The sequence below is a fragment of the Lathamus discolor genome, chromosome W, assembly GCF_037157495.1.
Source record: "Lathamus discolor isolate bLatDis1 chromosome W, bLatDis1.hap1, whole genome shotgun sequence".
Lineage (NCBI taxonomy): Eukaryota > Metazoa > Chordata > Aves > Psittaciformes > Psittacidae > Lathamus > Lathamus discolor.
The window spans coordinates 1,524,987-1,592,545 of NC_088908.1; the positions used below are offsets into that span (position 1 = coordinate 1,524,987).

At 42.6% G+C, this 67,559-nt stretch overlaps 1 protein-coding gene across 2 annotated transcripts; it reads left to right on the forward strand.

Annotated features, from left to right (window-relative positions):
- The first annotated feature begins 12,371 nt into the window (after positions 1–12,371).
- LOC136004244 (transcription factor RFX3-like) lies at positions 12,372–50,049 on the forward strand. Of its 2 annotated transcripts, XM_065660568.1 has the most exons (12): positions 12,372–12,410; positions 16,157–16,242; positions 17,901–18,022; positions 19,507–19,619; positions 20,438–20,553; positions 21,037–21,191; positions 36,607–36,704; positions 37,039–37,188; positions 38,831–39,039; positions 40,033–40,186; positions 43,221–43,263; positions 44,089–50,049. In XM_065660568.1, exons 3-12 carry the CDS (start codon positions 17,911–17,913, stop codon positions 44,328–44,330), a joined length of 1,392 nt encoding a protein of 463 aa, XP_065516640.1. In that variant the 5' UTR covers positions 12,372–12,410; positions 16,157–16,242; positions 17,901–17,910; the 3' UTR covers positions 44,331–50,049. The 2 variants fall into 2 exon arrangements, with proteins under 2 accessions (XP_065516640.1, XP_065516641.1); XM_065660569.1 differs by lacking the exons at positions 12,372–12,410; positions 16,157–16,242 and adding an exon at positions 17,466–17,548.
- The last annotated feature ends 17,510 nt before the right edge of the window (positions 50,050–67,559 follow it).

Sequence of the window (67,559 nt, forward strand, 5' to 3'; positions counted from 1 at the left end):
CACAACACTCAGCGAGTGAAAGCTTTGTCTTTAATGAACACCTGTTACCACAGTGGGAGCCGCCGGGACAGTGATGCTAATCAAATGGGGGCATGACACAGTGGAACCCTGTTCAAGAGTGAAGTTCAAATGAAAGCACTGCAAGGGTGGATAATAAAATTTGTACTGATTAACATATCATACATATGCAATGTCCTGTTTTGCTCAAATTTGCAATCCACAGTTGGCGCCTGTGCAGATGGGGGGGAGAAACCAACTATCCTGGGTTACCATGACAACAAGATAAAACGTGCTTGAGACTCTACATACTTGGATGAGGGAGGTAAATTATCCTGGGTTATCGTAACAAAGTCTTCTTCTGCCCTACACCACTGTCCCTCCAAACCCCCTTTTTTTCTGCAAGAATTTTTGGTGTTTGTTTTAAAAGTTTAAAAAAACTTTTGGGTTTTGACCACAGTAACTCAGTGAATTAACATGGATCCGAGCAATTAATTGACCCAAATGTGAGTTTTCCACAGTCAAAAGAGTTTCTGTCAAACTCTGCATGCTCCAGACCAGCACTAAGTTACCTCTATCTATGGAGTTAACTTTCCCGATAGCAGCTCTCATAGTGCTGTGCTTTGTATTTGTAGCTAGAAAGGTGTTGATAACACACCAGTGTTTTGGCTACTGTTGAGTAGTGCTCCCACAGCATCAAGGCTGTGTGAGCTCCACCCTCCCTGCCCAACCAGCCCCCACCCCCCAGCTCCAAAGGCCAGTAAGCTGGGGGTGGGCAAGAGGTTGGGAGGGGACATAAACAGAACAGCTGACACAATCTGACCAAAGAGATATTCCATACCATATGACATCATGCTCAGCAATAAAAAAGCTAAGAGAAAGGGGTGGGGTGGGGGGGTGGCATTCATTATTAAGGCATTTGTCTTCCAGAGCAACCGCAATGTGTACCGAGTCCCTACTTCCTAGGAAGTGGCTGAACATTGCCTGCTGCTAGGAAGTAGAGAATAAATCTTTATGCTTTCTTTTGCTTTCACAGAATCACAGAATCACAGAATCCCAAGGGTTGGAAGGGACCTAAAAAGATCATCTAGTCCAACCCCCCTGCAAGAGCAGGGTAACCTACAGTACATCACACAGGAACTTGTCCAGACGGGCCTTGAATATCTCCAGTGTAGGAGACTCCACAACCCCCCTGGGCAACCTGTTCCAGTGCTCTGTCACTCTTACAGTAAAGAAGTTCTTCCTGATGTTAACGTGGAACTTCCTATGTTCCAGTTTACACCCATTGCCCCTTGTCCTATCACTGGATATCACTGAAAAAAGCCTAGCTCCATCATCCTGACACCTACCCTTTACATATTTGTAAACATTGATGAGGTCACCCCTCAGTCTCCTCTTCTCCAAGCTAAAGAGACCCAGCTCCCTCAGCCTCTCCTCATAAGGGAGATGTTCCACTCCCTTAATCATCTTTGTGGCTCTGCGCTGGACTCCTTCAAGCAATTCCCTGTCCTTCTTGAACAGAGGGGCCCAGAAGTGGACGCAATATTCCAGATGCGGCCTCACCAAGGCTGAGTAGAGGGGGAGGAGAACCTCTCTTGACCTACTAACCACTCCCTTTTTAATGCACCCTAAGATGCCATTTGCCTTCTTGGCCACAAGAGCACATTGCTGGCTCATGGTCATCCTCCTATCCACCAGGACCCCCAGGTCCCTTTCCCCTTCGCTACTTTCCAGCAGGTCAACCCCCAACCTGTACTGGTACATGGGGTTGTTCTTCCCCAGATGCAAGACTCTACACTTGCCCTTGTTAAATTTCATCAAGTTTCTCCCCGCCCAACTCTCCAGCCTGTCCAGGTCTCGCTGAATGGCAGCACAGTCCTCTGGTGTGTCAGCCACTCCTCCCAGTTTTGTGTCATCAGCAAACTTGCTGAGGGTGCACTCAGTTCCCTCATCCAGGTCATTGATGAAAATATTAAACAGCACCGGTCCCAGCACCGACCCCTGAGGAACTCCACTAGTCACAGACCTCCAGCTAGATTCTGCGCCATTGACCACAACTCTCTGCCTTCTTCCTTTCAACCAGTTCTCGATCCACCTCACTACTTGATCGTCAAGCCCACACTTCCTTAGCTTATCTATGAGGATGCTGTGGGAGACAGTATCAAATGCCTTACTGAAATCAAGAAAAACTACATCTACCGCTCTACCATCATCCCTCCACCTAGTCACTTCCTCATAGAAGGCTATAAGGTTGGTCATACATGACTTCCCCCTCATAAAACCATGTTGGCTGTTCTTAATGACCCCCTCATCCTTGATATGCCTAGTGATGGAGTCAAGAATAAGTTGTTCCATCATCTTTCCAGGGATGGAGGTAAGGCTGACCGGTCTATAATTACCCGGGTCCTCCTTCTTGCCCTTCTTATAGATTGGTGTGACCTTTGCCATGCGCCAATCCTCAGGCACCTCGCCCGTTTCCCACGACTTACCAAAGATGATGGAAAGTGGCCTAGCAATGACCTCCGCCAGCTCCCTCAGCACCCGTGGGTGCATTCCATCCGGACCCATCTATTTACAGATGTCCAGTTTGCATAGCTGATCCCTAACCCAATCCTCATCAACCAAAGCAAACTCCTCCTTTGTCCTGACTCCTTCTGGGGCTATAGAAATCCGGGGCCCTCGGGGAGAGTCTGCAGGAGTAAAGACAGAGGCAAAGAAGGCATTCAGCACCTCTGCCTTCTTTATATCCTCTGTCTCCAGGGTACCCACTTCGTTCAGCAGTGGGCCTATATTGCCTCTTGTGTTAGTTTTATTTGCTATGTATTTGAAGAAGCCCTTTCTATTGTCTTTAACCCGACTAGCAAGATTGAGTTCCAAGGAGGCCTTAGCTGTCCTAATTGCCTCCCTACATCCTCTAACAACTGTCCTATATTCCTCCCAAGCGGCCAGCCCCTCCTTCCATAATCCATAGATTCTCCTTTTCCACTTGAGTTTGCCCAGCAGCTCCTTGTTTAACCACGCTGGTCTCCTAGATCCCTTACTTGACTTCCTACTCATTGGGACGCTCCGATCCTGAGCTTGGAAGAAGCGGTCCTTAAATGCTAACCAACTATCTTGAGCCCCTTTACCGTCTAGTACACTTCCCCATGAGACTTCCCTTAGCAGTTGACTGAAGAGGCCAAAGTTGGCCCTTCGGAAATCCAGAACACATGGTCTTTGCTTTTTCTTTATTAAACTGCCTTTATATTTTCATCTTATTTTCTCCCCCTCCTGTCCTGCTGAGGAGAGGGAGTGATAAAGCAGCTTAGTGGGCACCTGGCAACCAGCCAAGGTCAACCCACCACAGTGTTTACTCCTTTTTTTTTTTCAGCTGACTCTTTCAGGAAAATGTTGGCATTTGACAACTGCATACATTTGACATTTGTGCCTAAAGTTTCAGCCTCACTGTTATGAAATAATCTTACAGATTTGGTTCCATAGCACCTGGTCCTCTTAGCTCTAATGAAACTTTAAAAATTAATTATCATTAATTTACCTAATAGTATTTTCTCTAAATCACAAGTTCAAAAAGCCATCCTGCAATTCACAAGTTGTTAAGCGATGTTAGAATTAGCCTCCACCTCCAGGAACTCCTTCTGCCAGCCACTGGAGCACAACCCAGTGTGCCTGTGGACCCAGGGGTCTCTGCCCCAGGCTGAGGGATGTGGCTGCTGCTATCCCATTTGCAGGTTCAACCAGTAGCAAAGCCGAGCGTGTATCCCAGAGACACGTGTGCATATACATACATACACAGGTGTCGTGGATGGAGTGACACACTTCACTCATAAGACAGAAGTAGCAATATGTTTATTGATATAAACCAGTGATTTAGCAAAGTTTTATAGTAAATGCTACAGTGATTTAACAAGATTCAATGGCAAGGTACTCTTGATTATTTACTGCATAGAGGATAGGGTCAGACAAAACTGTCAGGGAGATCCTCCTGTTGTGTCATGAGGTCCAGAAAGGACCCCTTTGCTTTCTAAACTCCTTTTCAGAGAGGAGTCTAGTTGCGGCTGGATACAGACTTAGTCACAGATCTGGTTAATGGTTTATGTCTAAAGCACATATGTGGGCAATCAATCCTATAAATCACTTAGCTAAGATTTCAAGTTTAGCATGCTATCAGTAAGACAATTAACTTATAGTCACATTTGCATACCAACTACAAAGGTTTTTTCAAACTTGGCTTGAGTCGGACCTTGCCCAGGACTATGGTTGAGGGGTGTGGGGTGTGCACATTTTCACACTTGACCCCATGACTATAGTCAATTCATCTTGCCCTCACGGAGTGGTGGTATGGTCACCTTTTGCCTCTGTGCCATAAATAGTATACTGGTAATTTATGAGTTTACAGATCCATGTTAAGTAGATCATGAAGCAGTGCAATTTGTTAATTTGCATGGTTTGGGTGGTTGAAGTTCCATTATTTGTTTTATCATATACCAAACCTTTATATACAATATAATTATGCACAGTAGACGTATTGGAGTTAGTAAAATCATGACTGGGTGTGACACCAAAATCTGGAAAAATAAACTCTCCAACAAGAATGGCCCACATCCATTTGAAGGAAGACATCTGGTCCTTTTGTTGCATGCCTTCCTTATCTTGAGAGTCCTTGTAGCCTTCTCCATTACTATGTCTTTTTAATTAGATATCAATTGAAATATTAAATTAAAAATTCCCATTGCTGTCAGTGATGATCTCAGAAGAGTTTCCCAACAGTGGTGTTCTCCATCTTTCTTTACTCTTCCCAAGACATGGTGAATCTCTTTTATATCATGATGAACAGAGGGGCCAGTCTGATACTCGAGGGATCTGCGAATGTGCATGTGCTTGTGAACCTAAAGTGAGGGCATGTGTGCTTTCACTTGTGAACTTCAATCCCTACCAGCTGAACAGGAAGAAGGGGACTTTACTATCTATACTTATGTTTATGTGAGTCCTTGGTAGTGTTATATATGGGTACTGTTGAAGGCAGGGCCTTTGTAGCAGTCTGTGTAGCTGGCCACATCAGTGTATTCTTTGTGTGTACCTCTGGGATAAACACTCAGCCTTGCTACTGATTGAACCTGCAAATAGGAAAGCAGCTGCTGTGGCTGTTGTCCTGAGAAGGAGACCCCTAGGTGTATGGGCACACTAGGCTGGGCTCCAGCATCTGGACAGGAGGAACCCTGGGCCTTGAAGCTGCTGGAGGCAGTGGTTGATTGTAACATCCCTTCATCTTTACACTAACCCCTAGCATTAATGGGAGCAGCCCACCCTCATGTTAGCAATGCACTGGGGCAGGTGGCTTGCTGGATTTCCACCATATCTGGCATAAAGCAGCATAGCTCCACTGATTGCAGTACAAAATATACCTGGCTATCTCTCTGCTGTGGACAGCACATTATAAGCAGTTAACATTGCATATTATGTTTTTGGAGTCTAAAAACATCAGCTGGGAAATCAGTCTTTGTTTCTTATAGGATTTGGATTAAAGTTTTTTGATGCTGAAAACAAGAAACAATATCTTAGTAACTGCCCCCATCCACAAGAAATCTACTGAACTGAAACAGCTCTTTCCTTCCAAAGGAAATGTTTGACCAGACAAAAAAACCCCAACAACAACCAAACCAAACAGCAAAGAACAGCAAAGTAGGAATAAGCCCTGGAGAGAAGGCCACACCCCACGCTTCCTCACTCAGGCAACCTCCAGGAGTGTGCCAGCAATTTCCATTGAACAAGGATTCCAAACAGCTATGTAACCATCACTGTCAAGTCCAGTGAAACACAACCCAGATGCACATCCACAGTTGTAATACCTTCTTTTACCTACAAGCCGTAGCACAGGATCCAGTTTTCTAATTCCCGATTAACACTTATCTAGAAACTGAAGGAGAAAATGCATGTCAATATATTTCTGAATAGGTAGGACATTTTTTTTGTTTTACACAGTCTCCTGATGTCATCTACCTGGACTTGTGAAAGGCATTTGAGACTGTCCCACACAGCATCCTTGTCTCTAAATTGGAAAGGCATGGATTTGATGGATGGACCACTCAGTGGATATGGAATTGGCTGGATGGTCACACTCAGAGTTGTCGTCAATGGCTCGATGTCCAAGTGGAGATCAGTGATGAGTGGTGTTCCTCAGGGGTCGGTATTGGGACTGACGCTGTTTAACATCTTTGTGGGGGACATGGACAGTGGGACTGAGTGCAACAAAAGGACCAGATGTCTTCCTTCAAATGGATGTGGGCCATCCTCCTGTCAATAAGGCCTGACAAAGAGGGAAACAGCTAAAGGAGCCTCTCAGGGTCATAAGTCTGCCCAAACAAGAACATGTAGATAATTGGCAAGAATTAACAAGCATTCCAATGTCCTTAAATAATGGATTTCCATAAAAGGGTAAAATGAATGTGGGTATATCTCCCCAAATGACAACCATGACCCCCAGAGACCACTCCTCAAATTCACTGCATTATCTACACAGATTACCATCTGCAAAGAGCAACGAGAACTGGGTGGGCACTTCACAGAATTATGATGAATATGTATATAATCATAGAATCATAGAATCATAGAATAGTTAGGGTTGGAAAGGACCTCAAGATCATCTAGTTCCAACCCCCCTGCCATGGGCAGGGACACCTCCCACTAAACCATGTCACCCAAGGCTCTGTCCAACCTGGCCTTGAACACCGCCAGGGATGGAGCATTCACAACTTCCTTGGGAAAGCCATTCCAGTGCCTCACCACCCTTACAGTAAAGAACTTCTTCCTTATATCCAATCTAAACTTCCCCTGTTTAAGTTTTAACCCGTTACCCCTTGTCCTGTCACTACAGTCCCTGACAAAGAGTCCCTCCACAGCATCCCTATAGGCCCCCTTCAGGTACTGGAAGGCTGCTATGAGGTCTCCCCGCAGCCTTCCCTTTTCCAGGCTGAACAGCCCCAACTTTCTAAACCTATCTTCATACGGGAGGTGCTCCAGTCCCCTGATCATCCTTGTGGCCCTCCTCTGGAATTGTTCCAACACCTCCATATCCTTTTTATGTTGAGGACACCATAACTGTACACAATACTCCAAGTGAGGTCTCACAAGAGCAGAGCAGAGGGGCAGGATCACCTCCTTCGACCTGCTGGTCATGCTCCTTTAGATGCAGCCCAGGATGCGGTCAGCTTTCTGGGCTGCAAGCACACGCTGCCAGCTCAGGTTAAGTTTCTCATTGACCCAAACACCCAAGTCCTTCTTCACAGGGCCGGTCTGAATCTCTTCTCTGCCCAACATGTAGCTGTGCCTGGGATTGCTCTGACCCAGTTGTAGGACCTTGCACTTGGCATGGTTGAACGTCATAAGGTTGGCATCAGCCCACCTCACAAGTGTGTCAAGGTCCCTCTGGATGGCATTCCTCCCCTCCAGCATATCGACTGAACCATACAGCTTGGCATTATCAGCAAACTTGCTGAGGGCACACTCAATCCCACTGTCCATGTCACCGACAAAGACGTTGAACAAGACCGGTCCCAACACCGATCCCTGAGGGGCACCACTCGTTACTGTTCTCCAGCTGGACATTGAGCCATTGACCACAACTCTTTGCATGCGGCCATCCAGCCAGTTCTTTATCCACTGAATGGTCCACCTGTCAAATTGATGTCTCTCCAATTTAGAGATAAGGATGTCATGTGGGCCAGTGTTGAATGCTTTGCACAAGTCCAGGTAGATGACGTCAACCGCTCTAGCCCTGTCCATCAGTATCATAGTGAGGTAGCACCATCAACAGTGGATGAAACTAACGGAGAGTGAAGACTAACAGTAGACTATTGTGGCCTGAATGAAGTCACACCACCATTGACTGCTGCTGTACCAGACATGTTAGAACTTCAGTTTGAACTGGAGTCAAAGGCAGCCAAGTGGGATGCCACAATTTGTATTCCCAATACATTTCTCTCGATTCCTTTGGTAGCAGAGTGCAGGCCACAGTTTGCTTTAACTTGGAGGGGTGTCCAGTTCACTTGGAACCGACTGCCCCAGGGGTGGAAACACAGCCCTTCCATCTGCCATGGGCTGATCCAGACTGCACTGGAACAGGGGCAAGCTCCAGAACACCTGCAATGCATTGATGACATCATTGTGTGGGGCAATACAGCGGAAGAATTTTCTGAAAAAGGGAGGAAAATAGGCCCAGATCGCTGCTCGGGTCAGGCCTAGATTGGGTCCATTGACCAGCCAGCTGTAATCACCTGTGTCCAGCAGAAGGCCCCTTGCCCCCTACCAAAACCTTGATACATATAAACAACATTTTGTGACACAAGTTGGAAACTTGCATGACCTTTCAAACTGCAAAACTGATCTGTAGCATAAATTCAAGTGTCTTGTGTTCAGCAGTAGCAATCATTTTTCTCCTTCTTAGTAGCTGTTGCAGTGGTGTGTTTTTGACTTTTGGCCTGGGAACAGTGCTGATAGCACCAATGTTTTTAGTTACTGCTCAAATGTTTAGACTGACCAAGGACTTTGTGAGCCTCATGCTCTGCCAGGGAGGAGGGAAAGGCAGAAGGAAGCAGAGACAGGACACCTGACCCAAACTAGCCAAAGAGGTATTCCATACCACAGCATGTCATGCCCAGGATGTAACTGAGAGTGACCCGGAAGGGCTGGGGCACTGCGGGGTTGAGCTAGGTATCCATCAGTTCTCGGTGGGGCTGGGGGAGGTGAGTTATCTGTAGGCGGGTGGTGAGGTGTTGTATTCTCTTCACTTGTTATGTCCTTTATCATTGTTATTATTGGTGGTAGCAGTAGTGATTTGTGCTATACCTTAGTTACTGGACTATTCTTATCTCAACCCTTGGGAGTTGCATTCTTTTGGTTCTCCTCCCCATCCCTCCGTGCGGGGATGTGAGAGAAACTGCGTGGCTGACTTGCCAACAAGGCTTAAACCCCAACATCAACCTACACTATTTGTCAAGAAGTCAAGAGCTAAAAGTGTCTATCCAACTGGATATGATGAGTGAGAAGATGTAAAATTGATACCACTGTACAGAAAAAGCTAACATAATTGACAGCTGATTTAAAGGATAGAAGATAAATAACATTTCCCTATTTGAGTAATCAGAAGAAAGAAGGAAACATTTGTGATTCTTTGTCTTTGCTGTGAATATCTCCTTATAAGAGAATTATTACACAAATGTTAAAACATTTTGCTTACTTTTTAAAAATAATTAGAAAAACTGGGGAAAAATAACAACACCAAAAACCTGGAAAAATCATAGAATCGCAGAATCATTATGGTTGGAAGGGACCTTTGGAGATCATCTACTCCAAACCCCTGCCAAGAAAGGGCCACTGTTCATCTGAACCCCTCTTGATCATCTACCAAAGGAGTCTAGGGAGTTCCCCTCTGCAGTGGGTGGGGAACTAGCTGACAGGCTGCATCCAGAGGGTGGTGGCAAATAGCTCCTTTTCAGACTGGCGACCTGTCACTAGTGGGGTCCCCCCGGGGATCAATATTTGACCCAACGCTGTTTAATATCTTCATAAATGATCTGGAAGATGGGCTCAAATGGATCCTGACCAAGTTTGCTGATGATACCACACTGAGTGGGGAAGTAGATGCTTTCGAAGGGAGAGCCACCCTGCAGGATGACCTGGATAGGCTGGAAGAGTGGGCTAACAAGAACTTTATGAAGTTCAACAAGGACAAGCATAAGGTCTTGCACCTGGGAAAACACAATAAAAGACTGCAGCACAGCTGGCTACATGGCTGGGCAGCAGCTCTGTGGAAACAGACCTGAGGGTCCTGGTGGACAACAAGCTCAATATGAGTGAACAGTATGCTGTTGCTGTGGCAAAGAGTGCCAACAGGATGCTGGGTTACATCAACAAGGGCATCACCAGCAGAGATAAAGATGTCATTATCCAACTCTACTCAGCACTTGTCACGCCACACCTGGAGTAATGTGTTCAGTTTGAGTCACCACTATGGAAAAAAGATGTGGACAGGCTGGGGAAGGTCCAGAGAAGGGCTATAAAGATGAGCAAAGGATTGGGAAGCCTGCAGCATGAGGAAAGGCTGAGAGAAGAGGGTTTGTTCAGCCTGGAGAAAAGAAGGCTGAGGGGAGACATTATCACCAGTATTTAAAGGGGGGATAAACAGAAGGCAGAGATTGACTTTTTACAGGGTATCACATGGAAAAGACAAGAGGTAATGGGTACAAGTTACTCCTGTGGAGATTCCGGTTGGACACTAGAGGATAATTTTTCACAATGAGAACAATCAGCCACTGGAATAGCATCCCCAGGGAAATGGCGGATTCCTCAACACGGGACACTTTTAAGATTCGGCTGGTAAACCCAGGACACTTAGTTACTGGGCTGTTCTTATCTCAACCCGTGGGAGTTACATTCTCCTGATTCTCCTCCCCATCCCTCTGGGACTGGGGAGGGTTGGGGGGGGCCTGAGTGAACGAGCTTTTGTGGTTGGGTTTAAACCACGACAATATCACACGGTCAAGCTATCTCCCTGCTATCTACATTTAGTCTATTTAGATTCTCTGGGATTTGGAAGTGTATTTTACTTAAATCTTTGCACACCTGAACTGATTTGGAGGATGAACAAAGAACTTCAAAACTATTTTATATACATACTGTTGAGATTGAATAAATAAATCAGATCCACACTGTTTCCATTAGTATACAGTGCAAGGATAAAAGGCTGTGGTCACAAATTGAAATACAGGAAATTGCACTTAAACATAAGTAAATGTGTGTGTGTGGGGGGGTTGTTTGTTTGTTTATTTGTTTAATATAGGGGTGGTTGAACATTGAATCAGTTTGCCCTGGAAGGTTGTGAAGTCTCCATGTTTAGAGATATTCAAAACACAACTGTACATGGTCTTGGGCAACCTGTTCTAGCTGATAATGCTTTGAGCTACAGGGTTGGACTAGACAGTCTCCAGAGGTGCCTTTCAACTAAATGACATTATTGGTTTCCAATTTGTGCCCATTGCCCATCATCCTGTCACTGCGCACTGCTGAGAAGAGTCTGGCTCAATCTTTTACTCCTTCCCATCAAGTATTTATACACATTGATAAGTTCCCTATGTTGTAGGAGTACTGATCTCTAGCTCAGCAACAGCCATGCCTGTGGCTGGTATGGATCCCATTGACCTGGGCCCCAAGCCATGGATTAGCTTTCTGTCTTGACCTGTCTTGACACTAGGGAACTGCCCAGTGATCAGTGGACTGTGACCCTCATTAGACCTCAGTCTGATTTGTGGACTGACTTCCTGGTTTGACCTTGGACCCACCTCATCACCAAGAATTTGTCTGATGACCTGGACTCTTGTTTGAATCTCACTACCCTTTCCAGGTCTGCCCTGCTCACCTCGCTTGGATGGTATGGGACCAGGCACAGGCTGGTGAGGTCCCTGCTGTGCGTATCATGGTGCTTGACTCCCATCTCCTCCCTTAAGGGAGAAGCCAGCCCTCGCTGCTCCCTGACAGGAAGACAGTGTCTACCTGTTAAAGTCAATACAGTCAGTATCCATTGCTCTCCCCTCACCAACTGAACCAGTCACCACATTGTAGAAGGCTACTGGGTTGGTCAAGCATGATTTCCCCTTTGTAAATCCATGCCGACAACTCTCAAGCATCTTCTTGTCTTTCATAGGTGGGACTTAGGTTTCCTAACACCATCCCTGCATACTCAGACAGTCTTTCTATATGCCTCCTGGGTTTCCTGACCCTGCTTCCACCTCTTACATACTTTCTTATGTTTGAGCTTTGTAAGGAGCTCCTTGTTCATCCATGCAGGCTTCCTGCCACCTTTGCTTGACTTCCTGTATGTTGGGATGGACTGTTTTTTAGCTTCAAGGAGGTGATCCTTGAAAAATCTACCAGCTCTCCTGGACCTCTTTGCCCAGTAGGACTACCTCATATGGGATTATTCCAAGCAGAGCCCAGAAGAGTCCCAAGTCTTCTCTCCTCAAGTCCAGTGTTTTGATACATCAGTTCTTGCCAGGAGGAGGAAATCAACACAAAGCTGAACCTAATCACAAGCTCTTCTGTCATTTTATATATGTGCTGCTTAAAGTAATGAAAATGAACAACAGAATTTGAAATTCAAAGCTCCTATTACTTTTTTTTTTTTTCCAGATTGTGGGAAAATAACTCAACACTGCCAAGAAGTATCTGTTCAGAACTGCATGATATTTTACTTTTGTTATCACTTCTTAAAAAATTATGCGTTTTTAGGTATGTGCTCTCTCACGTCTACTGATATCAGACTCCAGTGATATCAAGTGCAGATCTGACAAACCTTTATTTTTCACAAGAGAAGTTAAAGAATTTCCACTAGAGGTTCAACTTTCCCACATAAATGAGTACAGGTAAGTCTACATGAACTAGAAATATGAAAAAATAGTTTAATTTAACACTCTACCTCTGTTTCTGCTGCATGGGTTGCTGTCTCATAGCCATATATTGCATGTCCTCTTGTAGCCGATTAAGGGGAGAATCTGGTTTGACACGAATCCCATAATAATGGTATTTGGAGTTCCCCCTTTATGAAAGAACAGAAATAACATTAATTTTATGCATATGCATCATACTTCACAATTTGCCTTGACTGGAAAACTGTACATAAAACTTAGTCTTTACTTCCCTCTTGCCCTAGTATAAAACTAGGTTATACCAGTTTCTGTAAATCAGTTCACTTAAACTATATTTTCCAGTACTTTACAGCTGGACTTCATTTAAATAGAATAAGGAAAGTAAAAACCAAATACATTACTTATGCAGTCACTGTGAATAAAACAGTTCTGTGCTTGTGTTTGTGTATGTTTCACTAGTCAACTTCAGTCCTGATAAGCTGTGTTCATGTTTACGTGAGTGCTATTGGTGTCTATGTGGGTGCTGATAAAGGCATTGCTCTATGTTAACTTGTTTGGTTAGCTGTGTTAGTGCCATGTGTGTGTTTATCTGCATCTTTGGAACACATGTTCAGTCTCACTTCCAGCTGGACCTGCAAATGGGAACAGCAGTAGATGCATTCATTGGTCTGAGATGAAAGATATCTGGGTCTTAAGGGTACACAGACTTTAGCTATAGCAGACCAGGAGTTTCCTGGGTCCTGAAGACCACTGGATTCGGCAACTCCCTTAACAGTAGGGTTTTAAATATTTTTTCTTTGTTTGCTTGCTTGCTTTTAGCATACAAGATTCACATTCACAATTACTATTGATATTTTCATTAATGCAAACCTGGTCCCCAGTCTTCTGGTCCGTAATCCCATGAAGATTGATCGTATGAGTTTTCCAAAGGAGGCAGCATTGACTGGATCTAACTTGTGCTCCTGACAATGACGTAAATAATGGTTGTAAAGGGTACTTCTGGGGAGACTCACTCCTTCTGCAGTTTCATAGTTGTCTAAAAGCCATTGGAGCTATATCAAATATGAAAGAGTGAACATATGTAAATTCAGTATTACTCTACTAAAAAAAAAAATCTTAATTGTACAACACAGATCTCGTATTTTTTAGACCACTCTTAAGGCCTTTTTAATACAGTGACTTTGTTCTTCAATCAAATGTAATCTCTGTAAGTCTCTTTCAATGCTAGATATGCCATGATGCCTTAGTATATTTTAGAATTACAAGGAAATAGCAAAACTAATTGCATTTGTGACCTCATATAGCTCCACTTTTAAAAATCTTTCAGATTCAGTACCATAACATTAACATTTTATGAAGTTATTTGTGCTTTGGAGACAAATTGTTGGAACTCCAAGGAAGTAAAAAAATCCATGTAATATATATTGATTGCAGGAAAAAACCTAAAAGGAGAAAGTTAATACATTTTTAATTCTGGAATATTATACTATTTAACTTCACCTGAAATTAAAAAAAAAAAAAGCAAATGAAAAAACAAAACAGTACTTCATTTAAGGGAATAGGGTTTATTTTCTTCCAAATACAATGATGAAACTAACAAATATAAGGCAACAAGTGATCTAGATGACATAAAAAATAACTAGTACATCTTTAAAATATTATGGGCCATATCCCTTTGTGTTTTAGACTGTTTGCATTTGACTTCAAAGAGAAACAGAATTAGGTTTTTTTTGGGGGGTTAACCGTGTAATTTAATGTAGGATTTTCGTGAGCAATTTTGGAAGCCTGTAGGCAAGCAGTTTCTAATACATCATTGTACCTTTGTGTGGAATAATTAGAAATTAAACTTATATTTAAAATGTAGCATTATTCACGTGTAAAGGAAAAATGGACTTTCAGGGGAAGATGCAGCTACACCTGGTGTGCCAGGAACGTGCACTCCACAGCGGTTCCCATGGCAACATTGATGGAGGATGGAGCAGAATGGAGATTCTTCAGCCATGCTCTGTGCTAACAGCTAACGGCAAACTTGCTGAGGGCGCACTCAATCCCACTGTCTGTGTCACTAAAAAAGATGTTGTATGGGTCCCAACACCGATCTCTGAGGGACACCACCAGTTACTGGTCTCCAGCTGGACATTGAGCCATTGACCACAACTCTTTGTGTGCGGCCATCCAGCCAGTTCTTTATCCACTGAGTGGTACACCTATCAAAATGATGTCTCTCCAATTTAGAGACAACGATGTCGTGTGGGACAGCGTCGAACGCTTTGCACAAGTCCACGTAGATGACGTCAACTGCTCTACCCCTGTCCATCAGTTCTGTAGCCCCATCGTAGAAGGCCACCAAATTGGTCAGGCAGGATTTCCCCTTAGTGAAGCCATGCTGGCTGTCATCAAGCACCTTGTTGTTTTTCATGTGCCTTAGCATGCTTTCTAGGAGAATGTGCACCAAGATTTTGCCATGCACAGAGGTGAGACTGACTGGTCTGTAATTCCCCGGGTCATCCATTTTCCCCTTCTTGAAACTGGGGGTTATATTTCCCTTTTTCCAGTCGTTGGGAACTTCACCTGACTGCCATGATTTTTCAAATATGATGGCCAGGGGCTTAGCAACTTCAGATCACACCTCTTTGAGCATGCTCTTAGAATTCTTTGTGGTATATACCTTTAAAAGTGAAGTGAGAGAATTTTACACCAATAATAATAAGGGTATGTACGACTAGAGTCACTCAAGCTCCACCTTCAAGGTGAAAAATTGTATAAAATGACCCAACAAAGGGGGAATATTGGGGAAGACATCATCGTGGATGAGTCAAGGAAAATTCCATCAGCAGAATACCCTTGACTCCTGGGACCGGTCGACGGGCTGGATATTTCTTCCCCCACCATAGGGATGTCTTTGGGTAAGACTTGCATTGTATTAAGTGCTTCTCTGGGAAAATCAAGTCGCCAGCAAGGCCGAAACCATGTCCTGGGGCTGCATAAAAAGAAGCATGACCAGCAGGCTGAAGGAGGTGATCCTGCCCCTCTACTCTGCTCTCATGAGACCCCAGTTGGAGTACTGTGTACAGTTCTGGTGTCCCAGCATAAGAAGGACATGGAGCTCTTGGAGAAAGTCCAGAGGAGGGCCATGAGGATTATAAGGGGACTAAAGCACCTCCCATATGAAGATAGGCTGAGAAAGTTGGGGCTGTCCATCATTCTTCGACTTTCAGCAGCCTCACAACAGAAGGGTCCTCTGAGAGACCAGGCAAGGTGGACAGCTGCTTCATTTCCTCCATCTCCAAGGCAGATATACCAAAAGTCCATCGGAACCCTTTTGGGTCATTGAAATACCTTAGAGGGTCTATGCCAAGAATGCACGGAGACTCTGGGCCAGTCACAGTGGGGTGCTTTTGCCACTCCTTCCCAGTCAGGATGATTTCAGCCTCCAATACAGTCAGCTGCTGGGATCCCCCTGTCACTCCAGAAATACAAATGGATTCCACCCCTTGATAACTTGATGGCATTAGGCTACACTGTGCACCGGTATCTACTAGAGCCTTATACTCCTGTGGGACTGATGTGCCAGGCCATCTTATCCACACAGTCCATTAAACCTGATTGTCCCTGCTTTCCTGGCTGTAGGCAGGGCCCATCTAATAGTGATCATAAGATTCTTCACTTACTTCTTGTACAAAAGGAGTAGAATTCCTTTTCATAGGAGTAGAAGTAAAATCAGTTCTTTCATTGCCCACCAGAGCCTGGAGCAGCAGCTTTCTTGGGAGGATCCCCATTCACCGTTGTTTTCCTTTGCAGTTCACACACCCATTCATCCAGAACTGAGGTAGGATTTCCGTTCCGCTTTCTCATGTCTTCTTCATGATCCTCTGGGTATCGTCATTGTGACAAGTGACTATTAATCCATAACAATGAATGCTTATCAGAAATATGTTTTGACACACTCTGGTCAGATCTGTTATTATCTCAACCATTCAGGCCCCATGTTGGGCACTAAAAAGGACTGTTGTGGTTTAAGCCTAGACAGCAACTCAGAACTACGCAGCCACTTTCTCCCTACCCCCCCCTTCCCCCCCACACTTGGGTGGGATGGGGAGGAGAATCTAAAGAATGTAAACCACATGGACTGACGTAAGAACAGTCCAATAACTAAAGTACAACAGAAAACTGCTACTACTAATAATAATGATAAGGGAAATAACAAAGAGAGAGAATATAAAACTATAAGGGAAAAGGGGAAAAAATACAATAAACCTTGTGCTTGCAGCCCAGAAAGCCAAACATCCTGGGCTGCATCAAAAGAAGCATAACCAGCAAGTCAAAGGAGGTGATCCTGCTCCTCTACTCTGCTCTCATGAGACCTCACTTGGAGTACTGTGTACAGTTCTAGTGTCCTTAACATAAAAAGGACATGGAACTGTTGGAATAAGTCCAGAGGAGGGCCACGAGTATGATCAGGAGACTGGAGCACCTCCTGTATGAAGACAGGCTGAGAAAGTTGGGGCTGTTCAGCCTGGAGAAGAGGGGGCTGTTCAGCCTGGAGAAGAGAAGGCTGTGTGGAGACTTCATAGCAGCCTTCCAGTATCTGAAGGGAGCCTACAAGGATGCTGGGGAGGGACTATTCATCAGGGACTGGAGCGATAGGACAAGGGGTTATGGGTTCCAACTTAAACAGGGGAAGTTCAGGTTAGGTATAAGGAAGAAGCTCTTTACTGTGAGGGTGGTGAAGCACTGGAATGGCTTTCCCAAGGAAGTTGTGAATGCTCCATCCCTGGCAGTGTTCAAGGCTAAGTTGGACGGAGTCTTGGGTGACATGGTTTAGTGTGTGGTGTCCCTGCCCACGGCAAGGGGGTTGCAACTAGATGATCTTAAGGTCCTTTCCAAACCTAACTATTCTGTGATTCTATGATGCACAATACAATTGCTCACCGCTCGCTGACTGATACTCAGCCCAATCTGAGCTGTGAACTGGGTCTTCTGGGTGACTCCCCCGATTTTATATACTGGGCATGATGTGCTGTGGCATGGAACTTTGGCTAGTTTGGTTAAGGTATCCTGTCTCTGCTTCCTCCTGGCTTCTTGTGCCCCTCCTCATTGGCAGAGCAAGAGAGCCTGAAAAGTCCTTGATCAGGGTAAGCGCTGCTTAGCAGCAACTAAAACATCGATGTGTTATCAGCATTGTTCTCAGGCTAAATCTGAAACACAGCACTGCACCAGCTACTAGGAAGGAAAAAAAAAAACTGTTACAGCTGAAACCAGGACACATTTTTCCTATTTTAAAAATGGAGTTATATTTTCCATTCTACAGTCAGTGGATTGCCAGTGATCTACCTTTCCTTACTACAGTTATTCTGATTTTTTTTTCTTTTTTGTGAACTAGCATAATTGTATGTCGAGACTTAGAAATCAGGCAGAACAGAGTGTGATGTCGCACTTACAAAAAAGTGAACATAAAGAATAATTTTATATTTGATAATTTTGTAGATACAAGCCTATGCAGAAAGTGGATGGAGTTGCAGATGGTTTCACAGGAAGTGGTCAACAGGCAGGCACATCTGCTGAACAAACTATAATTGCCCAAAGTCAACATCATCAACAATTTTTAGGTATGATGTTTTATACTGTTGTAAAAATAAAATAAACTCCATTATTGCCTTGAACATCAAGTCATATAAATACAATAATTATTTTAGTTATGTTACCCCGTTCAAAACTCTCAATGATAGCAAAAGAAAATGATACTCATAGAAGCTATATGTTCCGTATTGTAACACTTCTGTAATGGTCTTCCACTTCTCAAGTGTAAGGTGTACCGCAAAATGACACTCTGCTTTGACTCCCATCTCTACAGGATCCCAGATGTAAACATCTTATGTAAACATGCCTTGCAAAGGGATTAATGTGTTCATCAAATAGACCATCTAATTCTAAGTCCTCTGCTTCACTTTTAGTTACAATAATATCCTCAGGGGCGATCTCAGTTCCCGCAGGACTTACTTCCCTGGCAGTAGCGGAAGCTTTCCCTAAACCTACGGTAGTTTTATAAAAATCCTCAATCAGATCATCAAAATTGGTGGCAATGATAACATGAGTATTTAAACTCTCGTTTGTATAACATGAGTATTTAAACTCTCGTTTGTCTGTCCAATAAGGTTCAAGAGCCGTCTTAGATTGTTGTTTAATATGCATCATAGAGATATAAAAGAAAAACTGCAAAATCTACTTTCATTGTAGATTTAAAATATATTGCAATGCAATTGCAGTGAAGCATTTTATACAGAAATGCATAGTGAAAATCTTTCCCTAGAAGTTCATCAATTTCCACTGGCTTCCCTTTTTTTTTTTTTTTTGAATATGCACATAAATTTGGATTTTATTTCTGCTCTGCAGTTGTGTTGACCATTATCAAGGTGTATTGAGTTTGTGCTGCAACATTATAAATGGAAAGAGATGAATAGTTAAAAACAGAAACCAAAGGTTTGTGTTTAAAATGTGCATTTTGTACATTCATTGATGTAGCTAAGCATATTGATTTCTCAGATGTAGAAGCAAGTGGCAATTTAGTAATTTACTTATGTAAAAAAGCTTATTAAATATGTTATTGCAATATTTTTACACTTAGTTTCATCTATTAGGATTTTGAAGCACCACATCTTTTGGCCTAAACTTGCTGTTACAGAAATCATTGGGAACCTTAGACTACAGTTTGCATGTTTTTGAATTTTCTCTTCTACTGTCCCCCTGGTTGACAGTGCACTCCCTCCCCCTCCCCCCCCCAGTGTATCTCTTGGAAACATTTATGAGAAATAAAGCAAATGTTAGCTATGGTTGAAAGTCTTGTAAATTTCAAATAAAATGCTGCTGCTATCTGTCAAGAATAACTGAAAATCTATTGCTTAAAAAATAGCTATCTGGTTTGTTCACAATTTTGTTTCAACTTTAAAATATATTATGTATAAAAGACATTCCTCTTTGGGCATTATGACCTTCTAGACTTCATTTCTTTACATCATACTTAAATGTTTTCTAATCAAACTGTAGTTGGCACCATTCACAATTGCTTTCTTCTGTTATGTTCTCACGGAAACAGATGCATCTCGAGTACTTCCAGAGTTTGGAGAAGTTGAAATATCTTCTCTACCAGATGGTACTACCCTTGAGGACATAAAATCACTGCAAAGTCTTTATCGAGAGCACTGTGAGGTAAGAGGAAAGAGGAATTTCACATAAATCATTCTTTGAAAATTCATGTCTTCAACTGAGATTAAGTACAGCAGGATGACTAACACAAAACACATTACAGCTATTCCACTTGTATCTGATGTGCTCCTCAAATATTTTGCTTATTCCCTCAGAAAAAAACGTTTACAAAAAGGCACCTCTAGAATTTCTCTCTTTATAGAAGAAAGAAAATAACATGTAATAGAATAACAATACTGGAATATATTTAAGAATTTTAGATAAATTGAACTTTAGATAAAATATAGAGAGAGTTTCGCTTCTGTTTATAGGAGTTGAAATCAGATTAAATTCTTAGTTCTAATGTTGCTATTAAAAATAAGCTCACTTTTTCCTTCAAGTTTTAAAGAAGCAGGTTGTTTAAGAACTTACTTATGGATACATTTCATAGTGAATAAAGTGTTTTTAAATTATTGCTGAAGGTGTTTTAAAACATGTAGTGAAGTGGCAAAATTCATGAAAAAGCAAGTTTCCTTTGTGTTTTTAATAGTGTTGAAAGTTCTGGTTAGGTGAATTCACCTGATATATCTGCTTAGGCTCTTTTCTGGAGGCTTCGTTGTATTTGCATGTGGCCTGATCTGAGTCTCTGTACACACTAGTATGGACAGTTGGCAAATTTGTTGATAAAAAATTATTGAAAAGGTTGTTATATGTTTATTCATAAGCATACCTTTTGCTATTTTTTCTGCAAAATGACCAGGGGGGAGCTATAGCCCTGTGAAGGGTTTGAGAGGAGGGGGTTGAGGTAGAAAATTATCTGCACTTGTTTTATATTTTTTTAGGCAATAGTGGATGTTGTTGTGAATCTTCAGTTTAGTCTGATAGAAAAGTTGTGGCAGACTTTCTGGCGCTATTCTCCTGCTGCTCCAGCTGGCGATGCAGCTATTATTGAATTGAGGTCAGTAAATGTCTCTTTTTGTTTACTGTTCACCATCATAATAAAACAGCAGGAGTCAAATCAAAGAAATTCTTAGTTTTACTAAGGCTAAGAACCTTTTTTGATATCACTAGTTTTTCAGGTTAAATTATGTTGTCTACTATTTGACATATAGCCTGTCAGTATATGTCAAACTGCAGCCTTGAAATGGTTGTGTATACATATATTTTTTACTTTGCTTGGAGAACTAAAATCAAAGTATCTTTTCACAAGATACTGTCCGGTTCATTTAAATTGCAAGGGACTTTTTTATTATACCTCTGCATAATTTATGGACTGGAGCAGAACTTTGGAGGCCATTTTTCCCCAGTTTCATATGAAGAAGTTTGAATTTCAGTTGGACGTAGCAGAGACATTTTTTAAGTTTTTTTTAAATAATCAATTTCAAAGTCCATTGTACCTTTCTTATCATGCATTTTCATTTGTTGCATTTATTCACACCAGCAATCTGAGTGAAATAGAAAATCGACTTCCAAAAGGAAAGCTGATTATTCTGTGCAAATATGAGGCTATTCTGAAATGGATGGGTAATTGTGACCATGTGATGTACCAGGCTTTGGTGGAGATTCTCATTCCTGATGTCCTTAGACCTATTCCTAGTAAGTTCAAACCAGATATCATCTCACAAGACTGTGTTGTGTTTTGCTTTGTTTCATTGTTTTGTTTTATGTGGAAATTTTTTTTGTACCTCACATGAAATTTTGGGAATGATTTGGAAGGATGTAAACATAGTGTGTGTCATCTTTCCTTAATCCTGTTGAATAGGAAAGTGTGCTGGAGCTGATGTAAGCATTGTGTGTAAAGAAAAGGAGAGTGGATATTTCACTGCATTTAGGAAAGTCTCTAGAAGTTTTAAGAATATATTTCTCTATAGAATATGCCTTTGTCACTGCAAATTCTAAGTTTTTATTAATTTTAAGATAAAAAAGGGTTCTTTCACATACTGTCTCTATTCTACCAGACAGCTGTGAATAGACTATGGCCATGAGCCTGAAGTCAGACCACCCCCAACTCTTCTACCTGCTCTGCTACTGAGCAGTGCAGAGGGGATGGGGAATGGGGGTTGCAGTTAGTTCATAACACTTCATCCCTGCTTCTTCTCCCTCCTCACACTGATCCCCTGATCAAGCATGGGTCCTTCCCATGGGCTGCAGTTCAATAACTGTTCCAGCATGGGTTAATTCCATTGGATATGGTCCACAAGGAACAGAGCGTGTCAGCATGAGTTCCCCACGTGCCACCATTCCTGCCACAAGCCTGTTCCAATGTGGGGTCCTCCAAAGGCTGCAGCGTGGATATCTGCTCCGACATTGTCTTTCATGATCTGCAGGGTTACTGCCTGCTTCACCATGGTCTTTACCATAGGCTGCAGGGGAATCTCCTCCCCCTCTTCATCACCGACCTTGGTGTCTGCACAGTTGTTTCTCTCACATATTCTCAATCTTCTCTCATATCTGCTGCAAAATGTTCTTACCCTTTCTTAAATATGTGCTAGCAGTGTCACGGATTGGCTCAGCTTTGGCCAGCAGTGGGTCCGTCTTGGGGCTGGCTGGAACTGACTCTGTCCGACATGGGGGCAGCTCCTGATTTTTCTCACAGAGGCCATCCCTGCAGCCCCACCACTACTAAAACCTTGCCACATAAACCCAATATAAAAGAATGGAGAGAGGAGAGAGAGACAAGAAAGAAAACAGATGAGAGGCAAGAAAAGAGGTGAGAGAGACAACAGAGACTATGGAGATGAAAGAGATCAGAGATAGATGAAAGAGGTGAGTGAGACATCAGAAACAGGTGAGAGAGAGATGAGAGAGGCTCAAGGGTTGAGATCACTGGCCTTCCTAGGCACTTCATGGGTCCCCTACTCACTGGCTAGTCCAGACTGATGCTCACTAGCAAACACACACTCTTGCCCCCCGGGCACTCCACATTTGCAAGTCCTCCTGGGCATACCAGCAGAGACCCTTGCCTGCCTGATACCCTGGCCCAGACCCGAGGTCCCTGCTACTTGCGATCTAGTCCAGCTTGAAATTTGATAGTGAACACACATGCACACCCCAATGTAATGTACACCAGGTTTGGGGAAGATACAGACACTTGCCTTCCTCCAGCAGCCAGCACCAGCCACACAGACTGTGACCCACGGTCCTCCTCCAGCTGCCTACACTGAGCCCCTTGCTCACCTCACTCACACCAGTCTGCCTGCCCAGTAACTGTTTTTTGGGAGACACACTGTTCCCACCACAGTGACTAGAGGTTAAAGACTCCCACTCGCTCCAGTAGCTGACACCACAGGCCAGGGATGTCTGCAACTCTGGTCTGACTCCAGTAGTTGGCACCAAATTCAGTCATGCCCCGAGCAGTCTGGGCACAAAGTCTGTAGCACCCTCCCTAGATCCTGCAGATTATCATTTGCTCCTACTATTCCAAGTAGGTTCTAGTGATACTATAATGAGGCAACTTAGAAGCATCAAAAGAGACTATATGTCCCTTGAACCAATGTTAAAAGGATCAGGAGCACAGGCTGGAATCTCCTCTATCCTCCCAGTCAGAGGAAGCAGTCAAGGAAGGAGTAGGTGAATTGAACAGGTAAATGCCTGGTTCTGTAGCTGGTGCCATACTGAAGGGTTTGGTTTCTATGCTCATGGATCTACCTGAGAGGGGGCCACAACTTGTAAAGAGTAGAGTCTACTATCTACTGCTACTCTTTCATGTGGGCACGAATGACATGGCATGCCAGAACCTGGTCAAAATCAAGGAAGACTATAAAGCCCTGGGGATGCAAGTGAAAAATATTGCTGCCCAAGTTATCTTCTCCTCCATTTTAACAGTTAGAGGAAGGAGTGCAGCCAGAAATAGGCATATATTGCAAATCAACTACTGGCTTTGCGGCTGGTGCCATCATGAGGATTTTGGCTTTTATGACAATGGGACATTCTTTGATGGTGGTAGCCTGTTAGGGAGGCATGGTATCCGCCTTTCTAGAAGCAGCAAGGGAATCCTTGGCAGCAGGCTGGCCAACTTGGTGAGGCAGTCTTTAAACTGGAGGACTTGGGGAGCAGGGTCCAAAGTGTCCATGCTCACGCCATGGCAACCATCTGGGGAATAAGCCAGACCAACCAGAGCAGTGACAAACGTTCCTTAGCTGCTTCCAAGATGAGAATCAGAAGACCAACCACCTCAAGAGCATGTATACCAATGCATGCAGCCTGGGGAACAAACAGGAGGAACTGGAGCTCTGCACCCAATCAGAAAGCTATTGGAATAGCTGAAACATAGTGGGACAACTCACATGACTGGAGGATCGCAATGGATGGCTATGGGCCGTTTTGTAAAGACAGGCAGGGTAGAAGAGGAGGAGGAGTCACACTCTAGGACAACCTCGAATGAATAGAAGTCAACTAGGGCGATTGTGGAAGCCCTATCAAATGCCTCTGGGTCAAGATCAGAGGGGTCATCTCTGAGGGGGATCATACAGTAGCCCTCTTCTACGGACCTCCAAACCAAGAGAGTAAGGCCAACAAAGCAATAATTGGGTCACTTAAGCAAGCTTCGGGTCAACAGAACATGGTTCTTATGGGTGACATCAACTACCCAGACATTTGTTGGAAGAACAATAAAGCAGCTCACATGGGTTCAAACTTAAACAGGGGAAGTTTAGGTTAGATATAAAGAAGAAGTTCTTTACCGTGAGGGTGGTGAAGCACTGGAATGAGTTGCCCAAGGAAGTTGTGAATGCTCCATCCCTGGCAGTGTTCAAGGCCAAGTTGGACGGAGTCTTGGGTGACATGGTTTAGTGTGTGTTGTCCCTGCCCATGGCAGGGGGGTTGCAACTAGATGATCTTAAGGTCCTTTCCAAACCTAACTGTTCTATGACTCTATTCTATGTCATCCATCAAGTTCCTGGAATGCATAGAAGACTGCTTCCTCATGCAAGTGTTAGATGTGCCAAACCTTTGAGAAGTCATGGAGATTGGGGGACGTCCCAGAAGGCTTAACGTCACCCCTATCTTCAAGAATGAGGATCTCGAAATTGGATCTCAAAGTAGGATCCAGGAAATTATAGTCTCATCAGTCTTTCTTCACTCCCCAGGAAGGTTATGGAACGAATCCTCCTGGGGGCTCTCTCAAGTCAACTGAAGCACGTGACTGGGAAAAGCCAGCATGAATTCACCAGGGGCAAATCATGCTTGACAGACCTGATCACCTCCTATGATAAAGTAACCTACTCGGTTGATGTGAGGGAGTGGCGGACACTGTCTCCCTGGATTTCTCTAAGGCTTTCAATACAGTTTCCCACAGCCTCCTCCTAGAGAATCTGATGCGTTACGGTATAGACAAGTGGTGGGGAACTAGCTGACAGGCTGCATCCAGAGGGTGGTGGCAAATAGCTCCTGTTCTGACTGGCGACCTGTCACTAGTGGGGTCCCCCCGGGGATCAATATTTGACCCAACGCTGTTTAATATCTTCATAAATGATCTGGAAGATGGGCTCAAATGGATCCTGACCAAGTTTGCTGATGATACCACACTGAGTGGGGAAGTAGATGCTTTCGAAGGGAGAGCCACCCTGCAGGATGACCTGGATAGGCTGGAAGAGTGGGCTAACAAGAACTTTATGAAGTTCAACAAGGACAAGCATAAGGTCTTGCACCTGGGAAAACACAATAAAAGACTGCAGCACAGCTGGCTACATGGCTGGGCAGCAGCTCTGTGGAAACAGACCTGAGGGTCCTGGTGGACAACAAGCTCAATATGAGTGAACAGTATGCTGTTGCTGTGGCAAAGAGTGCCAACAGGATGCTGGGTTACATCAACAAGGGCATCACCAGCAGAGATAAAGATGTCATTATCCAACTCTACTCAGCACTTGTCACGCCACACCTGGAGTAATGTGTTCAGTTTGAGTCACCACTATGGAAAAAAGATGTGGACAGGCTGGGGAGGGTCCAGAGAAGGGCTATAAAGATGAGCAAAGGACTGGGAAGCCTGCAGCATGAGGAAAGGCTGAGAGAAGAGGGTTTGTTCAGCCTGGAGAAAAGAAGGCTGAGGGGAGACATTATCACCAGTATTTAAAGGGGGGATAAACAGAAGGCAGAGATTGACTTTTTACAGGGTATCACATGGAAAAGACAAGAGGTAATGGGTACAAGTTACTCCTGTGGAGATTCCGGTTGGACACTAGAGGATAATTTTTCACAATGAGAACAATCAGCCACTGGAATAGCATCCCCAGGGAAATGGCGGATTCCTCAACACGGGACACTTTTAAGATTCGGCTGGGTAGCATGCTGGGACATCTAGTCTAGATCATGCTTTGCCTAGAATGGTTGGACCAGATGATACTTGAGGTCCCTCCCAACCTGGGATTCTAGGATTCTGTGATTGTCTGAGAAGCCAGGTCTGTTGGGAGGCGACGGGATTCACTGGACCAAATGGGGCAAGAGTGTCTTTGCCAAAAAGATGGCCCGACTTATAAGGAGGGCTTAAAACTAGATTTAGTGGGGAAAGGGGATGGAGTTTTGAGCACCAAGCAAGAGCCAAGGGCTGCTGATGGATTTGGGAATCAACAGGGAAATGCCTAAGAAATGCCACAAAGAAATTAGGGCATGTTCCTCTAAAAAGATTACATGGTCAATAAGACCACTAAAGTGGGCTTAAAACAATGTACGCAGCATGGGTAACAAACAGGAGGGCTTGGAAGCCATTGTGCAGCTGGAAAGCTATGATCTAATCGCTATTGCTGAAATGTGGTGGGACAAACTGCACGCCTGGAGTGCTGCGATTGAGGACTATAAACCATTCAAAAGGGACAGGCAATGAAGGAGCCTGGGGGGGGGGGTGGTGGGCGTCTGTGTAAAAAGATGGATTGACTGCAGAGAGCTGCCATTGAAAAACAGCAATGAACAGGTTGAGAGCTTATGGATAAAAATAAGGGAACAGCCAACAAAGGAAACCTTGTGGTTGGTGTTTACTACAGGCCGCCTGATGCAGGGGAGGATGTTGATGAAGCATTTGCATCCTTACTTTGACTACAGGAAGCATCACACTTGCTGGCTCTGATCCTCCTGGGGCACGTCAATCGTCCTGACACTGGAAATCTCTCTTCCACATCTCTCAGGCCCCTGAACCTCAAGGCAGGGGGTACTGGGAGAATGGAGTTCCTCCCATCATAGGAGAAGAGCAGGTTCGAGACCACCTGAGGAACCCAAGCATACACAGGTCCATGGGACCCAATGAGATTCATGCCAGGGTCCTGAGGGAATTGGCTGATATAGTTGCCAAGTCATTCTACATTATATTTTAAAAGGCATAGCAGTCAGGAGGACCCTGGGAACTACCCACTAGTCAGCCTCACCTCTGCGCCTGCTAAGATCATGGAGCAGATCCTCCTGGAAGATATGTCGAGGCATACGGATGACAGGGAGGTGATTAGAGACAGCCAACATGGCTTCAGCAAGGGCAAATCGTGCCTGACTAATCTAGTGGCCTTCTACGATGCAGTGACTGCATCAGCGGACAAGGGAAGAGCTATGGATGTCATCTACCTGGACTTCTATAAGGCCTTTGATGCGGTCCTCCACAACATTCTTGCTGATAAATTGGAGAAATATGGGCTGTTAGATGGATAAGAAACTGGCTGGATGGCCACATCCAAAGAGTTACAGTCAATGGCTCAATGTCCAAATGGAAACCAGTGATGAGTGGTGCCCCTCAGAGGTCTGTATTGGGACCAGTACTGTTTAATATCTCGATGAACGACACAACAGGATTGAGTGCACCCTCAGCAAATTTGCCGATGACACCAAGCTATGTGGTGAGGTCGACATGCTGGACGGAAGGGATGCCATCCAGAAGGACCTTGACACACTTGAGAGGTGGGCAATCCCAGGCACAGCTACAGGTTGGGACGAGAAGTGATTCAGAGCAGCCGTGTGGAGAAGGACTTGGGTGTGTTGGTCGATGATAACCAAACATGAGCCGGCTTCAGTGTGCGCTCGCTCCAATTGAAATGGGCCAGAGATGTCAAAAACTGCAAGAAAGGGTTCTTCAGGTACATAAACCACAAGAAGAAACAGAAGGAAAATATCGTCCTGCTGTTAAGCAGGAGAGGGAAATTAGTCGCCAGCAAGGCCGAAACCATGTCCTGGGGCTGCATAAAAAGAAGCATGACCAGCAGGTTGAAGGAGGTGATCCTGCCCCTCTACTCTGCTCTCATGAGACCCCAGTTGGAGTACTGTGTACAGTTCTGGTGTCCCAGCATAAGAAGGACATGGAGCTCTTGGAGAAAGTCCAGAGGAGGGCCATGAGGATTATAAGGGGACTAAAGCACCTCCCATAGGAAGACAGGCTGAGAAAGTTGGGGCTGTTCATCTGGGAGAAGAGAAGGCTGAGTGGAGACCTCATAGCAGCCTTCCAGTATCTGAAGGGAGCCTTCAGGCATGCAGGCGGGGCACTCTTCATCAGGGACTGGAGCGATAGGACAAGGGGTAATGGGTTCAAACTTAAACAGGGGAAGTTCAGGTTAGATATAAGGAAGAAGTTCTTTACGGCGAGGGTGGTGAGGAACTGGAACAGGTTGCCCAACCAAGTGGTAAATGCTCCATCCCTGGCAGTGCTCAAGGCTGAAGCCATGTCCTGGGGCTGCATCAAAAGAAGCATAACCAGCAGGTTGAAGGAGGTTATCCTGCCCCTCTACTCTGTTCTCATGAGACCCCTCTTGGACTACTGTGTACATGCTTGAAGAAGAAATACTGGTGTTTTTTATATGTATTAAAGCTTTTGTTTAAAGTTACTTTTATGGTAAACTTATCCCAGTGTAATAAAAATATAAAAACATCTACTCTTGCTTTTAAACCAAGACAAATGTCCAGTTTCCCATGAAAGAAAATGAAGTAAAAAACTTCAAAGTTGGCTGGTTTTGCATACATAACAGTTGTTTCATGATTTCCCAATTTTTCCAATGAAAATTTCCAAATTTTCTGTTGGATAAACGCCTATTTTCTGAAAAGTGTATTGGCATATCTGATTTTGAATAGAAAAGAAACAGGGAAAGTTTAGATTGGATATAAGGAAGAAGTTCTTTACTGTAAGGGTGGTGAGGCACTGGAATGGCTTTCCCAAGGAAGTTGTGAATGCTCCATCCCTGGCGGTGTTCAAGGCCAGGTTGGACAGAGCCTTGGGTGACATGGTTTAGTGGGAGGTGTCCCTGCCCATGGCAGGGGGGTTGGAACTAGATGATCTGAAGGTCCTTTCCAACCCTAACTATTCTATGACTCTATGATTCTATGATTTGTTCAAATGTTTCCCTAACTGGGTCCTCCTCTATTGAGGAGAATTATTCCTTGCTGCAGGCTTTCCCTCTGGTCTCAGGGGCCTGGGATTCCTGAAGGCAATCCTTACCAGTAAAGACTCAGGAGCAGAAGGCACTCAGTACCTCGGCTGCCCCCTAACCTTCACATTACCAACCAATTTTGTAAGAACTGCAAGAAAAGCTTCCTTGTTTGTAAGAACTGCGTCCAGCAGAGCTTCTCCCCTTCTGCCCTGTTTTGCTGATTACAAGCTCTCTCTTTTCCATAACACCCTGCACCCTTTGCTTGCCAACCCATTTCACCACTCCCTCGCTTGATTGAGGGTCGTTGTCTCCCTCCCCTGTCAATTGAAGTTTAAAGTTCTCACCAGGTTGGCCAACCTGTTGGAAAATATGGTTTTCCCCATTTGGTCAGATGGAATCCATTTCCCTAGCAGTCTTGAATCACAGAATTGTTAGGGCTGGAAGGGACCTTTGGAGACCATCTAGTACAAAACCCCCCCACACACCCCCCCACCCCCCCCCCCAAGAAAGGGCCACCTAGAGCAGTTTACACAGGAATGTGTCAAGGCGGGTTCCAAATGTCTCCAGAGATGGAGACTCCATAACCCACCTGGGAAGCCCGCTCCAGTGCTCTGCCACCCTCAACGTAAAGAAGTTCTTCCTCATGTTGAGGTGAAACTTCTTGTGTTTTAGTTTATGGCCACTGTTCCTCGTCCTGTCGCTGGACACCACTGGAAAGAGTCTGGCACTTGCCTTTGAGATATTTATATGCATTAATGAGATCCCTTCTCAGTCTCCTCTTCTCTAGACTAAACAGGCCCAGCTCCCGCAATCTCTCCTCATAAAGAGACACTCCAGACCCCTGGTCATCCTTGTGGCCCTCCACTGGACCCTCTCCGGTAGCTCCTTGTCTTTCTTGTACTGAGGAGCACAGAACTGGACACAGTACTCTAGATGTGGCCTTGCCAGGATCCAGCAGAGGGGGAGGGTCACCTCTCTCAACCTGCTGGCCACACACCTCCCGATGCCCCATGGGATACTCTTGGCCCTCCTGGTCTCAAGGGCACACTGCTGGCTCATAGTCAACCTATCATCTAACAATATTGCCAGGTCCTTCTCAGCTGAACTGCTCTCTAGCAGGTCAGCCCCCAGCCTGTACTGGTACTTGGGGTTCTTCCTCCCCAGGTGCAGTACCCTACACTTGCCCTTGTTGAACCTCATCAGGTTTCTCTCTGCCCAATTCTCCAGCCTATCAAGGTCCTGCTGAATGGGACCACAGCCTTCAGGTGTATCAGCCACTGCTCCCAGCTTCACATCATCAGAAAACTTGCTGAGGGTGCACTCTAGCCCTTCATCCATGTCACTGCTACGCAAGTTGAATAAGACCGGACCCAGTATTGATCCCTGGGGAACGCCACTGACTACAGGCCTCCAACTGGATTCTACTCTGCTCATCACGACCCTCTGAGCTCTGCCATTCAGCCACTTGTTGATCCACCTCACTTCTCTGTCACTCACCTAACCTACATTTCCCCGGTTTACCTACGAGGATGTTATGGGAGACGGTGTCAAAAGCCTTGCTGAAGTCGAGGTAGATTATAGCCACTGCTCTCCCCTTGTCGACCCATCCTGCCATGTCATCATTGAAGGCTATCACATTGGTCAAGCATGATTTCCCCTTCGTGAATCCATGCTGACTCCTCCTGATGACCTTCTTCTCTTCTACATGCTTGGTGATGACCTCCAGAATGACCTTTCCAGGGATGGAGGTGAGGCTGACTGGCCTCCTTTTTCCCCAGGTCCTCCTTCTTGTCCTTTTTGTACATGGGAGTAACACTGGCCTTCCTCCAGTCATCGGGCACCTCTCCCGTTCTCTATGATTTTTCAAAGGTGATGGAGAGTGGCAGGGCAACAACATCTGCCAGCTCCCTCAGCACCTGTGGGTGTATCCCATCACGGTCCATGGATTTGTGGGTGTTATGTCTTGTCTAGCCTATCCTAACTCGGCCCTCTACAACCAGGGGGAAGTCTTCCTTTCTCTGGCCTTCTTCTCTTACCTCCAGGGTTTGGACTCCTGAGAGCTGTCCTCATCAGTAAAGACTGAGGCGAAGAAGGCATTATGGTTCCTCCTTCTCTGTGCCTTCCCTTACCAGGACACTCATCTGATTCAGCACCGGCTCCACATTTTCCCTAATCTTCCTTTTGGTGCCGATATACTTGTAGAAGCCTTTCTTCTTGTCCTCGATGTCCTTTGCCAGACTCAATGCCAGGTGGGCCTTGCATACCCTGACGATAGTCCTATAGTCATCCCACTTGGCCTGTCCCTTTTTCCACATCCCTTAAATTTTTCTTAAGATTCACTAGGAGCTCCCTGCTCATCCATGCAGGTCTCCTGCCCCCTTTGCCTGATTTCTTCATCGTGGGGATACACTGGTCTTGGGCTTGGAGGAAATGGTGCTTAAATACTGAATGGCTCTCTTGGACTCCCTTCTCTTCTAGAGCCCTATCCAAAGCAGTTCCACTAAGTAGGTGTTTGAAGAGGCTGGTCAGCTCTCCGGAAGTTTAGGGTTCTAGTCCTGCTTACTGTTGCGCTTCCCCCACGCAGGATCCTGACTTCCACCCTCAACATAAAGTTCTTCCTCATGTTGAGGTGAAACTTCTTGTGTTTTAGTTTAACATCAGCATTGTTCTCAGTCTAAACTCGAAAACACAGCACTGCACCAGCTACTAAGGAGAAAAATGACTGCTAAAGCTGAACCCAGGTCAAAGAAATAAACAGTGAGTTAAAACTTTCAGAAAAAAACAAACTCTAAGTAAAATTTGGTTAGTTGAATTTTTTGTGAAAGCTTTTTAGTGCCCACAAAATGAATGACAAGCTACCCTGCAGGAAAAAGCCAAATGTCCTTGTTTAAAAAGCTGTTAAACATTATACTTGAGTTGGGAGTAAGGTTCATTATTATCTAATTACTCTAGCAAAAAAACAGAGACACTGTGTATTAGCGACAATAGATCCTTTCCCCTGAGAATGGCCTTTCTACCTCTTCACAAGTGACAGGATAGACAGTAACAAACTTGCCTGGGAGTTCCTAATCCAGGCAGAGAAGCTACGTTCAACATATTTTTTCACATCGTATTTCAGAAATTGCAAGTACTGGAAAGACTGCAAAATCCTGTTGTTTGCGAGATTTGTGTAGGAGAGAGATTTCAGATAAGAACCCAAGCTTTTTGAATGCTTATACAAAAATAAATGTTCTCCCCATAACTTTTTTGGCTACATCATTTCACGTGCGTTTAGTAGCACTTTATAAACTATCAGAATGAACTTAGGCCTTTTGTTTCTCACCAGATTGTTCTTAAGATTCTCTGGAAGAGGTTTCTGGCAATTTAAACCACGACACTTGGTGACAGTCAGATCAACTTGAAGAACGCTTGGAGCATGTAGGTGCTTAGGCTTTTGGTAACGGCTGGGTATGTTAACCACTATTTACAGGACAGGACAGAGGACAACAAATTTTTTTCATTTAATGTATCATTTTCAGAGCTCATTAGAAATTTGTGATCACTCTATATACATCACTGTCCACTAATAATACAGTGTTTAGCTAGAAAGGCGGAATATTATTTCTTTAGAAAAATATACTCTTTTCTTCAAAAGACTAAACATTGTTGACACATTATTTACAGTATTCCTTATTCTTTGACTTTTTCTTATTCTGCGGGTAAAAAATTAACGTGAGTGAATGCTTAGTGCATATAAAAAATGTTTATGTAGAAGTGTAAGTGGGTTAGATGGTTGACAGTGCAAAAGAGAGTTTGTTCTTTGACTGGAAACCTCATTAAAAAGAAAAAAGGAAAAAAAAAAAAAAGAAAATAAAGCCTGTTCCACAGAGATAATACAGAAGTTTTAGAAATCCAAATCAATTTTCAGATGATCATCTGCATTAGGGAGTAGTTACATAAACTAGGCATCACTACAAATTTGAAGAAAAGGATGCTGTGAAAAATAAAACACGCTTATTAGATAGTTGATTAAGCATTTCCATTACATTTATAGCAAAGTATTGCAAAATTGTAGTATCTCTATGATCTCTTTTTCTTAACAGACATGGTATAGGTTTAAAAAAAAACACCACACTTTAAGATAATATGATTTCTCTTTTCTAGTTTTTTCTTCCTTCATTACTGTAGCAGCATTCTATCTCCACCACCAGGATTTCACAGCACAGAGAGCAGTCCTACCTTCTGTTAGTTAAACACATTCTTATATATTGCTTATTGAACACTGCACATTGCATTTTGTTCTTCAGAACTAAAATAAACAGCATGTTGGCAATGGTTCAGGGTACTTTGAGCTTACTTGAGGAAACTGTGGTATTGCGATAACTGCCATTCCCTGCAGGGTTTTGCTCTTTAAAAGCAGAAGCATTTACGTTGAAGGCGGAAAATTCATGATGGAAGTTTTCAGGAGATTACCGATGTACCTGTAGGAATGCCAAAATGAATTTTCACTGCTGATCATAAGTTTCTTGAAAGGGTCATAGGTGGTCAGATCTGTTTGTTAAATCAGAAACTAAATAATTGCTACATAATACAGAATTCCAAGAATAATTCGGGTTGGAAGAGACCTCAGGAGGTCTCGAGTCCAACCTCCTGCTCAAAGCATGGTCGATGCGGAATTCAGACAGTTTGCTCAGGGCTTTTCCCAGTCGGGTCTTGAAAACATCTAAGGACAGAAACTACACGAACCTCTCTGGGCAACCAGTTGCACTGCTTGACTGTCCTCCTGGGTTGCTTGTTCTCTGCTTTGTTGTCCATCTAGCAGACATTGGGGCTGTTCAAGTCTTCCATGAGAATCAGAGCCTGTGAACATGAGGTTTATTCCAGTTGCCTGAAGAAGACCTGTATTGGCTTTACACGGCAAGGTTTTGGTAGAGGTGGGGGGTGCAGGGGCGGCTTCTACGAGAAGATACCAGAAGCTGCCCTCATGTTGGAAAGAGCCAGTTTCAGCCGGCTCCAAGATGGACCTTCCACTGGCCGAAGTCTGAGTCAATCGGAGACATTGGTAGCGCCTCTGTAATAACATACTTAGGAAAGGATAACTGCTGCAAAGCAGCAGTGCTGAGAGAAGCATGAGAATATATGAGAGTGATACCTATGCAGGCACCAAGGTCAGGGAAGAAGGAGGGGGAGGATGTGCTCCAGGTGCCCGAGCAGAGATTCCCCTGTAGACCATGGTGAAGACCATGGTGAAGCACACGGTGAAGCACACTGTCACCCTGCAGCCCATGGAGGACCTCGTGTGAGAGCAGGTGGGTGTGCCCTGAAGGAAGCTGCAGCCCATGGAGAGCCCATGATAGAGTAGGCTCCTGGCAGGAACGGTGGCCCTGTGGAGAGGAGCCCATGCCGGAGCAGGTTTTCTGGCAGGACCTATGACCCAGTGGGGAGACCCACACTGCAGCAGCCTGTTCTGAAGGACTGCACCCTGTGGAAAGGACCTACGCTGGAGCAGTTCGTGAAGAAGTACAGCCTATGGGAAGGACCTACGTTGGAGGAGTCTGTGGAGGACTCTCACGTGGGTGGGGCCTCATACTAGAGCAGGGGAAGAGCCTGAGGAGGAAGGAGAGGCAAAGACAACCTGATGAACTGACTGCAACCCCCATTCCTCGTCCCCTTGCACCACTCAGAGGGAGGAGGTAGAAGAGCTGGGAGTGAACTTGAGCCCAGGAAGAAGGGAAGTGGGGGGAGGGGAGAGTGTTTCCAAATTTGTTTCTATTCCTCATTATCTTAGTCTGTTTAATTGGCAATACATTAAATTATTTTCCCCAAGCCGAGTCTGATTTGCCTGCAACAGTAACTGTCGAATGATCTCCCTGTCCTTATCTCAACCCGCAAGCTTTTAATCACGTTTTTCTCCCCTGTTCTGTTGAGAAGGGGGAGTGATAGAGTAGTTTGTCAGGCACCTGGCAGCCAGCCAAGGTCAACCCACTGCAAAACTTCATCTACTTCTTCCTGATCAGCCAGTCTGTATCAGATACTCACACCATCCCCCACGTTGGTATGTCATCTAACCCGGACCCTTCAGCTCTCAACTGGCTTATCATCCATCCCCAGGCAAAGCTCCATGCATTCTAGGTCTTCTTTCATATAGAGCATCTTCTTGTCTTGTTTTCCCTAAAGATTCCATATCCATCCATTGCAGCACTCCGGTTGTATGAGACATCCCACAATATCTCTCCGATCCCCGAGATCGTAGCCCTGCAAATGCTCACAGGTGTCTAATTCCTCTTGGGTTTCCCCGAGTTGTGTGCACAGGTGTGCAGACACTTCAAAGAAGCACCCAATCGTGCCAATTTCTCCAAAAGGGCAAGAAAGCTTTACTATAATGCTGATCTCCTGACACTTCCTATGCATGTGCTTGAAGTTTTGTTGATTACAAGAACCCTCCTGCTTACGCCACATCCTTCGCTTGCCCATTTGGTCTATGACTTTCTCGCTTGACTGTTGTTCATCACTTCCCCATCATTCCTAGTGTAAAGCTCTCCTTACCAGGTTATCCAGTCTGTTGGCAAAGCTGTTTGTGCCCCACTAGGTCATGTGGATCCTGTCTCTCCCTAGCAGTCCTCCATCCCCAACGAAGATCCCATGGTCATAGTGGCACAACATCTAGACGGAGGCCAGTAAATAGCAGTGTACCCCAGGGGTCAATACTGGATCCAATACTGTTCAATGTCTTCATTAGTGATCTGGATGATGGGGCAGAGTGTATCCTCAGCAAGTTGGCTGATGACACAAAACTGTGAAGAGTGGCTGGGTTGCGCTGCCATCCAGAGGGACCTTGACAAGATGGAGAAACGGGCTGACAGGATCCTCATGTACGTCAACAAGGAGTGCCAAGCCATGCCCCTGGGGACAAACAATCCCATGCACCGGTACATGCTGGGGGGGGGGGGGGGGGGGAGGAGGATGACGACAGCCAGCTGGAAAACAGCTTTGCAGAAAAGGACCTGGGGGTCCTGGTATGCACCAATTTAACATGAGCCAGCAGTGTGCCTGTGCCACAGAGGGCTAATGCTATCCTGGGCTGCATTAGGCAAAGTGTTGCCAATAGATCCAGGTAGGTAATCCTTCCCCTTTATTCAGCGCCAGTTGTGTACTGTGTACCTAGAGTTTTGTGTCCAGTTCTGGGTTCCCTAGTACAAGAGAGGCACGGATACACTGTAGAGAGTCCGATGACGGGCCATGGATTGGCACTGCTAGACTGTCCTCAGGGTGAAAATAATTTATCAAGTTAGGACCTCTCTTTTTCAATTTCATAACCAGCCTCTATTACCTTCCTGCCATGCATCATTGTGAAGAGTCTGACTCTGTCTTCTTGAAACCTTGTAGATATTGAGAGGCTTCTATTAGTTCTCCCCTAAACTTTCTCTTTTCCAGGCTGAACACCCCTAGTTCCCTCAGCCTCTCCTCATAAGGTATTTGCTCCAGCCCCCGACCATGTCAGTGGCCCTCTACTGAACTTGCTCCAGATTATCAACAAACATCCTTCTTGTATTGAGAGGGATCCAGACCTGGACTGGATACATCTGTTAGCCAATAAATGCAGTAGATCTCAATGTAGAATATTTAAATGCTGAGGATGCAAAAGGTTTCAAGAGAGATACCTTGCCATCTTTTTAATTTTATTTTTATTCTTTAACATTTAGGTGCCTTGACTCAAGCCATTCGCAATTTTGCAAAAAGCCTTGAAGGTTGGCTTTCCAGTGCCATGAGCAATATTCCACAGAGAATGATACAAACCAAGGTAAACAAAGTTTACTGCAGTTTACTGCAGTCTTCACTTTATGTAATTGTACACTAGACATCATTTAAGATCTAAAAGTAGCAGCATTTTAACTTTTATGCTAAATGTCATATTTAGGTTGAACTTGAAGCATGAGGCATGGGATTAGAAATAACTTTGTTTGCCAAAAAAAAAAAAAAAAGAAAAAAACAGGAAAAACTGTATTTGTTCCATTATACGTGAATTGCAGTATCTGAGGGCTCATAAACTAATACAGTAATTTTAAAGTTAAAATAGATTAAATAGAAGACCTGCTGATAATGCAACGTGTTAGGATAAATGGATTTCTTCATAGGTTGCTGCTGTAAGTGCCTTTGCCCAGACTTTGAGAAGATACACATCTCTTAATCACCTGGCTCAGGCAGCTCGGGCTGTGCTTCAAAACACTTCTCAGATCAACCAGATGCTCAGTGATCTCAACCGTGTTGATTTTGCCAACGTACAGGTACCTGTGGCTTTAAGGAACAGACTTTAAAAAAAATCTTTCCCTCAGAAACTTTGATTTTTGTTGTTAGTTTTTATTATTCCATCAAGAAAGTGGGAATTTTTTGCTGATTTTTATATGTGCAATGATTCAGTTGAAACTTTCGAGCTTTCACTTTGGCTGTAAGGAAAGTAAAACCTCTGAACCGTTATCTATTTCCATTTTCTCTGAAGGCTTATCTTTCACATCACGCATTCTTCCAATTTTTATTTAATGAAGACGAAAGTGAAGAGTACATGTGTTCTCTAGAATGAACAGCATGAATAATGCCTGAAGAAGAAATCTTGGATAATAGCATAGCTTCTGATCTTCCCTAAAAAAATATTAATCATACAGTACTATTTCTAGTATAGATTGTTTCATTACATTTATTTTTATTTCAAAGATAATATCATTGGTATACTTTCCTTCATTGTTTGTGTTTACATTTCCAGCCTTTCCTAAGTGGTCAGAACTAGTTTCCAGTTATCTGTAAAACATCAATTTTAGTATTTTTTCATTAGGTTTAGAAAAAGGTTTCCCCTTTACCTCTTTCTTCTCCTTAGAAGAGACAGCATTTTTTTTTCTCCTGTTGCTCAGCTAACTGACATGGCCCAGATTACTGGTAGTCATGCATTTGTCTTCTTTCATGAACAAACATTTTAACACATTTTATCTTAACAGAAGTTCAGAAGTTCACTAGCAACAGTTAAGCTCTTTTTGCTTATTGGCAAAGACCTTTAAATAAGTAAAATTTAACACAGATATAGTTATATAGCATAATGGTGTGCAAATTACCTAAGATTAGTATGTGACAAATCTATGGTACATTAAATATTGCTCTGTGGTAAGATACAGGGTCTATAAATGTTGAGATGTTAACTTGGCGTGTGACAGCTGAAGTTTAAGAATATGGCCTATATTAAACCGATATTGGTTTTCTCTAAGTTCCATTTAACAGAAGCGTCCTATTGGTCTTATTTAAACTTTAAAATTTAATATAATTACATTTGATGTTAATAGTGTGAATTGCTGATTATTGTACATGGACTGTGTTTGTCCGATTATGTGCTATTTATATTACTCATTGAGCAATGTGCAATATATTGCAGTCTATGGATAAGCAAAACAGTAAATTTTTGCATAGAAAACAAAGCTCTTTTTAAGCGAGGTGATTAAAAACTATCACAGAAATTGCACTTGGTCTTAACTCTTTCAAATAAATAGGAACCATGGTACTTTGGTTTCTTGGTTACTCTATTTCTTATTCTCTCAACTTGCATTTGACTGCCCTTTCCATTCCTTGTTCCTGTAGTCCCAAGCATGGCAATACCTGAAAATTTTTACTAGAAAAATTATGAGAGAAGTTGAAAATTCTTTCATGAAAATTAATATGGAACATTGCAATGTATTTGTGATTTTTCCCATTTTATTTTTGTGTGCGTGTACTTTATTTGATGCCCATTTTTATACTTTGGGTTCCAAAATTGAAAGAGACATGAAAATAAAAATATTCATTAATTTGCCTAAGAAGTGTATTTCATCCTTTTCATTTAAATGTTCATTCTTTAAGAATAATTTACATTTTGTGGTTTGCTTTCATGTTTGCCATGTGTTGCAACAGGAACAGGCTTCCTGGGTGTGTCAGTGTGATGACAATATGGTTCAAAGACTAGAAACAGATTTCAAGGTGACTCTTCAGCAGCAGAGCACTCTGGAGCAGTGGGCTGCCTGGCTTGATAATGTAATGATGCAAGCATTGAAACCGTATGAAGGAAGACCCAGCTTTCCTAAAGCAGCACGGCAATTTCTTTTAAAATGGTCTTTCTACAGGTAGTTCTTAATAGTCTTCTAAATTATTTGAGCTATTTTATTAGTTGCTGAACTGTATGCTGCAATAATGTTGACAAAATTAATATCAGACAATAGTTCCCAAGAAATTAAGAGGCCCCCCACCCCCCAAAGATTAGTGTTGTCAGTGTTAAACACAAGGCTATGTACAACTCGGCAGAGGATGAAATGATCCTTGTATATTTGATTCGAATGTAGATTTGATTCCTAATTTGGAAACATGCAATGAAACATTTTGGATTAAATAGCTATACAGTTGTAAAGCCAATGTTCTTAATAATATTTATTAAAATATCATGGCTTCTATTTGCATTATGTAGGGAAAAAATATGTTTAATGTGCAAAAAGAACATAAAGACAAAAAGTCCACGCCATCTGCTACTGTATCAGTTATCATAGTAAAGCTAGTTTTTTTTTCCAAAATAGTACATAGTAGCACCTACTTTCTGAGGGTTTCATACTGTCCTGGTTTCAGCTGGGATAGAGTTTTCATCCACAATCTGCATTTTTCTATTAGAAGATGTACACAAACTTATTTAAATTTATAAGTTTAAAAAGCATATCAATTAAAAACTTTGGACTAGGAATGTGAGCACAACAGACACAATATTTTGAAAGAGTGTTTTGTTTAAAATTAAATAATATTAATACAATTTTATTACTTAAAATTTTAGCAAAGAACTTCCTTCCACTAAGGTCAGTTTTCACATGCGCTCACATATTGGTAATTGTGAATATATCAAAACAAAACCTTTCCTGTCTTTTTTTGAAAATTTAGCTTCTAGTTGCGTAATGTGGTCTCCAACCACGCTTTCAGAAAATAATTGTTTTCCCGGACATTTCTTTCTGAAGACACCATAAATCTGTTGTTTGTGGATAGCATTACTTTAAAAAATATTATTCTTGAAGTGCATATTCCATATGAATAAATTAATAAAGAACTGTGATTTTTCTTTTCCCCCTATGTTTAAATAGCTCAATGGTGATTCGAGATTTAACCTTACGCAGTGCTGCTAGCTTTGGCTCTTTTCATCTGATCCGCTTGCTTTATGATGAGTACATGTTTTACTTAGTAGAACATCGTGTTGCTCAGGCAACAGGAGAGACACCTATCGCAGTTATGGGAGAGGTAAGATAATATGTAAGACAATGGACTGGTGAATTTGGTGATCAATTTGGATATGCATCTACATTTTTAACATTTACATGGAGTTATGGGATAGTTTGTAATAAAAGTGTTGCAGATTGAGTTGCAAAGACATTGGCATCTTCAAGTTTGAGTTATATACCTTAATCCATGTTTCCTTGGCTGATTGTTTTTCAGAGTACTAAAACCACAGTAACTTCTTAAAAAAAAAAAAAAGAAAAAAAAGCAGATCAACCTGCTAGGTAGAAACCTTTTTTGAGTTCTAGGAAACTAAATATTTCACATGAAAACGAAAAAGGAACAGAATCATACAAAACTTGCTTTCAGGGATCTGCTTACTCATATTTACACACACTTGAGATTCCAATACAAATATCTAGACAAATGGGTAGTCCCACTGACTTCAGAAGGCTAGTTCACATGAAGAAGTTAGTTTTGCTTCAGTGGCACTGTTCACATGTATTGCTTGTATGTGGCAAGGCTGGGGGGTGGAGGGGGGAGGTGGGGACAGGGCAGAGGGCTGCAGGGGCGGCCTCTGTGAGAAGAAGTATGGGACTGCCCTGTGCCAGACACAGCCAGTTCTTGACAGCTTGGCAATGGACCCACCACAGGCCAAAGCTGACCCAATCAGCAAACTTTCGGGTACCTCTGTGAAAACTTTTGAGAAAGGGCAGTAAACACCAGACAGGCACAGGAGGAGGGGACAAAAAGAGAGTAAGAAACAGCAGAGGGAACATCAAAGTCAGACCAGTAGGAGATGATCCATGGTGGAACAGATGTTCCCTGCAGCCTGTGGAGAACCTCCAGAACAGAGGGATATTCCCAAAGGAACTGCAGCCTGTAGAGAACCAGAGGAAAAGTGAGAAGGAAGGAGCGGCAGAGAAAAAATGCTATGTACTGACCACAAGGCCTCGCTGAAGGGACTGAGTGTAACTTGCAACAGTAACATAGGGGGAAGAGAGGTGCTTGGAGTGAAGTTGAGCCTGAGAAAGGGGGAAGAAAGATGTTTTCCTGAAGTGTTTAAATGTTTTGTTCTTTTTTGCTTCCCACTACTCAAATCAGCATTTAAATATTTATTTTAATTGTCAATAAATTAAATTCCCCGTGTTTTCTTGCCTGTGACAGCAATTGGTAAGTGATCTCCCTGTCTTTATCTTCATTCATGAGCTTTCTCACTCCAGTTCTTCCTATTTGCTCCACCATCCCTCTGGACAGGGGGTGGGGAAGTAAGTGAACAGCTAGATGAGTGCTTGGTGTTAACCAGGGCCAACCGACAACAACATGCATGAAATGAAAGTAGCACAGAAGTACTTGCAGGATTGGACATTGAATATTTTCATGCTTATATTTCAATAAACAGAGCAAAAGTCTCAATTCAGAGCCACTGTGTCTTATATGAGCCCATCGCATTTGCAAACTGAAGCTTATGTCAGACCTCTTTTTTACAGTAGCCCACCTAACCGGTAATTTTGTGTGAGTTGCTTAAGAGTTCACATTATCTTAGGAGTTATCATCAAGGATCAGTGCTTTTAAAGTGGTAGAAAATGGATAGATGTGAACATATGATTCTATGTGCTTTTTCATAGAGATGGGGAGTCTTGACTTAATTTGTAGTTTGATTGATATGGCATGCTTTAGAAAAAATAAATGTTTCTGATTAGATATTTGATTAAACACTGACATTTATAGCAAAGTATTGCAAAAGCGTAGTATCTCTATGATTTTTTTTTTTTTCTTGACAGACATGGTATAGGTTAAATGCAATGTTTTTGGTGCACTGTGGGACTTCCTATAATGTTTTGGGAAATTTAAGATGGATATGATCTTAGAGAGAAAGCATGTAATCTAAAGCTTTGAGAGGTGAGAGGATAACAGGGAAGATAATGCAAATATTCATTAAATCCATGGCTTCTTGTGTTTCTCTGCATTTACTGACTGTGGATGAAATATAATAGGAAAAACTAAGGCTAGTTTGACAAACACTTGAAGCCAGTATAAACTGGCTTTGCAGCTGAGAAAAGCACTCTGTCTCCTCCTCTCCCATCCCCTTAGCTTTGGACATTGATGCTGGCACAAGTACTCAGGCAGTCCTGTGGTTAACTGGATCAGAGAATTCATCCTGTGCAAAATAACCCCATTAAAATGGTGGGGTTTTCCTTGGGTCAGTTCTATCATGTGGTTCTTTGCATGGCCATGTGAACACTTAAGGCGAAAGGATGGGTATGGGGAGGCGAGGAGGGAGTATGTGTGAGGGAACCTGGAAGGATAGGGCTGCTGCTGCTTATGCTGGTTTAGTGTTCACTGAGGTTTTATCTTTCCATATTTCTGAAAAGGACTGAATCAAGTATGGTTAGAAATATATTTATCTAAATATTGTACTCCTTTCGTTTGAGATTCACCCATCAAATTATGCTCTGCTGCTTCTCATTGAAGAGAAGGGTAGATGACTCACACAAGGAAAGGGAGAAAGGAAGGTTGCATTTACTTGTGAGCAATTTTTCACTTTGTGTAAGTAAACTAGAATGCACTGTAATAACCACAAACCCTATTTTCAGTGGTGCCACTTATTTACTCTGCATATAGTTTTGCTACACTATAGCTGCCTTTAGTGAGACACCTTCTCAGAGGAACTTTTAAAAGAGCTTTCCATTAAAATATTGCAGTTTAAAAATGGACACTAGTCATATTTTCCAGCATTCTACATAAGAAATAGCTCACTCAAAGCAACAAAGGCCTTGACATAAGTCACCCAAAAAAGCAAGATCATATACTCAAGTTTATATTCCATGGTTTTAATTGCTGAGCATTTTTTATTTTAATGTTAATTTCCTTAATATGAACATGAATATAATGGGATGGAAAATGAACCGGTATACTATGGTTGTGACTGCAGTCACATGCATGTACTTTCATACTAGCCACAAACCATTGGAGCATAGTACTGTTTTCATCATAGATAATTTAAGGTCGTGTTTGTGTAGGACTGTGTCCACACTTTTTATTGTTTATTTTGCAGTTTGGTGATTTAAATTCTATATCCCCTGGAAATATGGATAAAGGTAAGCAGTCAAATCTCTCAAATGTACAGTTTTATGTAGAACTAATGTGTCTCTTGGAGCAAAATAAGTTCTTTTTTTTTTTAAACATAGGAAAGCAGAATCTAAATCTGTATCATGATTTATGTGTGTATTACTATTATATGGGTACAATATGCTATACATGATATATAGTATACAACAATGACTAAATACTCTAGGTTCTTAATAGGAAACCTTTTTTAAAATGTTTATTGTTTGCACAAGAAATTTTCAAAATTTCACCCAGAATTTAGCTGTATATCCTGGTGAGAGAGTTGAAGGGGATGGACAGTTGGAAAAAGAAAGGTATGATAAGAATATACATATATTGACATTTGTAGTGAATTAGGAGTTTGAGAAGTGAAGATGGCGAAATTGTGTCCAAGCACTCGCCAAATAGCTTGCTAATTGTTACTGAAGGATATAGTAAGAAATGAGGTTTTGTCCTCTTTGTAGATTAAAGGCTTAGTTTGTTCTCCATTCTTACGCTGGTTGTATGATTTGGAGCAAATCAACCTCTCTTCATTTCACTTTCATTTCATTTTCAGTAAAATGGGATAACATCAGAGAGGGTTCATTATCTTATTTATCTGTAGTATTTATTGACTTTTCCCAATAAAATGTTGACCTTTTTTATGAGGTTGGTACACTTCCCTGTGTTTTCATATTTCATGTTATTTGCAAAATGAAGACATTCATGTTTAGATTTTTCCTTTTGTGCTATTTTTTCTTGTTTGTTTTGGTTTTGCTTTGTTGTTTGATTTTTTTTTTTTTTTGGTGTTGTTGTTTTGGGGTTTTTTTGTGCAGATGATGGCAGTGAAGTTGAAAGTGAAATAGAAGAAGAGCTGGATGAAAATGGAGAGCCACAAGCCAAGAGGGAGAAAACAGAACTAAACCAGGCATTTCAGGTGGGCTCTGTGCAGCAGCCAATGCTTGAGAGTGGAGTAGAGCAGAGCCTCCTGAACCCACTTCATAACGAGCACATTGTTACAAATTCTCAGACTATCAGACAGTGCAGTGCTACTGGAAATGCATATACTGCAGTGTGATATTGAAGTGCCCACCCAATTACATTAGCACTGTTGATGCTGGACTTAAAGGGGGGAGGGGAATAGGTCTGCAAGTTGACTTATCAAATTTTAGCTGTGCTGAACATTACCTTTTATTGGAGTTCTGAAATGAAATGGGTGCATGCATTTTGCCGGATGTTTAAAACAGATTTCTAAGCAAAATAATTCCGCATTGGTTACTTGGTATTGAGTTTTCCTAGTTTTGAGTGTCAAGGAAGATTTTTGCAAAGCTTGTAATGTTAATGCTTTTGTCCTCCTAAAATTAAAATAACTTCTTTTTCATAATTTAAAAATATTTTAATGATGTTAACTATTTGTCATAATGATTTAATATACAAAGGTTTTTAATTAGATGCACTTCTGTGAAATATTAAAATAAATACTTTGACTTATACTGGAGGCATACTCATTTGACAGCAGGTGCATCAAATTTGTTATGAAAGGTGCTTTTCATTGAACAGAACTAGAAGACACTATTTTGATGAAATCGTTAGCATTCAGGGGGTATTTTTATCATACTGTTGGAGGGTTAGGAAGATCTACTGTTTTCTTTCCCTAAGGAAGAAGTGTTTTCTCTGCATGTACAAATGCAGAATGAGCGATAGAATTGTAACAATGTGGTAATTTTTACATTGCAGGCATACCTAATTATTTGATCACCACGTAAACAATCCAAACTTCCTTTAAAATCGACAGCTCCAGATTTTATTTGCATGCCAGTTCCCCTGTTTTTTGAGAGTACTGATCCTATATTTGAGACCGCTGCACAGATGTTATTGTTTGTTGAGTGGTACTGTAGTTGATAGAAACTGAACCAGAAAAGAAGTGAATTGATTATGCTGGACATGCAGGAAAAACTCCTTTTGGATTAATTTCTTCTGTTCCAGGTCTTTTCCTACTACTAGTTCAATCTGCTGCTTTCATAAATGATAATTTATAGAATGCAAGGAATGTAGCAACCTACATAATTTTCTTTTCAAAATATATTTCCTGATTATTAAAGTCAATTTAATTTTTTTACAAAAAAAAAAGTAATAAGGTAGTGTAACTGGCGCACCTCACTTGTACTTATTCCCAATTGTATTGAATCTGGATAGGTGGCTAGATGGACCATTGCCATTTAAGAATGTACATCAGGGATCATTGTACCTCGGCTATTACATGGTGCCTTAAATAGAACTGAAGCTAAGATTTAGTATCTTTTGTTATTCTTAATAACTCTTGAAATTTATTCAACAAGGTGTGCCTGTCACTTTCAAATTTCCTAAGTATTAAGGGCAGGTTACATAGTCTTCAAAGAAATAAAAGGGGGTTTATTATTAAGTGATTTTAATATCCCTCTTAAAATTAGTAATAAAATTATTTTTTCTTGTTTCTAGCTGAATTTCACTTTATTACAAATAAAATTTGCTTGGGAACTTGAAAAGCAAAACTAGCTTTAATACCAACTTCAAATGCTGTTAACAAAGTAAATGGACCCTAGTCATAAGCATGGCTATATATTTTTAAACCCTTGTCAGCTTTTAATTTTCAGAAGTCTCACTAAATAAACGAGCAGGTACATAATGCAGCATATATTTTCAATTTCTGTATGTGGTAGGGTGTCAGCCTGATGCCATGTTTTAATGATTGCATCTTATAGTGGTAGTTCATACAGTCCATATTAATTGACATTAAACATCTCTGATTTTTTCAAGCATTTTCATTATTTCTAAAGGAGACACATGGATTTGCTAAGCTAAAATAATGAGAATAAATAAAAGCAAAAAAATGAAGGAGAGAATAAAAAAATCATTTTTATAGAAAGGACTGTATAAAGAAATTTAGGAAGTTTCTTTTTTATGTAGTGTGGCTGTGGACTGATTTTTTTTTTTTTTCATTTTTTTTTTTTAAGTCATATATACCAAATGGGTGAACACCATGTGAAATGAACAGTGCATTTTTAGCAAAGAAATTTGTTGCTACATCTTTCAGATGCTCCAAGAATGGTTACAGGTCAACTAAGACATCCTAACAGTTTTTAAGGTACAAAAATATTTGTAAATTACTTAGCAAAATTTGGAGGCCAACCCATCCTGCTCCATTCTATGTAGGCAACGTTACTACTGATGTCAGCAGATGTTGTTTGTCTTGGCAAAAAGTGCAAATGAGGTTTATACTCATTTATCTCTAAAGTCACCTGTGCAATGAATCCTCATAGATTTTGTTCTCCCAAATATCACTGCATCTTGCTTTTTTTCCCTTAGAAATCAGCATCCCTCACCAAAAATCCTAAAAAAACCCCTATGATAAATATTTACTACCTTTTATTTTGCATTATAAGATTTTAACAAGCAAACTAAAATTAAATATTCAGCATTTTTCCTTTTAAACATAGGGTGTTCTATGCTGTACTGATGGTCTGTATTGCCTGGTTTCAAATTTTGTGATGACAAACCTTAAATGCTTTCTTATCATTGCCATTTTTTGGTAGAATGTTGGATTTGTTGTTGCTAAGAGGAAAGTATGGTTGCAACATGTAAATCTAGATTGCTAAGAAGAGGTGGGACCTGAGTATCTTTCAATTGATATTTTGAATTGTTGATCACTGTTCATGTAGTGCAAAAAGAAAACAAAATATGTGCATACAAAGATAGAAGGTATATCATGTATTTTAATAGCAGTTATCAAAACAAATTGAAATTATCCCTGATTCAGATAACTGAATGGAGTTTGTATTTCTATACTTATCAACTGATTATTCTCTCACATTTTTAAGTAATATTTTCCCCACTTTAGCAAAAATGTGAAAGATTTAAGTTGCTGTAAGCTGATGCGTATACTTACAGGTATGAGATTTTCGTGCTTTGCTTTTAAATTTACTGCAATTTTGATCAAACGTACACATATGAGACAAATTTACACACTTTTTATATTATCAGTAAGTTATTGTTAATGATTTAAGAGAAAAAATATGGATACCTCAGTCTAAATTATGTAGTGTGTAGTATGTGGCTGAATTGCTACTCCGAAGCTCGCTTAACTCTTTTAGAGCTCTAAAGAGCTGTAGCAAGCACCTACTGGCTAGACATAATAAGGGCTCATATGATTTGTGGATTTTACGTGACCTTGATATGAAATTAAAAATAATTATTTTAGAGACAATTCCCATATTAGTGGCAGAATAGGTATTGTTGAATTACTTTTTCAAAACACGGGCCCCAATTTTCACAAGTTTTATAGTTATGAAAAGTTGTTGGTACATTTTCATATTTCTCATTGTAAGCCAGTTAAAAAACAAACAAACCACCTCTTTTCAGTTATCTATTTCTGTGGTTTATTATTGTACTATAGCATGCTTTGTGCACCTCCTTTTTTTAATGTTCCATTAAAATATTTGGAGAATATTCTTCAAATTGTTTACTTGCAAAATGATGATGTACAGCATTATCTGCCTTTAGTTCATAAATGTGTAAAAAAATGTGCTGGTGTAATGTCACTGAGGAATGTATAGGTCTGTAAAACATTTTAATTTAAACTGAAGCATTTTTAAATGTCTGAAACACTGCTTCTGTTCAAAATATTTTCTATGAGGGAAGACCTGACCTGATATATTTGTGGCTCTCACCAAATTATATCAGCATTGTTTAGAAAAACATGTATATTAGAGCTACATTGCAATCTAACTTAATTCATAGAGTGGTTTTGCAAAATAATTACCTTTTATAGTAATGAAAAAGAGTTGGTAAAAATTTAACTTTTTTAATAATGTAAGTATTTTTGGTACTTCACGTAACAGTGATTTCAGAGTTTAAACAATTCAATTGAGAGATCAGTATAAATTTCTGAAAATTGCATCCTTGTCTGTAGAACTGGAAAACTATCATGTCTGTGGTTTAAAAACAGGTCAATTAATGTTATTCTAGTATCTGTGCTACTTTAGTGACAAAAAAAAAAACCCACAAACAAACAAACAAACACAAACAAACAGAAAAAACCCAAACCAGGAGTAGAAGCATAACCACAACATTATTAGTTTTAGCATTAGAAAATTAATTTAATGGAATGCCTTACATCAGCTCTTTGAGCATTGTAAGGATACACTTCTTGGGTAATTTAATTAGACCACTGAAAATATTCCCTACATTTAAATAACAGATTGTCTTGTAGATTTTTATTTTTTTTTAATTTCTAAATCAAATACTTGCATGCTAGAAAAAATATTTTGTTCCAGAAGGCTCAATAGATTTAGGCTAAATTACTCAATGCCATCAACTGCTGTCTGGTGCAAAACACTACTTCTGCTATTTTGTTTTCATAATTGCATAAATGTCTGGAGGAATCAAGTATTTGACAGACATAAGCTGTTTAGATGCCTTTACAAGATGGAGGTTTAGGAAAAAAATGTACTATTTTGAAAATCTCTTCAGGGCAATATTAAAATACTCTAATACTGTAAATGAAAAACTTAAAACCAAAACTGCTTAGTTAACAAGAGAATGAATTTTACAGAACCTTTGGTATGTTTGCAATCAAATTTTCTGCAGTCTATCTGATAAATAAACAACAAAAAAAAGGACACTATTGTATTCATATTACTTTTAACATTCAGTCACTGTGATATGAACTAACGGAAAGACAGAGGTACATCCTCTACAAGGATGCACTTTGGATGACTCTTATTATCAGAATTTAGAAAGAAAAAAACAAAACCCAAACACCTAGAAATTGCACATGCCTTCTGCTGTGTTGAAGAAGTCCTTTGTTCTTGCAAGTAGCACTTACCAGAACAAGGGAACAAGTTCAGAAGCGAGTTGTTGAAAATTATAGGTATAAATACCACCATACTGAGCTTTTCTACTGGTTCCTGGCAGTAGCAATGAGCAACACCAGGTACAGATGTAGTTATTCAAATCTACCTGAGTGAAAAAAAGAAAAGTCTCGTTACACTGTTTAGTGAAATTCCGTCAATAGTATATTGCAAGTAAGTTGTAAAGATTTTTAGTCAGTTAATGCAAGTTCATGAATAATGAAAATGGAATACTCAAAGGGTTTTAATTTAACAACATTTCTATCCATAATTTATTGTAAATGCTTCCCAGTTTGCATGCCTTGAACATTGCTGCTAGTGATTTTATATGCCAGCAGACCTGAGTTTAATATACTCATTTCACTTAAGAAATAATAAAAGCCACTTACAAAGTGACTGCCTAGTTTTTGTTTGAGGAAAATATGGCTTTTGCTTGATCGTTTAAACTCTTTTGGTTTATTCTGATTTTGTCTTCTTCTTTTTTTTTTTTTAATAAAAATAAAAATAAACCCAGCAATTAAAATGTTGGGATTGGAAGCCCTGAGTAATTAAACTTTTGGTAAGAACTGCTGCTGTAAATTTATCATAAAGGCTGAAATTCATTGTAGAGAAGAAAGTCCATAACAAGACTATGAGCATCAAAATGGCCCTCACTTAAATCAGGGAAATGCTCTTCGAGGGCCTCCTTGATTGTGGTGCAAACGTCTTGCAAGAATTTTCAGCACTGGGTGAACTTTACTCTAAAACGATAAATATTTTAAAAGAATTATGACTGCAAATGGACAACGTCACCTTGATTGATGTTTACCAGGAACCGAACCCAGTATCTTTGGACTCACTGGTATCAACAGGAGGCCTTTTTTCTTTTGGCTTGTTGTTTGTTTGCTGGGGTTTTGGTTGGGTTTTTTTTTTTGGAGGGTGGGGGGTGGGGTTGGGGTTTTGGGGGTTGGTTTTGGGGTTTTTTTGACACAAAGAATACTAAAGGGTTCCTAAATACATTGTTGAAGTGACTGTTTTGTATTTAAAAATTAAATACATTAAATATATTAAAGTAACCCAATAAAGTAATTTAAAATGCCAGAAAAATATAATTTTATATACCAAAGCAAGTTTCTCAACTGGAAATTTGGATTTACAGTAATAACCAATGAGGCTATTGAATAAACTTTGAGTGCCTTTCAAACACTTGGGAAATTTTGCTTCAAGTGGTAAACTGTAATTAGGTTAACTCTAAAGCTTGCCAATCAATAATTCTGTCATCACTCAGGGCTTTCTTACCTTCTAGGAAACTTACTTGGTTCCATTTATTTTCTACTGTATGTTTTTTCAAGTGCCATCATTTAAATTTCACTTCGTAAGTGGCAGATTACATTACTCAGTCCCACAGGCAGGAAATGTAATAATACTAAGAGAAATTAAACTTTTGTTTTCCTCTTTACTGCATACATTATGTAAATTAAGAAAGCAACTTTTTTGTAGACTGTACATGTGAAAATGCAATGCTGTTTTGCAGGTTTTAAATTAGTTGAACACACTTTTTAATTATTTAAGGAAAACATCTTTACAGAGTAATTTGATAGGCTTTTTTGTATGTTGTATTTGATTTTGTAAATATGTATTTCCTGATGTGTTTTTTTTTTTTTGGGGGGGGGGTGTTTGTTTTTTTCTTGTGAGAAGTGCTAAATCTTTTAGTATCTTATGTCCTCTCAAAATTAGAAGGGGCTAAATAATAGTTGGTGGGCAATTTGTATTGTGTACTGTACAAGAACTAGGAAACTTTTACAATTATAAAAATCTATATTAACTTTTAGTGTGTTGTTTGAAAATAAGGACTGGAACATACTAAAGACAGTAGGATTTTTCTGAATATTTCAGACGTGAACTCAGGCTAGTTTTCTTGTGTTTTTCAAAACAACATTGTGTATTGTCTTCTGAAATAAATAAATTTGTTTTCTCGTTACAAACATCTGACATTTGAATTGTTTTGGGGTTTAGCTAATTAAATATTTTAGATTGCAATGCTATTGATTTTGAAAGAAAAATTATTTCAACATCTACCTTTTAAATAAGACAGTTGATATTTATGTAGCAGCATTAGGAATAAAAGACTAACACTGAGTGTTTCTCAGACTGCAAGAGACTATTAATTGAAGTGTCAACTTGATTAAATAGTTGTTTCTGCTTCTGATTACTGCAGAATATATGTTAATTTAAATATTAAGGATAATTTTCCATTCTAAATTTAGTTATTTAAAATAGGGTTGTTAAGAGCAAGAAGACTTTGGCATCTGGACTTCATTGCTGTTAACGTATGACAACCAAAGCCTACTACTGCAAGTTTTGCTTTGGTAAAATTGTGAAAATATTTTCAGCATTAAATTCTTTCAGGGTACCTAATCTGAAAACAAAGAATAAAGTCTCTATCATATCAAGCGATGTTTCCTATAGATTTCTAATGTGTGTTCCAGACAGTGTGTTTTGCATCTAAAAATGTAGAACGCCATTTTAATTGGGGAAGACCCACCAAGTAACAGAATGCTAGAACATGAAAGTGAGCTTGGAATATTGGGATCAAAATTGGTATTTCATATAAAGCTTGGAAAAAAAGACAGTAAAGCTGCCTTCCAGAGCCTGAATTTATTTTGTTTGGGAAGTTCAGTTTATGAGCATTGTAATCCCACAGTTGCCTATGTCATGGTTTAAAAAAAAGTCATCCAGAAATCACACAGTCGCTCTCTCACTCCCCCACTTCTTGGCCTCCCCCTACACCCGGAGGGACGGAGAGGAGAATCGAAAAGAATGCAACTCCCAAGGGTTGAGGTAAGAACAGTTTAGTAACTAAGGTATAACACAAATCACTACTGCTGCCACCAATAATAATAATGATAAAGGAAATCACAAGAGGAAAGAATACAACACCTCAACACCAGTCGACCAATAACTCGCCCCACTCCCCCCAGCCGAGCACCGACCGATACCTCGTCCAACCCTGCAGTCCCTGCCCTTCCGGGTAACTCCCAGTTACATCCTGGGCATGACGTGCTGTGGTATGGAATACCTCTTTGGTCAGTTTGGGTCAGGTGTCCTGTCTCTGCTTCCTCCCAGCTTCCCCTCCTCCCTGGCAGAGCATGAGGCTCAGAAAGTCCTTGGCCAGACCAAACATTTGAGCAGCAACTAAAAACATCGGCGTTATCAACTCTGTTCCCAGGCCAAAAAATCAAAACACAGCACTGCACTAGCTACTAAGAAGGAGAAAAATGACTGCTACTGTTGAACCCAGGACGGTATCCACCCCTTATTCCATACCATTCACGTCATGCTCAGATCCCACATTTTCAATATACCATCACTCTTAGTGCACTCTTTTCTTAGTGCATGGTCCAGTCCCTATAAAGCTTCTGAGTCCATCTGATCCATGATGTCAGGCTCCATCTCTTGTAACAGTCTCTCAGAGCAGGAGAGGCTGTGTGCAGTGTTCACACTCGTGAATAACCTGGGCAGTAGTGTCCATTGCCAAGTCCATCCCTCAATCATGAGTCCATCTCTATGTTGCATCTCTGCCCTGATGGCCTGAAGTGCCATGGGCCCACCAGGCTCAAAATAATTCACCGTCCCCTTCAGCAGTTTCTGCAGCTTGTTGCTGGGGACTCCACACAGCTGCCTTCCATCTCTGATGCTTCCAAAGCACTGGAGGGGCCCAGTGGACTAGATACTCGCTCATACTGTCCCACACACCCTGCCACTCATGACTGTCCAGCCTTGGGGAAAATCTCCTGCTCCTCCTGTATCGTCGTCTAACTCTAGACAAGACCCAAACCTGACTCTGCTTAACTTTTGAGATCAGACAAAATGGTCGTGGGTAGAACACACTCTGTGTGTGTGCCAACATGGTGATCCCCATCACAATCAGCAGGCAGGTCCCAAGGGTACCCAAAGGCTATTCAAAACCTTCAGAACTCTCAAATGATGCTGCTGTACTTGTCCCTGGGGCTGGTGTAGCTGCTGTGCTTGCCGGCTCTCTTGCCACCAGCTTCTCTTTTCCTGAGTGCAGCTCTTCCTCCTCTGCCTTGCTGGGAAATGCTGCCTGGACTCCTGCATCCTCCTGGGGCTGGGTGGGCAGCTTCCAGGGGATGCTCTCGTCCACTGCGGGCCTGGGCTCGGCCGCGGGGCTCGGCTCCTCGGCCGCCTCCTCCCGCTGCTCAGCAGCCGCCTCCTTCCCGGCCTCCGGTCCCGCTCCCGCTCCCGCTGCCGCCTGGTCCCCAGGGCCGCTCTCCTGAGCCACTTGGGCCGCCGGCGTCTCCCGGGCCGCTCCCCCTCGGCTCCCCGCAGCCTCACGAAGATGGAGGCGAGGACGAGGGCCAGGACGGTGAAGAGCAGCGGGACGGCCGGGTACAAGTCCATGGCCACGTCCATCCCACCCTGCTGCCGGAGCACGCCCGCATTACAAGTCATTGCCATAAAGTACAGTGAGACAAGAACGTTAGCCCAAGCCCCACGCTTGATAAACACTAACACAGCAAATACCGTCTCTAAGTAATGTACTTACTATATTCTGAAACTGTGAGATCAACAGGAACAACACTGAGAGCCAATAAATCAGCATTGTGACGACTATTAATCCAATCATCTCTGTCGTTATCTCAACCCTTCGTGCCCCACGTTGGGCGCCAAAAAGAACTGTCGTGGTTTAAATCCAACCACACCAGCCGACCAGTAACTTGCCCCACTCCCCCCAGCCGAGCACCGACCGATACCTCATCCAACCCTGCAGTCCCTGCCCTTCCGGGTAACTCTCCGTTACATCCTGGGCATGACGTGCTGTGGTATGGAATACCTCTTTGGTCAGGTTAGGTCAGGTGTCCTGTCTCTGCTTCCTCCCAGCTTCCCCTCCTCCCTGGCAGAGCATGAGGCTCAGAAAGTCCTTGGCCAGACCAAACATTTGAGCAGCAACTAAAAACATTGGTGTTATCAACACTGTTCCCAGGCCAAAAAATCAAAACACAGCACTGCACTAGCTACTAAGAAGGAGAAAAATGACTGCTACTGCTGAACCCAGGACACTATCTCATAAAGTTTATTTCAACTAAGGTCCAATACAGTACTGGCTCCTGCAATGAATCCTAGAAGACAAGACTATAAATCTTTATACCCTGATGACAAGATGGATTTATGTTTACAAAATCCTCCTAATTGGTTTGAAGATTGAGACTTCCTGTCCTAGATGGTCCTTTGGTTGAGACTGAGTGGGTTTAGTTCCAGCACACAACTGGTAGAGTAGGAGCTGTAAAAAACATCCTTCATCCTGACTGACAGTATTTGTTCATATTAGATTCTTTTTCAGAGAAAAAAAATAATATTCAGGATTCAGCCTCTGTTATTGTTAATATTAATTAAAATAGCTTAATCATTTTAATAATAAATGGAACTTTAGTTCAACCTCCCCACAATGCTGTAATATAGACCCCATAGCATACAATATGGCAGAAATGGTGGAAATTCAGGGAAATGCAAGGTATTGTAAGAAGACAGCAGAATAAGATGGGTTACACATCAAACTACCATTTGTATTACTTCTGCAAGGTTATTTTTCTGCACAGTGTTGATATTGTCAAGTATGTTACATTCTATATCAAGTTATTTTAAATGTATTTAATTTGCCTCAAGTCAGGCAATCACTTCTAATTTGTACAAAGTCACAACAATCTGAACTGTGCCAAAAGTCATCACAAATATAAAGACAATCATTATTCCACAAAGGAATCAAGGCAATCAAACCTTTATCCATTTTGGGCACTGCTACTGCTATGCCAAAGAGAGTTGCTGAGTCGATTTGAAGCTGTTCCAGATTTCACTAAATGCCATTGTATGTATTCTTCCCTAATAACTGGATTAGCATAGTATTAAAAAAGAAAACAAAATAAAACAATTTGACCACAATGAGAGCTGTTGACAGTTTATTCTGAACACTTTTATGAACAGAACTGGAGTTCTGTACTGTTACTTGGGGTTCTTCCTCCCCAGGTGCAGTACCCTACACTTGCCCTTGCTGAACCTCATCAGGTTTCTCTCTGCCCAATTCTCCAGCCTATCAAGGTCCTGCTGAATGGGACCACAGCCTTCAGGTGTATCAGCCACTGCCCCCAGCTTCATATCATCAGCAAACGTGCTGAGGGTGCACTCTAGCCCTTCATCCAGGTCACTGCTACGCAAGTTGAATAAGACCAGACCCAGCATTGGTCCCTGGGGAATGCCACTGACTACAGGCCTCCAACTGGATTCTACTCTGCTCATCACGACACTCTGAGCTCTGCCATTAAGTCAGTTCTCAATCCACCTCTCTGTCCACTCACCTAACCCACATTTCCTAAGTTTACCTACGAGGATGTTATGGGAGACAGTGTCAAAAGCCTTGCTGAGGTCGAGGTAGGTTACATCTACTGTTCTCCCCTTGTCAACCCATCTTGCCATGTCATCATAAAATGCTATCACATTGGTCAAACATGATTTCCCCTTTGTGAATCCATGCTGACTCCTCCTGATGACCTTCTTCTCTTCTACATGCTTGGTGATGACCTCCAGAATGACCTGTTCCATCACCTTTCCAGGGATGGAGGTGAGGCTGACTGGCCTCCAGTTTCCCAGGTCCTCCTTCTTGTCCTTTTTGTACATGGGAGTAACACTGGCCTTCCTCCAGTCATCAGACACCTCTCCCATTCTCTATGATTTTTCAAAGGTGATGGAGAGTGGCAGGGCAACAACATCTGCCAGCTCCCTCAGCACCTGTGGGTGTGTCGTGGTTTAAGCCTAACCAGCAACTCAAAACCATGCAGCCGCTCGCTCACTCGCCCTCTTTCTTCCTCCCCCCAGTCCTGGAGGGATGGGGAGGAGAATTGAAAGAATGTAACTCCCATGGGTTGAGGTCAGAACAGTCCAGTAACTAAGGTATAACACAAAACCACTACTTCTACCACCAATGATAATAATGATAAGGGAAATAACAAGGGGAGAGAATACAATCGCTCACCACCCACCTACCAATACCCAGCCTAACCCGAGCAGCGATCTGGGCCTTCTGGGTAACTCCCTGTCGTTGTTTAACCCGAACCACAAACCTCGCCCACTCACCCTCCCACCCCCCGCCCTCCCCCCGCTCCCGGAGGGACGGAGAGGAGAAGAGGAGAATCGAAAAGAATGCAACTCCCACGGGCCGAGACAAGAACAGCCCAGCAACCAAGGTGCAACACAAATCACCACTGCCACCACCACCAACAACAATGATAAAGGAAATAACAAGAGGAAAGAACACAACACCTCAACACCAGCCGACCAACAACTTGCCCCACTCCCTCCAGCCGAGCACCGACCGACACCTTCTCCAACCCTGCAGTCCCCCAGCCCTTCCGGGTCACTCTCCGTTACCTCCTGGGCATGACGTGCTGTGGTATGGAATACCCCTTTGGCTAGTTTGGGTCAGGTGTCCTGTCTCTGCTTTCTCCCGGTTTCCCATGCCCCTCCTCCCTGGCAGAGAATGAGGCTGAGGAAGTCCTTGATCGGAGTAAACATTACTCAGCAACAACTAAAAACATCAGTGTGCTATCAGTATTGTTCTCAGGCTAAAGTTGAAAGACATACCTTAATATCTTAATATCTGTGCAGTATTTAGCAAAAGAATCTAACCACACTTCACCCTCTCAGTTGGGAGAAATTACAATGCCATATGAATAATAGATGAAGTGCTATTTTGATTATGTAAATTAGTATTAATGCAGAAGATTATTTTAATAGTGTGCATAAATGGAATTTTCAGTGCTGAAAGGAACCCTAATTAAATCTGATTCTTTCAACCATTCGCTGCTACGCCACTCAGCATTTTGGCAGGGGGGAGGCTGTTTGTTTTCTCTAACACTTATTTCTGTCTCCTCTTTAAATCATTTATTGTTATATTTAGTCACTACAATCAAAAAGTAAAATAAAAACCTAGTGTTGAGGTCAAACAAGAAGCCTTTTAATAATGCAGAGCACGCTGCACCAGAAGGAAAACATGCCAGCACCTAGGGAGAGTCATACTGGGGACAGGCATGCTCTAATGCTAGGAAGCTGGAGAAACTACTTTCCATTCCTCTCGCTTGTTTTCCTGTAACAAAACCACTATTCCTGCAGAAAGGATTTTGCTGCCTTGACCTTAGTTTTGTCTGTTGCATACAACAGGGTCACACTTGTACAGTGATACACATTCACCATTACCGTAGAATTGGGTTTGACCTGACTGGGAAAGCAGGCAGCCGTATAACATTCTTTCAAGGGTCTTTGTCCCACAGCAATTTCCCATTCAGTATGCATCTACTTAAATCCCTGTTTGCATAAGACTGGCCAGACTATTTGGACTGTCATCAGTCATGCAAAGACAAACAGTATCAGTGGGCATCTGTAAATCGATGGGTCCGGATGGAATGCACCCACGGGTGCTGAGGGAGCTGGCGGAGGTCATTGCTAGGCCACTTTCCATCATCTTTGGTAAGTCGTGGGAAACGGGCGAGGTGCCTGAGGATTGGCGCATGGCAAAGGTCACACCAATCTATAAGAAGGGCAAGAAGGAGGACCCGGGTAATTATAGACCGGTCAGCCTTACCTCCATCCCTGGAAAGATGATGGAACAACTTATTCTTGACTCCATCACTAGGCATATCAAGGATGAGGGGGTCATTAAGAACAGCCAACATGGTTTTATGAGGGGGAAGTCATGTATGACCAACCTTATAGCCTTCTATGAGGAAGTGACTAGGTGGAGGGATGATGGTAGAGCGGTAGATGTAGTTTTTCTTGATTTCAGTAAGGCATTTGATACTGTCTCCCACAGCATCCTCATAGATAAGCTAAGGAAGTGTGGGCTTGACGATCAAGTAGTGAGGTGGATCGAGAACTGGTTGAAAGGAAGAAGGCAGAGAGTTGTGGTCAATGGCGCAGAATCTAGCTGGAGGTCTGTGACTAGTGGAGTTCCTCAGGGGTCGGTGCTGGGACCGGTGCTGTTTAATATTTTCATCAATGACCTGGATGAGGGAACTGAGTGCACCCTCAGCAAGTTTGCTGATGACACAAAACTGGGAGGAGTGGCTGACACACCAGAGGACTGTGCTGCCATTCAGCGAGACCTGGACAGGCTGGAGAGTTGGGCGGGGAGAAACTTGATGAAATTTAACAAGGGCAAGTGTAGAGTCTTGCATCTGGGGAAGAACAACCCCATGTACCAGTACAGGTTGGGGGTTGACCTGCTGGAAAGTAGCGAAGGGGAAAGGGACCTGGGGGTCCTGGTGGATAGGAGGATGACCATGAGCCAGCAATGTGCTCTTGCGGCCAAGAAGGCAAATGGCATCTTAGGGTGCATTAGAAAGGGAGTGGTTAGTAGGTCAAGAGAGGTTCTCCTCCCCCTCTACTCAGCCTTGGTGAGGCCGCATCTGGAATATTGCGTCCAGTTCTGGGCCCCTCTGTTCAAGAAGGACAGGGAATTGCTTGAAGGAGTCCAGCGCAGAGCCACAAAGATGATTAAGGGAGTGGAACATCTCCCTTATGAGGAGAGGCTGAGGGAGCTGGGTCTCTTTAGCTTGCAAAAGAGGAGACTGAGGGGTGACCTCATCAATGTTTACAAATATGTGAAGGGTAGGTGTCAGGATGATGGAGCTAGGCTTTTTTCAGTGATATCCAGTGATAGGACAAGGGGCAATGGGTGTAAACTGGAACATAGGAGGTTCCACGTTAACATCAGGAAGAACTTCTTTACTGTAAGAGTGACAGAGTACTGGAACAGGTTGCCCAGGGGGGTTGTGGAGTCTCCTACACTGGAGATATTCAAGGCCCGCCTGGACAAGTTCCTGTGTGATGTACTGTAGGTTACCCTGCTCTTGCAGGGGGGTTGGACTAGATGATCTTTTTAGGTCCCTTCCAACCCTTGGGATTCTGTGATTCTGTGATTCTGTGGATTCATCCTGTTTCCCTCTCTAGCTGATCAGGATGATCCTTATGACATGGGAGTCTATAAAGAGACTGCACTGAACTATGATCTCAAGATAAAGAACTTGATGGGAAGCAAAATACTGAACTATAATGTGCAGAAAAATAAAACACTAAATTACTGTGATATTTCACAACATCTTTAAAGTATAATAACATAATTTCAGTATAACAATATTCAATATAATTTCACCCTCACACTCAGAGCTCTGTACTCATTCTTGATACACCATTAAAAATGTACCATCTTGCACAAGTAGGTAACAGTCAACAATTTTCTAAACACAAAATTAGCAGCCTTCCAATATCTGAAGGGGGCCTACAAGGATGTTGGAGAGGGACTCTTCATCAGGGACTGGAGCGATAGGACAAGGGGTAATGGGTTCAAACTTAAAGAGGGGAAGTTCAGGTTAGATATAAGGAAGTTCTTTACTGTGAGAGTGGTGAGGCACTGGAACAGGTTACCCAAAGAAACTGTAAATGCTCTATCCCTGGCAGTGTTCAAGGACAGGTTGGATGGAGTCTGGGGTGACATGGTCTAGTGGGAGGTGTCCCTGCACATGGCAGGGGGGTTGGAACTATAGAATCATAGAATAGTTAGAGCTGGAAAGGACCTTAAGATCATCAAGTTCCAATCCTCCTGCCATGGGCAGGGCCACCACAGCTGGTAACTCAGAACCACAAAGCCACTTGCTCTTTCCCCACACTTCTTCCCCCTCTTCCCCCCCCCACTCCCAGAGGGATGGGGAGGAGAATCGGAAGAATGTAAATTCCATGGGTTGAGATAAGAATAGTCCAGTAACTAAGGTATAACACAAAACCACTACTGCTGCCACCAATAATATCAATAAGGGAAATAATAAGGGGAGAGAATGTAAAACTAAAAGGGGAAAAGAAAAACAAACACAAGTGATGCACAATACAATTGTTCACCACCCACCGACCGATACCCAGGCGGACCAGAGCAGCAATCTGTCCTTCGGGTAAATCCCCCCCAGTTTATATACTGTGCATGACGTGCTGTGGTATGGAATACCCCTTTGGCTAGTTTGGGTCAGGTGTCCTGTCTCTGCTTCCTCCTGGCTTCCTGTGCCACTCCTCACTGGCAGAGCATGAGACTGAAAAGTCCTTGACCAGAGTAAACATTACTTAGCAACAACTAAAAACATCGGTGTTATCAGTGCTGTTCTCAGGCTAGAGTCAAAAACACAGCACTGCACCAGCTACTAGGAAGGAGAAAAATAACTGCTACAGATGAACCCAGGACAAGTAATGATATTTAAAGGGGTTTTATGATGTTGCAACAACAGGGGGAAACATTTGCGCGTTCAAGAGTAAGCAGCAGGCCATGATTTAACATCTGGATGACACTTTCATAACAAGGAATTTGTTGGAGTCTTCCCTCAATGCCGTTTCATTTATGTTATCTGAATGTCGATGACTCTATAGACTTAAAAGATACCTAATGAACGTTTCATTGTACTGATAACAGAGTTATACTTAGGATCTTGGGAAACTGCCACAAGGCATATATTTTTTAATCTTAGTATCAGTCTTGGAAGCAGACTGGATTTGTACTACACTGTCCTGGGTTCAGCTATAGCAGTCATTTTTGTCCTTCTTGGTAGCTGGTGCAGTGGCATGTCTTTCAACTTTAGCCTGAGAAAAATACTGATAGCACACTGATGTTTTTAGTTGTTGCTGAGTAATGTTTACTCCGATCAAGGACTTCCTCAGCCTCATTCTCTGCCAGGGAGGAGGGGCATGGGAAACCGGGAGAAAGCAGAGACAGGACACCTGACCCAAACTAGCCAAAGGGGTATTCCATACCACAGCACGTCATGCCTAATATATAAAATGGGGGGAGTGTCCTGGGTTGAGCAGCAGCGGTCATTTTTCTCCTTCTTAGGAGCTAGTACAGTGCTGTGCTTTGATCTTTTGGCCTGGGAACAGTGCTGATAACGCCGATGTTTTCAGTTGCTGCTCGAATGTTTGGTCTGGCCAAGTACTTTCTGAGCCTCATGCTCTGCCAGGGAGGAGGGGAGGCTGGGAGGAAGCAGAGACAGGACACCTGACCCAAACTAGCCAAAGAGGTATTCCATACCACAGCACGTCATGCCCAGGAGGTAACGGAGAGTGACCCGGAAGGGCTGGGGGACTGCAGGGTTGGAGAAGGTGTCGGTCGGTGCTCGGCTGGAGGGAGTGGGGCAAGTTGTTGGTCGGCTGGTGTTGAGGTGTTGTGTTCTTTCCTCTTGTTATTTCCTTTATCATTGTTGTTGGTGGTGGTGGCAGTGGTGATTTGTGTTGCACCTTGGTTGCTGGGCTGTTCTTGTCTCGGCCCGTGGGAGTTGCATTCTTTTCGATTCTCCTCTTCTCCTCTCCGTCCCTCCGGGAGCGGGGGGAGGGCGGGGGGTGGGAGGGTGAGTGGGCGAGGTTTGTGGTTCGGGTTAAACAACGACAGGGAGTTACCCAGAAGGCCCAGATCGCTGCTCGGGTTAGGCTGGGTATTGGTAGGTGGGTGGTGAGCGATTGTATTCTCTCCCCTTGTTATTTCCCTTATCATTATTATCATTGGTGGTAGAAGTAGTGGTTTTGTGTTATACCTTAGTTACTGGACTGTTCTGACCTCAACCCATGGGAGTTACATTCTTTCAATTCTCCTCCCCATCCCTCCAGGACTGGGGGGAGGAAGAAAGAGGGCGAGTGAGCGAGCGGCTGCATGGTTTTGAGTTGCTGGTTAGGCTTAAACCACGACACACCCACAGGTGCTGAGGGAGCTGGCAGATGTTGTTGCCCTGCCACTCTCCATCACCTTTGAAAAATCATAGAGAATGGGAGAGGTGTCTGATGACTGGAGGAAGGCCAGTGTTACTCCCATGTACAAAAAGGACAAGAAGGAGGACCTGGGAAACTGGAGGCCAGTCAGCCTCACCTCCATCCCTGGAAAGGTGATGGAACAGGTCATTCTGGAGGTCATCACCAAGCATGTAGAAGAGAAGAAGGTCATCAGGAGGAGTCAGCATGGATTCACAAAGGGGAAATCATGTTTGACCAATGTGATAGCATTTTATGATGACATGGCAAGATGGGTTGACAAGGGGAGAACAGTAGATGTAACCTACCTCGACCTCAGCAAGGCTTTTGACACTGTCTCCCATAACATCCTCGTAGGTAAACTTAGGAAATGTGGGTTAGGTGAGTGGACAGAGAGGTGGATTGAGAACTGACTTAATGGCAGAGCTCAGAGTGTCGTGATGAGCAGAGTAGAATCCAGTTGGAGGCCTGTAGTCAGTGGCATTCCCCAGGGACCAATGCTGGGTCTGGTCTTATTCAACTTGCGTAGCAGTGACCTGGATGAAGGGCTAGAGTGCACCCTCAGCACGTTTGCTGATGATATGAAGCTGGGGGCAGTGGCTGATACACCTGAAGGCTGTGGTCCCATTCAGCAGGACCTTGATAGGCTGGAGAATTGGGCAGAGAGAAACCTGATGAGGTTCAGCAAGGGCAAGTGTAGGGTACTGCACCTGGGGAGGAAGAACCCCAAGTAACAGTACAGAACTCCAGTTCTGTTCATAAAAGTGTTCAGAATAAACTGTCAACAGCTCTCATTGTGGTCAAATTGTTTTATTTTGTTTTCTTTTTTAATACTATGCTAATCCAGTTATTAGGGAAGAATACATACAATGGCATTTAGTGAAATCTGGAACAGCTTCAAATCGACTCAGCAACTCTCTTTGGCATAGCAGTAGCAGTGCCCAAAATGGATAAAGGTTTGATTGCCTTGATTCCTTTGTGGAATAATGATTGTCTTTATATTTGTGATGACTTTTGGCACAGTTCAGATTGTTGTGACTTTGTACAAATTAGAAGTGATTGCCTGACTTGAGGCAAATTAAATACATTTAAAATAACTTGATATAGAATGTAACATACTTGACAATATCAACACTGTGCAGAAAAATAACCTTGCAGAAGTAATACAAATGGTAGTTTGATGTGTAACCCATCTTATTCTGCTGTCTTCTTACAATACCTTGCATTTCCCTGAATTTCCACCATTTCTGCATATTGTATGCTATGGGGTCTATATTACAGCATTGTGGGGAGGTTGAACTAAAGTTCCATTTATTATTAAAAATGATTAAGCTATTTTAATTAATATTAACAATAACAGAGGCTGAATCCTGAATATTATTTTTTTTCTCTGAAAAAGAATCTAATATGAACAAATACTGTCAGTCAGGATGAAGGATGTTTTTTTACAGCTCCTACTCTACCAGTTGTGTGCTGGAACTAAACCCCACTCAGTCTCAACCAAAGGACCATCTAGGACAGGAAGTCTCAATCTTCAAACCAATTAGGAGGATTTTGTAAACATAAATCCATCCTTGTCATCAGGGTATAAAGATTTATAGTCTTGTCTTCTAGGATTCATTGCAGGAGCCAGTACTGTATTGGACCTTAGTTGAAATAAACTTTATGAGATAGTGTCCTGGGTTCAGCAGTAGCAGTCATTTTTCTCCTTCTTAGTAGCTAGTGCAGTGCTGTGTTTTGATTTTTTGGCCTGGGAACAGTGTTGATAACACCAATGTTTTTAGTTGCTGCTCAAATGTTTGGTCTGGCCAAGGACTTTCTGAGCCTCATGCTCTGCCAGGGAGGAGGGGAAGCTGGGAGGAAGCAGAGACAGGACACCTGACCTAACCTGACCAAAGAGGTATTCCATACCACAGCACGTCATGCCCAGGATGTAACGGAGAGTTACCCGGAAGGGCAGGGACTGCAGGGTTGGATGAGGTATCGGTCGGTGCTCGGCTGGGGGGAGTGGGGCAAGTTACTGGTCGGCTGGTGTGGTTGGATTTAAACCACGACAGTTCTTTTTGGCGCCCAAACGTGGGGCACGAAGGGTTGAGATAACGACAGAGATGATTGGATTAATAGTCGTCACAATGCTGATTTATTGGCTCTCAGTGTTGTCCTGTTGATCTCACAGTTTCAGAATATAGTAAGTACATTACTTAGAGACGGTATTTGCTGTGTTAGTGTTTATCAAGCGTGGGGCTTGGGCTAACGTTCTTGTCTCACTGTACTTTATGGCAATGACTTGTAATGCGGGCGTGTGCTCCCGGCAGCAGGGTGGGATGGACGTGGCATGGACTTGTACCCGGCCGTCCGCTGCTCTTCACCGTCCTGGCCCTCGTCCTCGCCTCCATCTTCGTGAGGCTGCGGGGAGCCGAGGGGGAGCGGCACCGGGAGACGCCGGCGGCCAAGTGGCTCAGGAGAGCGGCCCTGGGGACCAGGCGGCAGCGGGAGCGGGAGCGGGACCGGAGGCCGGGAAGGAGGCGGCTGCTGAGCAGCGGGAGGAGGCGGCCGAGGAGCCGAGCCCCGCGGCCGAGCCCAGGCCCGCAGTGGACGAGAGCATCCCCTGGAAGCTGCCCACCCAGCCCCAGGAGGATGCAGGAGTCCCAGGCAGCATTTCCCAGCAAGGCAGAGGAGGAAGAGCTGCACTCAGGAAAAGAGAAGCTGGTGGCAAGAGAGCCGGCAAGCACAGCAGCTACACCAGCCCAGGGACAAGTACAGCAGCATCATTTGAGCAGTTCTGAAGGTTTTGAATAGCCTTTGGGTACCCCTTGGGACCTGCCTGCTGATTGTGATGGGGATCACCATGTTGGCACACACACAGAGTGTGTTCTACCCACGACCATTTTGTCTGATCTCAAAAGTTAAGCAGAGTCAGGTTTGGGTCTTGTCTAGAGTTAGACGACGATACAGGAGGAGCAGGAGATTTTCCCAAGGCTGGACAGTCATGAGTGGCAGGGTGTGTGGGACAGTATGAGCGAGTATCTAGTCCACTGGGCCCCTCCAGTGCTTTGGAAGCATCAGAGATGGAAGGCAGCTGTGTGGAGTCCCCAGCAACAAGCTGCTGAAACTGCTGAAGGGGACGGTGAATTATTTTGAGCCTGGTGGGCCCATGGCACTTCAGGCCATCAGGGCAGAGATGCAACATAGAGTTGGACTCATGATTGAGGGATGGACTTGGCAATGGACACTACTGCCCAGGTTATTCACGAGTGTGAACACTGCACACAGCCTCTCCTGCTCTGAGAGACTGTTACAAGAGATGGAGCCTGACATCATGGATCAGATGGACTCAGAAGCTTTATAGGGACTGGACCATGCACTAAGAAAGAGTGCACTAAGAGTGATGGTATATTGAAAATGTGGGATCTGAGCATGACGTGAATGGTATGGAATAAGGGGTGGATACCGTCCTGGGTTCAACAGTAGCAGTCATTTTTCTCCTTCTTAGTAGCTAGTGCAGTGCTGTGTTTTGATTTTTTGGCCTGGGAACAGAGTTGATAACGCCGATGTGTTTGGTTGCTGCTCAAATTTTGGTCTGGCCAAGGACTTTCTGAGCCTCATGCTCTGCCAGGGAAGGAGGGGGAAGCTGGAGGAAGCAGAGACAGGACACCTGACCCAAACTGACCAAAGAGGTATTCCATACCACAGCACGTCATGCCCAGGATGTAACTGGGAGTTACCCGGAAGGGCAGGGACTGCAGGGTTTGGACGAGGTATCGGTCGGTGCTCGGCTGGGGGAGTGGGGGCGAGTTTTATTGGTCGACTGGTGTTGAGGTGTTGTATTCTTTCCTCTTGTGATTTCCTTTATCATTATTATATTGGTGGCAGAGCAGTAGTGATTTGTGTTATACCTTAGTTACTAAACTGTTCTTACCTCAACCCTTGGGAGGTTGCATTCTTTTCGATTCTCCTCTCCGTCCTCCGGGTGTAGGGGGAGGCCAAGAAGTGGGGGAGTGAGAGAGCGACTGTGTGATTTCTGGATGACTTTTTTTAACCATGACATAGGCAACTGTGGGATTACAATGCTCATAAACTGAACTTCCCAAACAAAATAAATTCAGGCTCTGGAAGGCAGCTTTACTGTCTTTTTTTCCAAGCTTTATATGAAATACCAATTTTGATCCCAATATTCCAAGCTCACTTTCATGTTCTAGCATTCTGTTACTTGGTGGGTCTTCCCCAATTAAAATGGCGTTCTACATTTTTAGATGCAAAACACACTGTCTGGAACACACATTAGAAATCTATAGGAAACATCGCTTGATATGATAGAGACTTTATTCTTTGTTTTCAGATTAGGTACCCTGAAAGAATTAATGCTGAAAATATTTTCACAATTTTACCAAAGCAAAACTTGCAGTAGTAGGCTTTGGTTGTCATACGTTAACAGCAATGAAGTCCAGATGCCAAAGTCTTCTTGCTCTTAACAACCCTATTTTAAATAACTAAATTTAGAATGGAAAATTATCCTTAATATTTAAATTAACATATATTCTGCAGTAATCAGAAGCAGAAACAACTATTTAATCAGTTGACACTTCAATTAATAGTCTCTTGCAGTCTGAGAAACACTCAGTGTTAGTCTTTTATTCCTAATGCTGCCTACATAAATATCAACTGTCTTATTTAAAAGGTAGATGTTGAAATAATTTTTCTTTCAAAATCAATAGCATTGCAATCTAAAATATTTAATTAGCTAAACCCCAAAACAATTCAAATGTCAGATGTTTGTAACGAGGAAAAACAAATTTATTTATTCAGAAGACAATACACAATGTTGTTTTGAAAAACACAAGAAAACTAGCCTGAGTTCACGTCTGAAATATTCAGAAAAATCCTACTGTCTTTAGTATGTTCCAGTCCTTATTTTCAAACAACACACTAAAAGTTAATATAGATTTTTTATAATTGTAAAAGTTTCCTAGTTCTTGTACAGTACACAATACAAATTGCCCACCAACTATTATTTAGCCCCCTTCTAATTTTGAGAGGACATAAGATACTAAAAGATTTAGCACTTCTCACAAGAAAAAAACAACCACCCCCCCCCCCAAAAAAAAAAAAACACATCAGGAAATACATATTTACAAAATCAAATACAACATACAAAAAAGCCTATCAAATTACTCTGTAAAGATGTTTTCCTTAAATAATTAAAAAGTGTGTTCAACTAATTTAAAACCTGCAAAACAGCATTGCATTTTCACATGTACAGTCCTACAAAAAAGTTGCTTTCTTAATTTACATAATGTATGCAGTAAAGAGGAAAACAAAAGTTATAATTTCTCTTAGTATTATTACATTTCCTGCCTGTGGGACTGAGTAATGTAATCTGCCACTTACGAAGTGAAATTTAAATGATGGCACTTGAAAAAACATACAGTAGAAAATAGATGGAACCAAGTAAGTTCCTAGAAGGTAAGAAAGCCCTGAGTGATGACAGAATTATTGATTGGCAAGCTTTAGAGTTACCTAATTACAGTTTACCACTTGAAGCAAAATTTCCCAAGTGTTTGAAAGGCACTCAAAGTTTATTCAATAGCCTCATTGGTTAA

Bases quoted from the DNA above. Each gene is read 5' to 3' on its own strand.
- LOC136004244 (XM_065660568.1), top strand. From the start codon at position 17,911: ATGCAGAAAGTGGATGGAGTTGCAGATGGTTTCACAGGAAGTGGTCAA. The intron at 39,040-40,032 runs GTAGTTCTTAAT...ATGTTTAAATAG, and splicing joins TTAAAATGGTCTTTCTACAG to CTCAATGGTGATTCGAGATT. The intron at 40,187-43,220 runs GTAAGATAATAT...TTTATTTTGCAG, and splicing joins CTATCGCAGTTATGGGAGAG to TTTGGTGATTTAAATTCTAT.